Raw genomic sequence first — 72,089 nt, 5'->3', positions numbered from 1 at the left:
AATGAAATTCATCTATTACAATAACCCAGAGTTCCCCGCACATCAGGACATGGCTCACTAGAACCCGCTTGAGAACTGCATGAAAGAAAATACAGCCTCATCATCCTCGAACTCCTGCTCTGCCTCAAGGGACGCATCAACATCTGCATCTAAGACAGAGTCTGGTTGGTGTTTAAGCACCGTCTCAGAATGTGGGAGTGAGTGATCAAATCAGTGGAACAATAAAGCAAAGGTTAACATGTTATCAATTCAATCAAGCAGAAATGATAAAGCAGAACAATCAAATATGTCCTAATTATTCTTGTTAGTGCAAGGATGTATGTAGAATGATGCATGCCCTCGCTTGAACACCCTCAGCGTCTTCATCTTACTTTACGCATGACATCACCTCAAGTGCTCCACCTCTTCCAGGCACATGCAATGCGGTGCATGAACATGATTACCAAGTTGTTATTAGTCCTTTTCATACAGCAGGATTGGGAAGCTAAGGTCCTTCCTCATATCAATTTCCAAACAGTGATCCATTTTAGAGTCGTCAGTCCTAGATCATCTCATACGATCATATGGTTTTAGGTCGCTGCAAAGGGCTCGCCACCAATCAATGCACGCCTATCATACCTTCGTTACTACAATAAGGCTCATCACCTCAATGTGGTATCCAGGTATGCTTGAGGTCACTACAAAGGGCTCGTCACCAATCAATGTAGGCCGACAACATGAATATAGTGTCTCATACCACCATAATTGGCTCATGAGTTTGGTTGCTCACTGGTCACTACGGGGAGGCTCATCACCCCAGTATAGGCCGACAACTCGACCATGGTGTCCCATACCACCATGTCCGGCTCATGAGTCTTAGCGGATCAAGGTACAACGGTTAACAGGATTTTAACGGTAAGTTTGGTACCCTAGATTCAAACAATAATGTCCATATATGGTGAACATACATTGGACAATCGAGTTACTTGACGAACTCGACTAGCACGAGCGCACGTTGGGTTGAACGACATAGAGTGCGCAAACACTCCGTGTGGCCAAACCACTACCGACAACTCTAATACGACTCGGGTTTGTTAAATCACGTCCTTCGTGATGAAAGCAACCTCAGCCACGAACTTAAGGCCGATTACCGATTTCCTGGACTATTTCCTAGTCCCAAACACATTCCACTGCAACAGATATTCATATCAACAATATGTGAGCATTTGCAGAATATCAACTTAGCATGGATTTAAACATAAGTAATACTTGAAATTAACAAGGGATGTGACTTGCATCTGGGAAATCATACACACCAATAGGAGAGTTGAGGATTGCTTCTCAACGCCCGCAAATAGGATAGTATGCTACGCTTTAGACCATTCAGACATTTCTACAAACACTTGGAATACATAGTTCAACATACATGACGCATGTTGACATACACGCATTTGGACAATTCCTTTTGCTAGGGAGTTGACACACATACAATTAGCACAAGTACACGACAAATAATCATGGCAATCACAGGTTCATATTTTATATGTATACGGTACTTCCTACATACACATAAAATACACAAATCTCAATATAACACATACATATCAGAAACGCAAGATAAACATAGCATTTGACATGTGAAATTTCATCCATAACAAGAATAAACCATTAGCTAACATTGAAAGCCTTGAAAACCATAACTTATACGAATATAGTCTGCACCTTAAACCAAAAAAAGCACACCGAACTGATTCAGACGATATGTCTTCGTCAACAGCGACATGATAACCTAAAGCAAGAATAGAAATGAGCTACAACAACGCAAAGACTATTCTAAGCTTTAAAACAGATTAGGGTTAGGTTAACTTACCCAAGAGGGAACTTAGAATCGCCGGAAAAACGATTCAAAAGTGATGGTTTAAGGATGTAGAATAACAGGAAAGAATCTAAATATGATTCACCAACTTCTCTCTCACTTTCTCTCTCTTTTCCTCTCTCTTTCTTAGCTAGGGTTAGGAAATTCGTATGGAAAAGAGTGTGAGGGTTTTAAGGTCTTTATATAGGCCTAACATTGATAAAAATAGCCCCAGGGCCAAGATATACTTAGGTTATAACCAAATCAGGCCTCTCTTGATCCAACGGAACGCTTTTGGTGGTCCTTTTTCCACGTGCGATCCGACTTAAGCTCATTGACCATGGATCTAGGTCAGGCTGAGTTTTCATACCGATCGGATTTATAGATCAGCCGTGGCAGACCACACTCAATTTAACTGTCACCGAAACTCGATCAGGTCCACAAGCACTATGACATGCCTGGGCCACCTTCCCTAATCCGATGGTGAAATTGGGTTAGAATCCAATGGTCAGATTGCTTAATATCGTCGCGCAAGAGACACGACTCAGATTTCATAAAATCGCATTTAATTTCTCACCGTTCTCACACTCTTCACTCCGGACTCAATCAAATCGACCCAGAAAATCATCTGGACTTGATTTTTGAGGTAATGGCCAAGTCCAACATGGTGACCATAACTGACTAAGATCATCGCTATCGGACTTTCGATGCGCGGTCCAGGTCTGATCCAAAACTTCTAAAAATTCTCAAGAACAACTAGATTTAGTGATGGATCCCAGCTTGCAGAGTAACATAGCGCTAACTATTCTATAAGTTTTAAGTCATGTAGATCAAATTTAAAGTGATTAATGCTAAATTCACAAGCAATCGAGTTTAGTGCTAATTACCCCACAAATAGCTTCTAAGGAAATAGAGGTAGTACTTGGGTCTTGGCACAAAATTTTTTGGGTCATTACAATCTACCCCCCTTAAAGAAAATTTCATCCTCGAAATTCGTACCTTCTCATATTCCTCAAGGATCTGAGGGTAGCTCTTTTTGACCTCAGCTTCAGTCTCCCAAGTAGCCTCTTCTTCATTATGATGCGTCCATAGAACTTTCACAAGAGGGATAACCTTGCTACGCAATACCTGCTCCTTCCTGTCTAGAATACGCGTCGGTCGCAGTACATATGTGGCATTCTTGCTCAACTGCACCTACTCCCAACTAATAATATGCGAAGGATCAGGAATGTACTTCTTCAGCATAGAAACATGAAATACGTTATGCACGCTCGTAAGAGGTGTGGGCAAAGCAAGGCGGTAGGCTACCGCTCTCACTCGATCCAGAATTTGAAATGGACCAATAAATCTCGGCGTGAGCTTTCCCTTCTTACCAAACCGCATAACTTCCTTCATAGGGGAAACCTTAAGAAATACATGGTCTCCAACCTCAAACTCAAGCGGTCGCCCCTCGTATCAGCGTAACTCTTCTGCCTACTCTGGGCTGTCAGAAGTCGACGTTGAATAATGTCAACTTTCTCTGAAGTCGCCTGCACCAACTCCGGGCCAATCAAACTACGCTCGCCAACGTCTGCCTAGCAATGAGGTGCTCTGCATGGGTGACCATACAACGCCTCCTAGGGAGCCATGTCGATACTCTCCTGGAAGCTATTATTATACGTGAACTCTGCATAAGGGAGACAATCATCCCAACTATCCTTGAAATCCAAAATACAAGCTTGCAACATGTCTTCCAGAACCTGATTCACACGTTCCATCTGCCCATCTGTTTGCGGATGAAACGCGGTGCTGAACTTCAATTTCACACCCATCACTTCCTAGATACGAGTCCAGAAGATAGATGTGAAACACGTGTCTCTGTCAGACACAATCTCCAAGGAAACTCCATGCAGACGTACAATCTCCTTGATATACAACCTAGCCAACTTGTCTGCAGAGTTTGTGACTCTGATAGGTAAGAAGTGAGCCAACTTCGTCAATTGGTCGACGATTACTCAAATAGAGTCATATCCCTTCTTCGTTCTCGGCAATCCAAAAATAAAGTCCATAGAGATGAAGTCTCACTTCCATTCTGCTATGGGCATGGGCTGAAGCAACCCAGGAGGTCAGCGATGCTCTGCCTTGACCTGCTGGCACGTGAGACAATGAGATACAAACTCAACAATATGAACCTTCATGTTGTCCCACCAATATGATCTTCTCATATCCTGATACATCTTCGTGCTACCTAGATGCATCGCAAGCTTAGAATTATGGGCTGACTCGAGAACCTCCCGTCTCAAGTCAGGAATGTATAGGACACATAATCGGCCACGAAATCGTAGGCCCCCATCTGAACTAACACTCCACTCGGAGTTCTCATCAGTACCAACCCACTTTCTCATCTTCGCCAAAAGCTCATCATCTGCTTGAGCTGCAATGATCCTCTCGTCAATGAGGGGTTGTACACGAATGTGTGCGATAACCTCATATGGCTCTTCCACCGTAAGCTTCTACTCAAAGTCTCGCACAAACTCCAACATGTCCCATTCTGCTATCATTAGCGGAGCCGCAAACTCTATAGCCTTCTTGCGACTCAACGCATCTGCCACAAGGTTCGCCTTGCCTGGATGGTAAGAAACATCGAACTCAAAGTCTTTCAATATTTCCATCCATCAGCGCTGCCTCATATTCAAGTCACGTTGTGTGAAAATGTACTTAAGTCTCTTGTGGTCACAAAAGAGCTCGAACTCCTCTCCGTAGAGGTAATGTCTCCAGAGCTTTAATGTAAAAATGACAGCTGCCAACTCCAGGTCGTGTGTAAGGTAATTTTCTTGTGCTTCCTCAACTGCCTCGAAGAATAAGCAATCACCCTGTCCTTCTGCATAAGGACACAACCCAGGCCAACGCGAGAGGCGTCAGTATATATAATTTACTTAACCCCTTGCTCTGGAATACTAGCACAGAGGCGGACGTCAACTTGTCCTTCAGCTCTTGAAAAGCTATCTCCGGCCTCTCATTCCAAGCAAACTTCAAATCTTTTCGTGTCAACTGCGACAACAGTCTGGCTATCTTCGAGAAGTCTCTTATGAAGCGTCGATAATAGCTTGCTAGACCCAGAAAGCTTCTCAATTCAGTAACTGAATCAGGCTGCTTCCAGTCCTGCACTATAGCTACCTTAACAAGATCAACAACTATCCCTTCCTTAGACACCACATGTCCGAGGAACTTGACTTCCTCTTTTCAGAAATCGCATTTCTTGAACTGCGCAAAAAGCTGATTCTTCCTAAGAGTATCCAAGATCGCTCTTAAGTGCTCCTCGTGCTCTTCCTGACTCGCAGAATAAATCAAAATGTCATCGATAAAGATAATGACGAATCGGAACAAGAATGGCCGAAACACCCTGTTCATCAGATCCATGAACACGGCCGGTGCGTTCGTAAGACCGAACGACATCACAAGGAGCTCATAGTGATCGAAGCTAGTCCTGAAAGCGGTCTTCTGCACGCCCTCATTCTTGACGTGCAACTGGTGATACCCTGACTGCAGATCAACCTTCAAAAAGTACCGTGCCCCCTTCAACTGATCAAGCAGATCATCAATCCTGGGCAAATGATACTTATTCTTCACAGTCACCAGATTCAGCCTGCGATAATCAATACATAATCGCAAGGAGCCATCTTTCTCCTTAACAAACAGGACAGGTGCTCCCCAAAGAGACACACTAGGCTGAATAAAGCCTAAATTCAACAAGTCATCTATCTGCTTCCTCAATTCCTCCATTTCACTTGGAGGCATACGATAGGTGGGCAAAGAAATGGGTGTCACACCAGGCATGAGATCGATAGTAAAATCAATCTCGCGCTGAGGGGGTAATCCAGGAATCGACTCAAACACATCTTCAAACTCCTGAACTACAGGCGTGCTTTCAAACACCGATCCAACCATACTCTCCAATAGAGAAGTATAATAACCAAGACGAAAAGTGTAACTGACCTGAACTGGGAAAGTAACTGCCTCGCCCTCAGGCCCATGGATTGTCACTGACCTCGCTTCATAATCAATCTTTGCTCGCATCCTCGTGAGCCAATCCATACCCATAATAACATTGTAATGGAAAAGAGGTGCGATAAAAAGATCAACTTATAACGCCCTGAAATTCGGGGGTCGAGCATAACTCAGCTCCCGAGTTCCAAAGCATCACTTATGCAACATATTTAATGATGGATGTATGTTGACTATAATAGTACATAAAACATGGAATAGATTAAGCCAAACTGCAAACATAATTCAGGAATAAGTGATAGACGCAAGCGGAAGACTTAAAGAAACATAAGTGTACATGTGCAAGTCCCTGAAGTACGTATACATACCAGATCATATTACAAGTGTTGCTATCAAAATAATACATGTATCAAAATGAAATTCATCTATTACAATAACCCACAGTTCCCCGCACATCAGGACATGGCTCACTAGAACCTGCCTGAGAACTGTATGAAAGAAAATGCAGTCTCATCATCCTCGAACTCCTGCTCTGCCTCAGGGGACGCATCAACATCTGCATCTAAGACAGAGTCTGGTTGGTGTTTAAGCACCGTCCCAGAACGTGGGAGTGAGTGATCAACTCAGTGGAACAATAAAGTAAAGGTTAACATGTTATCAATTCAATCAAGCAGAAATGATAAAGCAGAACAATCAAACATGTCCTAATTACTCTTGTTAGTGCAAGGATGTATGTAGAAGGATGCATGCCCTCGCTTGTACACCCTCAGCGTCTTCATCTTATGTTACGCATGACATCACCTCAAGTGCTTCACCTCTTCCAGGCACATGCAATGGGGTGCATGAACATGATTACCAAGTTGTTATTAGTCCTTTTCATACAGCAGGATTGGGAAGCTAAGGTACCTTCCTCATATCAATTTCCAAACAGTGATCCATTCTAGGGTCGTCAGTCCTAGATATCTCATACGATCATATGGTTTTAGGTCACTTCAAAGGGCTCGTCACCAATCAATGCATGCCTATCATACCTTCGTTACTACAATAAGGCTCGTCACCTCAATGCGGTATCCAGGTATGCTCGGGTCACTACAAAGGGCTCGTCACCAATCAATGTAGGCCGACAGCACGAATATAGTGTCCCATACCACCATAATCGGCTCACGAGTTGGTTGCTCACTGGTCACTACGGGGAAGCTCGTCACCCCAGCGTAGGCCGACAGCTCGACCATAGTGTCCCATACCACCATGTTTGACTCATGAGTCTTAGCGGATCAAGGTACAACAGTTAAAAGGATTTCATCAGTAAGTTTGGTACCCTAGATTCAAACAATAGCGTTCATACATGGTGAATATACATCGGACAATCGGGTTACTTGACGAACTCGACTAGCACGAGCACACGTTGGGTTGAACGACATAGAGTGAGCAAACACTCCGTGTGGCCAAACCACTGCCGACAACTCTAATACGACTCGGGTTCGTCAAATCACGTCCTTCGTGACGAAAGCAACCACAGCCATGAACTCAAGGCTGATTACCGATTTTCTGGACTATTTCCTAGTCCCAAACACATTCCACTACAACCGATATTCATATCAACAATATGTGAGCATTTGCAGAATATCAACTTCGCATGGATTTAAACATAAGTAATACTTGAAATTAACAACAAGGGATGTGACTTGCATGTGGGAAATCATACACACCAATAGGAGAGTTGAGGATCACTTCTCAACGCCCGCAAATAGGATAGTATGCTACCCTTTAGACCATTCAGACATTTCTACAAACACTTGGAATACATAGTTCAACATACATGATGTATGTTGAAATACACACATTTGGACGATTCTTTTTGCCCGGGAGTTGACACACATACAATTAGCACAAGTACATGACAAATAATCATGGCAATCACAGGTTTATATTTTATACGTATACGGTACTTCCTACATACACATAAAATACACAAATCTTAATATAACACATACATATCAGAAACGCAAGATAAACATAGCATTTGACATGTGAAATTTCATCCATAACAAGAATAAACCATTAGCTAACATTGAAAGCCTTGAAAACCATAACCTATATGAATATAGTCCGCACCTTAAACTAGAAAAAGCACATCGAACTGATTCAGACGATATGTCTTCGTCAACGGCGACATGATAACCTAAAGCAAGAATACAAATGAGCTACAACAACACAAAGACTATTCTAAGCTCTAAAAGAGATTAGGGTTAGGTTAACTTACCCAAGAATGAACTTAGAATCACCGGAATAATGATTCAAAAGTGATGGTTTAAGGATGTAGAATAACAGGAAAGAATCTGAAGATGATTCACCAACTTCTCTCTCACTTTCTCTCTTTCGAAAATTCATATAGAAAAGAGAGTGAGGGTTTTAAGGTCTTTATATAGGCCTAACATTGATGAAAATAGCCCTAGGGCCAAGATATACTTACGTTATAACCAAATCAAGCCTCTCTCGATCCAATGGAACACTTCTAGTGGTCCTTTTTCCATGTGCGGTTGGACTTTAGCTCACTGACCATGGATCTAGGTCAAGCTGAGTTTTCGTATCGATCGGATTTACAGATCAGCCGTGGCGGACCACACTCAATTCAACGGTCACCAAAACTTGATCAGGTCCACAAGCACTATGACATGCCTGGGCCACCTTCCCTGATCCGACGGTGAAATTGGGTCAGAATCTAACGGTCATATTGCGTAATATCGTCGCGCAAGCGACACGACTCAGATTTTATAAAATCGCATTTAATTTCTCACCGTTCTCACACTCTTCACTCCGGACTCAATCAAATCGACCCAGGACATCATCTGGACTTAATTTTTGAGGTGATGGCCAAGTCCAGCATGGTGACCATAACTGACTAAGATCATCGCTATCGGACTTTCGACGCGCGGTCCAAGTCCGATCCAAAACTTCTAAAAATTTCCAAGAACAACTGGATTTAGCGATGGATCCCAGCTTGCAGAGTAACATAGCGCTAACTATTCTATAAGTTTTGAGTCATGCAGATCAAATTTAAAGTGATTAATGCTAAATTCATAAGCAATCAAGTTTAGCGGTAATTACCCCATAAATAGCTTCTAAGGAAATAGAGGTAGTACTCGGGTCTTGGCACAAAAATTTTCGGGTCATTACACGAACTGACGATTAGTGTAACGCCCTGAAAATTGAGGGTCGAGCAAAGCTCAACTCCCAAGTTCCAATGCATCACTTATGCAACATAAATAATAATAATAATGATGATTAAATGTTGTCCATATTAGTGCATTAAACATGAGTGGGATTACACCAAATTAACATATTATACTCCAAAGTCAATGTAATTAGGCAAGCAGAAGACTAAATTTAATATATAAAGTATAGGTATGTGTTTAATAACCTCCAGACTATAATCATGTATCTGGGATGAATATATACATAGGTTGTTTCAAAATACACAAAATGTCACAATGTAAATGTTCAACTAATCTAGTGTCCATGTAATCCCCGCAATCGTAGCTCTAGGTTTACCCAAACCCACTAGAGAGCTGAACATAAGAGAACTCCTCCTCGTCGAAGAAGTTCAGCTCCATCGTATAGGCCTCACCATAATTTGCATCTAAAATAGAGTCTGGTTGGTGTTTTAAAACACCATCATAGAGTGGGAGTGAATGATCAACTCAGTGGTACTATAAGGCAAAGGTTAACATGTTATCAATTTAGTCAAGTAGCAATGATAAAGCAGTACAACAATCATATCTTAATTACTCTTGTTAATATAGGAATGATATGCATAATAATGCATGCCCTCGCCTGCACTCCCTCAGCGACATCATCTCACGATCGCGCATAGCAAACTCCCTAAACATGCACTTCCTCGCCAAAGCACATGCAATACGGTGTATGGTCGTGTTAGGCAAGTAATTTATTAGGCTTATTCATACAGCAGATTTGGAAAGTTAAGGTACCTCCCTTTATATCACTTAGCCAAACAATGATCCATCTAAGGTCATCAGTCATAGTTAATCACATACAATAGGCAACTTGTAGGGCAACACCCCTGATTAAAAGTAGTGGATAGGTAAGTTCATGAGTTTACACTCGAGGTCACTACGGAGAGGCTCGTCACCTTAGCATAGGCCTAAATTTATACTCAAGGTCACTACGGGAGGCTTATCACCTGAATGTAGGCCGACAGCTCGAATACGATATTGCATACACCACCATATTCGGCTTACGAGTTTGGGTTGTTCACTGATCACTACGGGGAGGCTCGTCACCCTAGCGTAGGCCAACGGCTTGACCACTGTGTCCCATACACCGCCATGTGCGGCTCATGAGTCTCAGCGGATCTTAGTACCATGGTTAAACAAGCTTTACATTGGTAAGTGGTACCTTAGATTCAAACAGTAGTGTCCATACATGGTAAACACACAATAGGTCAATCAGGTTAATTGACAAGTGTGATTGGTTTGAGCACACATTGAATTGGTTGGCATGGAGCACGTAAGCACTCCACATGGTCTAACTATTGTCGACAATCAGCATACGATTCGGATTCATCAAACGTATCTAATGTGGCAAAACTAGTCTGGCCACTCAACGAAAACCATTACCGATTACCTGGACTAGGTGATAGTCCCCAAACATACTCAAATGCAATAGGAGATCACCTATGTTACTCATATCAGCATTTAACAAACAATACTAACATAAATCTCATTTTAACATTTTATCAAACACATTCGACAAGTTGGCATACATATACATTTCATCCATAAATCATATAGTGACAATTTACAATACATAAGGAAAGCTATTCATATGGCTAAGGAAACTAAGAATCCTATCTTAATACATTTAACAAGTACAATCCATCAACAAAATCTTATTCAGACATTTTAACAAACACTTAGACTACATAATACTACATATATGAACTAATCTAGTTATAGCATATATTATGACAAATCCTTTCATAAAGGAGTTGTCACATATACAATAAACATGTATTATAGGTTAATAGGCATGTCTAACATAAATCATAATTTCACTTCCATTCAAACATTTCAACAAACACATAAAATGCACTTTATATTCACATAGTACACACACATGTATAGTTTATCAGATACATCGTAACTAAGATCATATAGCAGCAATCAAGTCAGACATAAATCATTGCTGACATTAAAAGTCTTAAAAACCATAATCTAAACATTTATAGTCTGCACCTTTCATCGGTTTGCTTATTACGAACTCGGTTCATACATTATGTTTCCGCCTATAGCACAGCTGCTACCTAAATCATGAAATAGGCTAGCTATTTTGTCAATTCCTCCATTTGGGTTCCTAAAATAAGATTAGGGTTAAGATTTCTTACCCAAGTCGAAGCTAGGATTGTTGGTGTAGCGAAATGGAAGAGGTGATTTAGCTCGTGGGGTGGTGGGCGTGAATCCTAGCAATGATCCACAGATCTCTCTCGCTTCTCCTCACTCTTCTCTCCTCTTTCCTCTCTTCTCTCTCCTAGGGTTAGAGAATTCATATAGAATGAGAGGGGTGGTTTAAGGGCATTATATAGGCCTAAAACTGATGTCAATAGCCCTATGGGCATGGTATACTTAGGTTAAAGCGAAAGGGCATCTGTTTCGGGCAAACGGGACTTATTTGGAGGCCCATTACTCACCTATGTCATGGAGTAAGTTCCCTGACTGTGGATCTAAGCTAGGTTAAGGTTTTGGTCCGATTGGATTTATAGATCGATCGTGGAGGACCTGTTTTAATTCAACAGTCATCGTCACTCGATCAGGGCCACAATATATACTGACATGTGCAGGGAAATTTCCCTAATCCATAGGTAAAGTTTGGTCTAAAACTGATGCTTTGAAACCTTCAATTTCACCTGCAAGTGAATGATCCAATTTACTTAAGTTTGAGTTCATTTTCTAAAGATATTCTTGTTTCTTACACATTTTGTTCAAGGATCAAGTTATGCATTTTTGGATACTATTTGGGTTCGATTCCCACGATACTTGTCAAGCCCAGCATAGCAGTCATAACCCTATAGTTTCACAGTAATCGAACTTTCGAAGTGTGGTCCAGGCCCGATACGGAGTTTTAATGTGCTCCCGAGTGCAACTAGGTTTTGAGATTGATCCTAGGCCTTTAGGTAATGTTGAGTTAGTGATTCTAATGGTTTTGGGTCTTGCAGTTCATATAAATAGTGGTTTAAGATAATTCATCAATTATTTTAGCTTAGTACTTAACTAACTTTCATCTAATTTCTAAAGGATTCGGTCATTAAGGATTTCTGCCTGAGGTGGTACTCGAGTCTTAGTACGGATTTTTTTCGAGACGTTACAAGTGGGCTAGCCAAAATTTCAAGTCCTTTAGCTATAAATAGAGGCTTTCTCTTATTCATTTCTAAGTCCTTTAGATATAAATAGATGCCTTCTCTCATTCATTTTGAGAAACCTCCTCAAATTTGGAGAGAAAGTCAAGCCCTACTTAAGCTATTTGGGTGGTAATTCTAATATTTTATTAGATTATTTTATTCTCCTTCTCAAGTTAGATTTAATTATTTTTAAGAGAGTTATCTAAACTCTGCTTGAGATTTAGAGAATAGAATTTGTAGTAATTAGGGTTTGGTTTATAAATATTGAAAACACATTAGATCCCTATATTCTTTTATGGTTGAACTCCCACATGACTTCATCAATATCCTAAGAAAGAAGATCCTTGCAATCATGTTACAATAACTTCTTCGACTCGCCATTTGAAGATAAGTACTGTATTTACATTCCTTTTATTTTTGAGTTTTTCTGAGTTAGCCCAAAAATCTCGGCGGGGTTATTTTATGGTGATCCCATGAAAATCACAAAGATGGTTTTTTGTGATAACCCAAGAAAATCAGAAGAACTATATAAGGTTATTAAGGTGACCCCATGAAAACCTTGAAATATCGAAAGCTAAAATTACGAGGGTAATAATTTTGGGAGTGGATTAGGTTTGAGGTTAAGCACCGAACCACTATATATTCTTGTGCATTGTGGTGATTGTTTTAATTCTTTATAGACTTTCCTTGTGATTGATTTAGTCTTTGTGAGGCTTGTATCCTAGCTCGTACCATTCCGTAGATTCTCGCGGTCCTCACAGCCGAATTCCAGCGACCCGCGATCTGTTATCGACATTTGCGCGTGATCCCGAGTCGTGTCCCATATATCAAAGTCGGCTCAACTCGAGATTTGTATCCTTGAGACCTTACCGTCGCCGTGGTTCCAAAGCTGAGTCTCACACGCTGAGGCGTTACTAGGGCCATGAGATGTGGGCCTGCATCTAATTTGAGGAAATGTCCTGCATTGCAAAACCCAACAAAACATCACATTAATCCCATCAATCACATCAATCAAGTACACATCACTCCCATCACTCACACCCATCCCCAAGTACAATCACCCTCCCCAAAGTCAACTTTCTCTTACAAGAAAGTACACTCATCCATCACTCACCATCCCTCTCTCCCATCACTTCTCTTCCATCACCTCTCTCTCTCTCACATTCTCTTTCTCCATTTTTCAAGCAACTCCATGAGAGCACGTCCAAGCTCTCTAAAGAAGCTAGTGTGGCCCACTTCCTACCACCCAATCCCACCATCCATGATCCATCTCAACCATTAAAATCTACCCCTTGGAGCTTTAGATCGTGTTGTCGGAAGAAGAAAGAGGAGATCGATGGTGGGTGATTTTGTTTGGATTTTATTATTTGAGGGCCCACATATGGTGGGACCCACTTGATGTACGCATTGTATAGAGGGGTCCATAGTGGCGAGGTCCATCCACCATCCGATCTCTCTCTATCTCTCTCTCTCCTTTTCGTGTGATGATTGCGTGGCCTACTGTGATGTATCCATGCCATCTAGCCATCCATTTGGACGTGCTAGGTAGGGCCAACCACTGATGTATGGGTCTTCTCAACACTGTCCATCCGACGGTGGACCCCATCCATGTGGGACGCACTTGATGTATATATGTTATCCACCCCGTCCATCCATGGGACATGGGGCATACCTTGATAATGTGCTGAGTGCAACACGTAGGGGCCATCATGATGTATCTGTTGATCCCAGCCGTCCATCATCTAGACGGTGGGCTAACAGCAATTGTTGTTGTATTGACACAACAAGTTCTGTGGGCGCTGATCATGAGGTATGTTTTATATCCACACCATTCATCCATGTGGGACCCGCACATGATGCATGTCTTGTATCCACACTGTCCCTATGTGTAGACCCCAGCCACAATGTATGGGTTTTAGATCCACACCGTCCAGCGTCCAGGGTCTGGATGTTGGATCCCTGGACGATGACTTGATTATTAAAAAATAAAAATAATATTAATATTAATAATATAAAATAAATATAATAATAATATTATTATTATTATATATAATATATATCATTATGGTGGGCCCCACGTGGACCCACCTGCTTTGATCAGTCGATTGGCTGGTGTGTATGTTGTTACAGCAACGTCAGCCAGTCCGTGGACAGACTATGATGTATGTGTTTTACTCCCATCGCCCATCTACTATTTGGACGGTGCAGATGTGGGGCTAGCCATGATGTATATTTTGATCTAAACCGTCTAGAATGTCTGGATGGTGTTGGACCACCTTTGGGCGATGATGTGGACCCCACTTCGATGTATGTTTCATATTCACACTGTCCAGAGTGTTTGTACAATGTTGGCAGTATTTGGACAGTGCTGGCAATGTTTGGGCAGTGCTAGAAAAGTTTGGACAGTGCTTACAATGTTTGGACGGTGCTGATTTACATGGATAACGGTTCGATGGTGCTGATTTACATGGATAACGGTTGGATGGTGCTAATTTACATGGATAATGGTTGGATAGTGCTGATTTACATGGGAAAAGTTTGGACTGTGCTGATCATCATTAGTGGGCCATGTGCCCCATGGCATGATAGTGTATAGTGATACACAAGTTACACCCACAACTATTAAAATGATTTTTGGTGTGGTCCAAGCCCACTCGAGGCCCATTGGTGCGACCCATCCATGAGGTCCATCATGATGTATATTTGAGGCCCAAATGATAGGGCCTTTCTACCTTGTATTTGAGGCCCATATGATAGGGCCCACCTGCCTTATATTTAAGGCCCATATGGTGTGGCCCACCTGCTTGAATCTGAGGCCCATGGGCAGGCCCATTGTGATGCATTTGAGGCCTATGGGCAAGGCCCATTGTGATGTATTCATGGCCTATGGGCAAGGCCCATTGTGATATGTATTAGGCCCATGACGCGTGGCCCATTTCATGTATTCGAGGTCCAGATACGTGGCCCATTTGATGCATATGAGACCCATGTGTAGGGCCCACTTGTTGTATTTGAGGCCCATAAGCTACGGCACATTATGAAGTACTGGGGCCCATGGGTTATGGCCCATTGAGATGTATTTCCGACCCATATGGCATGGCCATTGTGATGTTTTGATAGCCCATTTAATGAGGCGTATTATGATGTGCATTAGACCCATGGGTTGTGACCCGTGTGATGTATCTGAGGCCCATGTGCAGAGCCCACCTATTGTGTATATGAGGCCCATGAGTGAGGCCCATTGTGATGTGTTTGAGGTCCATGTGATGCGGCCCATCATGATGCATATTAGGCCCATGTGATGTAGCCCACCGTGACGTGTATTAGGACCATGTGATGCGACCCATAGTGATGTGTATATAGCCCTTGTATAAGGTCCATTGCGATGTATATTTGGCCTTGTGTGAGGCCATGGGCCCAGTTTATGTTTGGCTCTATGTGGGCCATTATTTGGGAGCGATGTTAGTTAAATGTCCACATTAATGGGCAATGATGGTTAGATGTCTGCATTGTGACCTTCCCTTGGGCCATTGTGAGGCTCATTCTTGTTATGAGTAGGCTGTCTAGGCCCATCCTTGATATGAGGAAAGTACACCATCATCATATAACATGCTAAGTATAGCTTCACGACTCATGCCCATGCGCATCATATGTATGCCAGATATGAGGAATGATTAATCATAGCACATGCCATTGGGTAGATTATTAAGGGGCTCCCTGATAGGAGTTGTCCACATGAGCGCGCGATACGCTCAGGTTTGATACATGACTGGATTGTATGACTCATGCATCTTATATTGTGTATTGTGATTACTGTACGCCTTAGCGACATCAGGGCCGTAGCCTCCACAAGCATATCATGGATGACTAGATGGGACATTAAAAATTTATTCTAGCATCAGGCCACCATAAATGGCCTTGGGTGAAAATTCCTAAACCCTCTTGGTACCAGAGGATGCTCCAACGTCGAGACCGAGTGAGTATATATGAGCGCATAAGGGCTGTATACCAGTAGGCCTCGTCTCCCAGTGTCATGGTTGGTTAGAAGGGGGAGTAGGCAATGCTAGGCTGAATCTGACCAGCTTGAGGAATAGGTCCGCTACCGACGAGACGGGCCCGATATTGACAGGCGGATAGTGAGGTCTCTTTCACTTACCCAGTTGTACGTTTAATTGGGCGTCAGGTGACGTAAAGTGTACTAGTCCCCGATAATGATCCCAGAGATGTACAGTACTGATACATGAACTTATTGAGTAGGAGTTGCATATTCATTCATTTATTCACTAACCATCCACTCGGGCTGGTGGTGTGCAACTAATTATTGTGTACCTTCATAATGGCAAGGATTTTGGTTGGGGTGCGCGACTAACCTGAGGTCAGGGGTTTACCACATTGAGTCTGGCTATCCAAATTTATGTATGGGACTAGTTTAGATATATTTCTCTTGTGGTGGACCCCATAGCTTGCGATACCATGTACTATCATCCTGACTTCACTTCACCTTGATCATTTCATTCGCATTGCATATTACATTGCATCTGTAACATTTAACATTTTGGGTTGCCATGTTTCTGCATTGATATGGTTGTTAGCATTCATGCCTTGCATCGCATAGCCTTAGTACGGCTAATGGCACTCATAGACTTACCAGTATATTTCCGCTTATTTTGATATTGTATGATTTATGAAATTGTATTGCATACTTGGCACTTACCTTGTGCATACACTTTCACCACCCTCTAAGCTTTCTTTATGCTCATGCATGATAAATGCGTGCAGGTGATGTTAGGTTGTAGCAGTGTGGAGCTTGGAGCATGTAGCTGACTTCTAGAGCTTTGATTTTTGATATATGTGTATTTTCCTTTCAGCATTGTATTCAAAATTTTATATTAGTGGATATGTGATGATGATGTTGCCTTTGTACTTTGGGTAAACTTGTGGTTATGTTTCTTATGAGATAAATGTACATTGGAAAATCCTCCTTGTAGGATCTCAGGATTGGAATCTAGCGTATGGATGCCGGGAACCGAGGATGGGGTACTATGGAGGCTGTTGGCACCGGATTCGGTGATCGGGAATTTTGTGAGCCTGGTTTTTGAGTTTGGGTCATGACAGAAGACAGTATCAGAGCATAACTTGGGAATACCTGAAGATCACATCACATATCTACTGATAGATACCCTACACTCTATGATTGGTGAGAACTTAGAATGATTAGGTCCCTAAGTTCGAATAACTTAGACATTTTTTGATATAGCACCCTACAGTTGAGATTATGAAGATGCATAGTATTCCAGTTTTGATCGTTTCTTATCCAGGATCTGAGGATTAATATGGTTCACCATTCTATTAAGGAGGAGTCATGGGAGCGTAAGGATGAGATTAGAGAACGCTATCTCCATTTGTTTATAGATTGATTATGCCTTCTATATGTTTATGTCAATGCTTCTTCTTCCCTCACTTTGTCCTACGTGATAGTAAATTTCAAGGATGAAATTTTTATTAGGAGAGGAGAGCTGTGAGGCCCGTATCCTAGCCTGTACCGTTCAGTAGATTCCCACGGTCCTCACGGTCGAATTTCGGTGACCCACGATATGTTATCGGCGTTTGCACATGATCCTGAGTCGTATCTTGTATATCAGAGTCGGCTCGACCAGAGACTTGTATCCTTGCGACTGTGCTGTCAATGTGGTTCCGACGTCACGTCTCGCACGCTGAGGTGATACTTAGGCCAGTAGTTGTGGGCCTGCATTCAGTTTGAGGAAAAAGGCACGTGTTGCAAAATCCAAGAGAACATCACATCAATCCCATCAATCACATCAATCAGTACACATCACTCCCATCAATCACACCCATCCCCGAGTACAACTACCCTCCCCAAAGTCAACTTTCTCCTATAACAAAGTACACCCATCCATCACTCACCATCCCTCTCTCCCATCACATCTCTCTCTCTCTCTCATTCTCTTTCCCCATTTTTCAAGCAACACCATGAGAGCAACGTCCAAGCTCCCCAAAGAAGCTAGTGTGGCCCACATTACTACCACCCAATCCCATCGTCCATGATCCATCTCAACCGTTAAAATCCACTCCCTGGAGCTCTAGATCGTGTTAGCAGAAGAAGGAAGAAGAGATCCATGGTGGGTGATTTTGTTTGGATTTTATGATTTGAGGGCCTACATATGGTGGGACCCACTTGATGTATGCATTGTATAGAGGGACCCGTAGTGGCGGGTCCCTCCACTATCCAATTCTGTCTGTCTGTCTATCTCTCTCTCTCTCTCTCCCCCTCCCTCTCCTTCTCTATCTCTCTCTCCTTTTTGTGTGATGATTGTGTGGCCCACTATGAAGTATCCATGCCATCCAGTTGTCCATTTGGACGTTCTAGGTAGGGCTGGCCATTGATATATGGGTTTTATCAACATCGTCCATCTGACGGTGGACCCCATCCATGTGGGACGCACCTTGATGTATATATGTTATCCACCCCATCCATGCATGGACGTGGGGCCCACCTTGATAACGTGCTGAGTGCAGCACGTAGGGGCCATCATGATGTATCTGTTGATCCCAATCGTCCATCATCTAGACGGTGGGCCAACAACAATTGTTGTTGTATTGACACAACAAGTTTTGTGGGCGCTGACCATGAGGTATGTTTTATATCCACACCATTCATCCATGTGGGACCCCCACGTGATGCATGTCTTGTATCCACACCATCCCTATGTGTGGACCCCAGCCACAATGTATGGGTTTTAGATCCACACCGTCCAGCGTCCAGGGTCTGGACGCTAGATCCCTGGACGCTAGCTTAATTGTTAAAAAATAATAATAATATAAAATAAATATAATAATAATAATATAATTATATACAATATATATCATTGTGGTGGGCCCCACGTGGACCCACCTGCTTTGATGAGCCGATTGGCTGATATGTACGCTACTGTAACAACGTCAGCCAGTCGGTGGACGAACTGTGATGTATGTGTTTTACTCCCACCATCCATCTGTTGTCTAGACGGTGAAGATGTGGGGCCAGCCATGATGTATATTTTGATCCATACCATCCAAAATGTCTGGACGGTGTTGGACCACCTTTGCGCGATGCTGTGGACCCTACCTCGATGTATGTTTCATATCCACACTGTCTAGAGTGTTTGGACAGTGCTGGCAATGTTTGAACGGTGCTGACAATGTTTGGACGGTGCTGGCAATGTTTGGACATTGCTGACAATGTTTGGACGGTGCTGATGTACATGGATAATGGTTGGATGGTGCTGATTTACATGGATAACAGTTGGATGGTGCTAATTTACATGGATAATGGTTGGATGGTGCTGATTTGCATGGAAAATGTTTGGACAGTGCTGATCAACATTAGTGGGCCATGTGCTCTATGGAATGATAGTGTACAGTGATACACAAGTTACATCCATAACTATTAAAATGATTTTTGGCATGGTCCAAGCCCACTCAAGGCCCATTGGTGCGGCCCATCCATGAGGCCCATCATGATGTATATTTGAGGCCCATATGATAAGGCCCATCTACCTTGTATTTGAGGCCTATGTGATAGGGCCCACCTGCCTTATATTTAAGGCCCATATGATGGGCCCACCTGCTTGAATCTGAGGTCCATGGGTAAGGCCTATTGTGATGTATTCAAGGCCCATTGTGATATGTATTAGGCCCATGACGCGTGGCCCATTCGATGTATTCAAGGCCCAGATACATGGCCCATTTGATGCATATGAGACCCATGTGTAGGGCCTACTTGTTGTATTCGAGGCCCATGTGTTGTGGCCGATTATGATGTACTGGGGCCCATGGGTCATGGTCCATTGAGATGTATTTCTGGCCCACATGGCGTGGCCATTGTGATGTTTTTGTAGCCCATTTAATGAGGCCTATTATGATGTGCATTAGGCCCATGGGTTGTAGCCCATGTGATGTATTTGAGGCTCATGTGTAAGGCCCACCTATTGTGTATATGAGGCTCATGATTGAGGCCCATTGTGATGTGTTCGAGGTACATGTGATGTGGCCCATCATGATGCATATTAAGTCCATGTGATGCGGCACACCGTGACGTGTATTAGGACTATGTGATGCGGCCCATATTGATGTGTATGTAGCCCTTATATGAGGCCCATTGTGATGTATATTAGGCCTTGTGTGAGGCCATGGGTCCACTTTATGTTTGGCTCTATGTGGGCCACTGCTTGGGAGTGATGTTGGTTAAATGTCCATATTGATGGGCAATGATGGTTAGATGTCCACATTGTGACCTTCCCTTGGGCCCATTCTGAGGCTCATTCTTGTTATGATTAGGCTATCTAGGCCCATCCTTGATATGAGGAAAGTACACCATCATCATATAACATGCTTAGTATAGCTTCATGACTCATGCCCATGTGTATCATATGTATGCCTGATATGAGGAATGATTGATCATAGCACATGCCATTGGGCAGATTATTATAGGGTTCCCTAATAAGAGGAGTTATCCACATGAGCGCGCATTACGCGCAGGTTTGATACATGACTGAATTATATGACTCATGCATCTTGTATTGTGTGTTGTGATTACTGTATGCCCTAGCGACATCAGGGCCATAGCCTCCACAGGCATATTGTGGATGGCCAGATGGGATGCCAAAAATCTGTTCTAGCATCAGGCCACCATAAATGGCCCTGAGTGAAAATTTCCAAACCCTCTTGGTACCAGAGGACACTCCAACGTCAAGACCGAGTGAGTATACATGAGTGCATGAGGGCCGTATACCAGTAGGCCGCGTCTCCCACTATGTCCTGATCGATTCGAAGGGGGTGTGGCCTTACCCGCTTGATGGAGTAGGCAATGCTAGGCTAAGTCTGACCAGCTTGAGGCATGGGTCCGCTATCGATGAGACGAGCCCAATATTGACAGGCAGATAATGAGGTCTCTTCCACTTACCCAGTTGTGCACTTGATGGAGCGGCAGGTGGCGTAGAGTGTACTAGACCCCAATGATGATCTCAGAGATGTACAATACTGATACGTGGACTTATTGAGCAAGAGTTACACACTCATTCATTCATTCACTCACCATCCACTCGGGCTGGTGGTGTGTAACTAATTATTATCTACCTTCACAATGGCAAGGATTTCGGTTGGGGTGCGTGACTAACCTGAGGTTAGGTGTTTACTACATTAAGTCTATCTATCCAAATTTAGGTATGAGACTAGTTTGGATAGAAGTCCCTTGTGATGGACCCCATAACCTGCGATACTACGACTATCATCCTGACTTCACTCCACCTTGGTCATTTCATTCGCACTGCATATTGCATTGCATCTGTAGTATTTAGCATTTTAGGTTACCATATTTCTGCATTGATATGGCTGTTAGCATTCATGCCTTGCATCGCATAGCCTTGGTATGGCTGATGGCACTCATGGACTTACTAGTATATTTTCGCTTATTCTGATATTATATGATGTATGACATTGTATTATATACTTGGCACTTACCTTATACACACACTTTCCCCACCCTCTAAGCTTTCTGTAAGTTTATGCATGATAAATGCGTGCATGTGACGCTGGGTTGTAGCAGCGTGGAGCTTGGAGCATGTAGTTGACTTTTAGAGCTTTGATTTTCGATACATGTGTATTTCACTTTCAACATTGTATTCAAAATTTTATATTAGTGGATATGTGATGATGATGTTGCCTTTGCAATTTGAGTAAACTTATGGTTATGCTTCTTATGAGATAAATGTATGTTGAAAAATCCTCCTTATAGGATCCCAGGATCAGAATCTGTCATATGGATGCTAGGAGCTGAGAATGGGGTACTCAGGAGGCCGTTGGCACTAGATTCGGCGATCGGGATTCGGGAATTTTGTGAGCCTGGTTTCTGAGTTTGGGTCGTGACACTCTTGCTAAGTTTCATATTTTGATTTCAAAGACGTCGTGAAATAAGGTTGTCTTGCCTAAATATTTTAGGTGAAGGTTGTCTTATGAACTATTTGATATCAAGAATTCAATACTCTAAACAATTGAGTATAATTGTTTTATTATTTTGCATTGTATCGAAATATTTTGCATTATCTTATTCACGCCCCTTCTAAGCTTCTATATCTCCTACTTTCACAAGCGTATAAGATCCAAGAAAACCAAGTGAAGAAAGACGAAAATTGAGTTTATAAAGTGCAAAATTCAGAAGTTGTTGAACTTGACTTATTGATGATATCGAACACACTTGATGCAATTGAAGATAAGTGTTTGATGCCATCCAAGGAGGATCATTCACATCGGAATTTTGGGAAAATTTGAGTTTGGTTACTGGATATTGAGTGCAATTCTCGATTTCATTGAAGACCATTCAATTCCATCGAACTTAAGTGTTCGATCCCATTGAACCCAGTTTGATGCCATTAACAATTCAAAGATTTCAAGCTCAACTCGTTGGACAGTTGGACCATTTTCGATTGCATTGAGGACATGTTGAATGATATCGAAGATTGTTTGATGACATCGAAGATCTGGCGTTGACATTGAAGGCTACGTAATGCGAAAGGCGCGAGTTCGAATTCAACATGAACTTTCAGCTTCGATGACATTGAAGGGCCATGTTCGATGACATTGAAGGTGCGTAGAGTGCTTAAATTTGAAGCAGTTTCCCAAGTCGATTGGGAAAATCCTATATATTGAGGTTCTCCAAGGGATTCTAAGCATGAATTAGGGTTAGAAGAGTAGAGCTAAGGGTGTAGTGTTGAGGGTCAACTATTACATATTATCCCCCATTTATATCTTGGTTTTGTGAATATCATACTATTCAATGTCCTATTTTACTCATGTTTGCATTGTAAGGTGAATTTAAGAGCTTCGATTGTAAATGGTATTAAAAGCATGAATTTGATGCTCAAAGATCACCAAGGCAAGGGATGGATCTCAGGAGACCAAGATTGAAGAATTCACATGCAAAAGATCCAAGGAAACCAAGTGATGAAGGAAGAGAATTGAAGACTTAATGTGAAGAAAAGGAATCCTGAAAATTGTAATGAAAATAGATTCGGGGGCCAGAAAAGTCTAATTCTAAAAAAACTGCTAAAATCACCTTCAATCATATCAAAGGTACTTAGATGCATCGAAGATTATATCGAAGGTACTTAGATGCATTAAAGGTGAAACCGAAAATTGCAGGATTTTTAAGCCAAACTCATTGGACAGTTCAGGACCAATTTTGATGATATTGAAAGACCTTCGATGTATTAAACCTTCCCTTTTTTTTATTAGCTTGTTAGTAGACACCCATGTCAGTACACACTCCACGATTAGCCACCCCCACTAGGGATTGATACCAAGACCTCAAGTGTTGAAACAAGGTATGTCTACTTAGTCCACCAGTTGAGCTATGGATCTGGGTGTATATCGAAGCTTATATCAAAAGTCCTTTAATGCATCGAAGCTATTATACAAAGTTTACGTAGACTGCATAAATTTGAGGCAGTTTCTAGATTCTTCCAAGTCGGTGCGAAAGGAGTTGTTGCTCAACTATAAATAGAAGTCCCTAGGGCATCCTTGGGGATTATCTCGGGTTTGGAGGAGCAAAGCACAAGGGTGGATAGCTGTCGCCAAGTGTTTTTCTTCATTTCTTTCTTAATTAATATGTTTTCTTTTAGGGTTTTAGAGCCAATCATGTCTATGGTTCGCTAAACCTCTTAGCTAGGGCTAAGAGGTGAAGCTTGTAACGTAATGGGATGTTTTTATTACTTTGATTCATGTTTATGTTGAACTTACTTTGATTCTAGTTTGATATTTAAGGAATACTTTTAGTTTTTAATGATCTATTGTGACTTAAATTACAGTAGATCTATAATAGCTTTGAGTATCTTGTTTTCCTATTTTGAGAATATGAGATTGGTAAATCCTATTGTTTGTCATCGTCTCCTAGGCATGGTTTATTAATGGAATCGCTGCCAATTATCATAATTCTCTTTTTTTGAGAATTAGGTCAAAGGAGGTTCAAATTTTATCTTAATTGCTATATCTTCCAATTGGATGGGATAGGACTCCAATTCCAATCATGTTACTTGAATCAAGTAAGGAATAACCCTGATTACTACAAGTCGATCGTTGGAAACCGTAGTTCCCACCTTTAAATTCTTAAGTTTTTAATTAAACACTTCACAATTACTTCCTTTTTATTCCTAATTTGGATTTAGATCTTCTTCTAGTTTTGATTCTAGTTACTTTTAGAATACACATGAGATTAGTCATTGTAGATTTGACCTCAGTCTTATCAAGATTATTACTATATCACGACCCTACACTTGGGGTTGTGAACAAGTTTTTGGCGCCGTTACCGGGGACTAACGGTTGCATTTTTCTGAGATTAACTAGCTTTGGAATTAGGTTAATATTAGGGTTTGTTTACTTTTTATTTTTAGGTTAAGGTTTTTTTTTTTGATTTATTTTTTAGAAACTAACTCATCTTTCTAATTTTGTTTTAGAAACTCTCCTAATTTGTTTTTAGAAACTGACTTAGTTTTCTATTTTGTAGGACCTTAATTTAGAAACTTTCAATTTGGTAACCTCTTTCTAATTCTCTCTCTTTCTTTTCTTGATTACTTATTTGTCTTAGGTTTCTTTCTTTTTAGGATTAGATTAGATTTTTCTTAATTTTAGACTTTTGCTTTTAAGATTATATATATATAAGAACTAACATTGTTTTCTATTTTGAAGGATCTTAACATAGATCTTCTCTAATCTGGTAACTTCCACTACAAGAAAGTAGGCCTTTAGCCTCAATTTTTTAGCCTCGGTTGAAAAAATGGAGGCTAAATGTGTTTTTTAGCCTCAGTTGTTATGAAATTGAGGCTAAAAGTTCTTTTTTTGCCTCAGTTGCTATGGAACTGAGGCTAAAAGTCTACTTTTTAGCCTCAGTTGCAAACTAACCGAGGCAAAAAGTCTACTTTTTAGCCTTAATTGCATAAGAACCGAGGCGAAAGGTTTACTTTTTAGCCTCAGTTACATAGGAACCGAGGCGAAAGGTCTACATTTTAGCCTCAGTTGCATAGGAACTTAGGCAAAAGTTCTACTTTTTAGCCTCAGTTGCATAGGAACCGAGGCAAAAAGTTTACTTTTTAGCCTCAATTGCATAAGAACCGAGGCAAAAAGTCTAATTAGTAGCCTCAGTTGCATAGGAACGGAGGTGAAAAATCTACTTTTTAACCTCAGTTGCATAGGAACCAAGGCGAAAGGTCTACTTTTTAACCTCAGTTCCATAGGAACTGAGGCAAAAGGTCTAATTTTTAGCCTCAGTTGCATAAGAACCAAGGCGAAAAGTCTACCTTTTAGCCTTAGTTGTATAGGAACCGAGGCGAAAGGTCTACTTTTTAACCTTAATTGCATAAGAACCGAGGTGAAAAGTCTATTTTTTAGCCTCGGTTCCTATGAAAAGTCTACCTTTTAGCCTCAGTTGCATGGTAGCCGATGCCAAAAGTCTACTTTTTAGCCTCTGTTGCATAAGAACCAAGGCCAAAAGTCTACATTTAAGAATATTAAAAAAAATCGAGAATATTGAAAGAATTAATAATTTTTAAAATTTTTGACAATTGTGAAAAAATTGAGAATTTTGGAAAAAAATGAAGACAATTGGGAAAAAATTGAGAATTTTGAAAAAGAAAATTGAGAGTTTTGGAAAAGATTTGAATTTTGAATTTTTTAAGAACTAAGAATTTTTTTAAAATTTTGAGAACTTTTAAAAAATTAAGATTTTTTTTTGAAAAATTAAGAATAAAAAAATGATAATTTTGAACAAGTATGATTTTTTTTTTTTAAATTGAGAATTTTAAAAAATTTAAGAATTTTGAAAATTTTTGAAATTTTTGAAAAAAAAAAAAGAATTTTGAACTTGAGAATCTTGAAAAAAATTGGAAATTTTTTTTAAATTGAAAATTTTCAAATAATTAAAAATTTAAAAAAAAAATTTAAAAAGTTGAAATGAAATTGGACTTTTTAGCCTCGGTTGCATAGGAACTGAGGCCAAACGTCTACTTTTTAGCCTCGGTAACATAGAACCGAGGCCAAGTCCAATTCCCAAATATAAATTTGTAGGCACGCCGCTTTTTCTCCCCGACTCCTTTTCTCACTTGCTGTGCAAGCGAGTGAGGGAGATCTTCGTTCTCTTTCTAGGGTTTTCCCCTGGGATTTTCACACCTCGATCGTCCCTCCTTTTTTTTGCATAGAAAACCCTAGCTCTCCTCTTCCTATACTGAGATTCTCCAACGCCGCCACCTGGCGTAGTTTCCGCTGAAGCAGCTAAAGCAGAACCCTTCTATGGCAGCGGAATCCGTTGCTCCGACTGCAAGAGACCTCCTGCCGGAGGTCTTTAAGACGAAGACTCCACCGAAAATGCCCCGAGGTCGGGTTCTCCCATCCAGATGTTCAGCAGATGGCGATGCTGGAGCTCGGACCTTCTCGAGCATAATGCAGAAACTATCTAAGGGAGATGAACTTGAAAGCTCGCATGATCAGTATGAATTTTCATTTCTTTAGTCGGTGATAGGGTTTCTGCTTTGAGATGATTGTAGATTTAGCGTTTCTGAAGGTTTGTGATTGTTATGGGGGTTCATACATGTTGTTGAATTCAAATTTGAGTGCAGATTACAGAAATAGGATTTCGTTTTAAATCTAGATTGTTAATATTGTTAGTTTGTTCACGTCAATTTGATAGCACCGATTTGGGATACGTCTGTTCTCATTGAAAACATGGAGGGCAAAATTGACTAGCCTCTAGAACGGTCCAAGGCCTATTTCTTATTATAAAATAAATAGGCCAATATAGAATGAGCTTTGTTCAGTCCAAATCAGACAGTTAGGTTTTTTTTTTTAATAACTGTTTTCTTAGAGATCCTCTACTTGGAGTGAATTTGGAGAAAAATGTGGCTTTAAAGCAGGATGCAGCCCACGGTAGCATTTCAAATCCCAACTGTATATTTGGAGTGGATCCATGTCAAGCCTCATTTGTTTCAGAGAAGAAAAAACCCATGTTTCTTTCTAAGAAATGGAGAAATCTTCTTTGCAGGTGCAAGGCTTGCATAGAATTCTATGTCCAAAAGGGCATTGGCTATCTAATTGATGAGGACTCAATTGAGGAATATGAAAAGGTGGCAAAGGAAAAGAGGAAGGAGAAATTGGATCAACAGGAAGGAGTGGAGTTAAATTTTCTCAGCAAACTTGGTCATGTCCAAAAGATTGAGATTCTGAATGGCATTGCTGACATGAAGAATGAGCTCAGGTCCTTCATGGTATGGGTTCTATGTTTCGAATTTCTTGTTTTTATATGTGATTCTGTCTATAATTCTGAATTCTTATTTTAAAGGGGCTACTATAGGGGAGGGCCCCAAATTTCATTTTCTTTCATCTGAAATTTCTTTTTCATCGGTTTATGGTTTAGAGTGCATTTGGTTGCATCAAATATCATGAAATTTCATGATTAGGTGCAATCAAATGCACAGCTAGTGAGAAAAGGGAAGTGCCATTTTTAGGTCTTCCATTTAATTAGTCTTGAGAGTTTGCAGAGTTTTAGATCATAAGGATTTAAAATCAATGTTGATATTACTTAGATTACAGGTAATGCACTTACATCTTTTTGAAAATTTTATATCTGGTGCTATTTGTTAGGGTTTTATAGGGGTGGGCCTCATATTAGTAGCTTAGGATGCTTATGAGTGTGAGGGTGTTGAATCTGCTGGTTTTGCATTGGTCTGATGAAAACAGATGAGCTCTTGCCTTTACTTGACATCTTATTTATTTGTATAAAAATCAGGGGCTATCTTTCATGAATTTTCTCAATTGTTTGCTTGTAGATACTAATAAGAGTGTTAGGAAAGAAACCAATGCAAGAAGAAAGAACATAAAAAAGATCTACATATGATAAAAAGGACTGAAAAAATCAAAAAGAGGCCAACACCTACAACCTGCATCCCTTTTCTCAAGTATTCAGACCCTCTTTCTCAGCAAACTTGCATGAAAAGATCCATGGAAAACCATTTTTTTGTATTGTTTATTATGATGAAAATGATTTCTTTCAGTTTCTTTTGTTTTACAGAACAAAGGTATATTTCAGCAGTGGGTGATCCAGGCATGAGAAGAGATGGATTGAGAGTGGCATTTGAAGGCTGGAATTTTTGCAATGAAGTTGGCAATGAAATTCCTGAGATGGGAAGTCCTAGAGCAGCTGACTGTTTTGATTTCTTAAGTAAGCTCAAACAAACATTTATGGTTTCAAAAATGTATTTCAAGCTCAAAACCAACAGAGAAAAATCTTCATGGTTTTTGTCAATGACTCAATACTGCATTCAACATCCCAATAAAGAGACCAAAGAAAAAAAAGAAGAAGAAAGAACTAGTCTCTTTTTGTGATGTCAAAACTGCATTTTAAACTCAAAAGCAACATGCATGAAAAAAAAATCCTGTAGGTTCTTTACCAAATTCAAAACTGCATTTTAAGTCCAAAACAGAAGGATGATGGAACTTTCCTATTTCCTAGGATTTCAAAACTGAAAATGGCATGCAAAGAAAATTCTTTGTTGGTTTCTTTCAATGATTTTATAACTACATTTAAACATACAAAAGAAGCAATCTTCATGGGTTTCTTTCTACGACTTCATAACTACATTTTAAGCCTAAAACAAACATGCAGAGAGAGTTTTTCATGATGTTTTCTTATTCATCTTCTTCTTTTTCTTCATATGCAATCCTCATTACAGTCTTCGTTTCTCTTTCGATTGAGCAGATAATTCTTTGGAGCATAAAGTAACAGAAGAACAGAACAAACTTGGGATAGGAAAATCATTCCCAGGTTTGAACCCAAAGGCTCTCAACAATCCAGACTTTAATGTGATCATTTGACATAGCTGTTCTTAAGGGAAAATCCCGACACATTAATCAGATATACTGCATTTTTACATACATGTATGGGTCATGCAGTTCAAACTTGGCAAGCTGACATTTAGTCAATTCATTTGCATAGGATGTCTTTTATATTCATGATACGTTGTTACTGGATTCCATGTTCAGCATTTGTGATTTTGTTGCCTAATCATTTAACTCTTGTTAGCTATGAGTAAAGAGAAAAAAAGGAACTCCATCATTTTAGCTTTTATACAGTCATATTATAGAAAGAAAGGAAAGAAAAACTTATTGTGGCCCACTTGTAAGTTATATCATGATGCTTCTACCAATTTTTTATGCACTCTCTGAAGATAGCAATTGTGTTGTTTCTTTTTTCCTTGAAATTTCATTCATTTATTTATTTTGTTAATTTCTTCTTCTTCGTCTTCTTATGTCTACTACTGATAATGCAATCATATTGGTTCATGTCATAATCTCAACGAAGGGCTTCTTCTGTGCCAGAAACAATGTTTATACCCATCCTGTATGTAGATGATTATGCTTGAAGGTGCAAAGGCAACAACAGAAACTGTAGATGCTCTGAGGACAGGAGCATCAGCAATGAAGTCTATCCAGATCTCTTTGTAAGTTAAATCCTCACCATCAAAATTCTCAACGCCCATATCACAAATAGTAACTGGCTATGGCATCTGATCTGAATTCTCTCTGTTATTTGTTCTTATCACACCAAATTCACCAAAAGCAGGACCAATCTTTTTACCTCACTATCTCGAAATATTCATGTATGCACTATAGTTTTGTTGTTGCATATTGTTAAACATAGCCGAACATAGCTAGAGCAGTCTATATCCAGAAGAGCCATATGAGCTTGCTTTCAACATTACTTTCTTAGAAGGTAGTGCTGTTTGAAGGCATATTGTCTTCTTTTATCAGGTAACTCATGCATTTTGAGTCTTCCCTTTAATATACTGACAACTCGTGTTGTGTGTGTGTGTGTGTGTTTTTTTTTTTTGTCACAGTTATGATTGTTACAGACAAACCCTCTTATGTGCCTTCAAGTCTTGTATCCTCCATCTCATGTTTTAGAACTTTTTAAATTGATATCTTCTTAGCTTATAGATGTTAGTAAAATATTCTTGGCATGCATTACTATGGTAAACAGTGAAACAATGAAAGAGATAAAACCCAAGCACTTGAAGATCCTCTTGCCTATGTGCACTAAAAAAAATGTTTTCCAGTAGTGTGCTAGAACTGGAAACAGCGTGAACCATGGTGCATCAATCAAATCATGTAATAGTCACCTTTGAACCCAATTTGAATATTAAAGAAATAAGTTTTTTGAAGAACTGTCTATCGCAAGGATGAAATAACATGAAACTATGCAAATATGGGGTAAAATGATTTCTTTGCTCATGTAACTGTCTATGGGCTCAACTTGTAGCCTGATAGTTTTGTTATTCTGTTAAAACATTGTTATAAAACCTTTGAATTTCTTCTCTTAATACTTTAACTTGAATGTCGGCTTAGGAAATATCCATGAGCCTTTTGCAGCCTGTCTTTATCTCTTGCATGCTCCATGATTTTCCTTGTTCAGCTTTCCTATTCATTTATAAAGGAATGCTTCAGTCTAAAATAGATGAGCTAGGACTCAAATCATTCACTTCTTCTTCTTATCCTACTTATTTTATCTTTGGACAAGTATCAAGACCCAATATGCATGATGATTGTTTTCTTGAAGGAGCTGTGACCAGATGTAAAGGACTCAAATTTATTTCAGGTTTGCAGCATTCCCTCTAAAAATTTTTTGTGTATCAAGCATTCATTTAAATGATCATTATGTGCTCCATTGCATTTTGAATTTGAATTTCATTGCATTTTGATGTGCTTCATTACATTCAAGAAGTCTAGCTACTAAGTGTACTTCCCATCCGCTTTGTGCAATTTTCATGATTTTTTGTAAAGTGATCATCAGTCAAGTTTACATCAAGTGTCAATTGATCTATCATCTTTGAACATACTTGTAAAAAACGATCCTCTTGTAATGATGTTGGGTTTTCACAATAATGGTACAATGAAATGCCCCCAATATACAACATTGTTTAGTATTAGCGTTTGCTTATGTAGGCCTGCTTTGCTTTTCATATAGAATATATTGCCATCTTGTCTTTAGAATTTCATCAATATGCTTTTACTTGTGCCTTTGCAAGGGACCAAATTGGCGCATCATTAGCTTTTTGATTTTATGTTCTTCACTGTCTTCGTCTTCTAGAAACAGATTCATTTCCAATAGCTGATAAGCTATTACGAAATAAAATTTGGGTTGGAACAGTCGAAGGTCAGCGATAGTTCCTCATTAATTCTTAGCTTCCATTTGCAAATGATGTTATGATTCATGTTGATTAAAATTGTTAACAGGTCTTCCTGTCTATTTCATTGAGTCTCATCATCTGGCTAAATTCTTCTGGAGAGGACAGTTTAATGGAGAGAATGATGATTTCAAGTGTTTTTCATTCTTTGGTCGTGCAACACTTGAATTGCTTCATCGAGCTGGCAAGAAACTAGATATAATCCATCGCCATGACCGGCAGACAGTGTTTGTTGTATGCACTGGCAACAGTTATTTCACTAGTTCCTTTTCATAAATAATTTTTGATGTTTTTTCCCCCCTCTAATAGGTAAACTTGGCTCCTCAGGCACCACTCTATTGGGATTTGTATGCTCCTAGAGGTTTGAATACGGCTAGAATTTGCTTTACATGCCACAATTTTGAGTATCAGGGGACAAAACCTGCATCAGAGTTGGCATCCTGAGGCATTGATGTTCACCAGCTTAGTAGACATGATAGGATGCGGGAAAATGCATCACATGATAGAGTCAATCCAATTAAGGTAATTGATTTCAATGGTTCATTTGAATTAAGAAAAAGGCATCAAGGTGCGATGAGTTTTACATGTTCCCATTCTTTAGGGTGTGATTGTGTTCTCCAACATTGTAACAATAGTATCTCCATCTTTCTCTCCCTGCCCCGACTCTCTCTCTATGTCTCTACCCTGATTTTGTTCAAAAATATGATAACATGGGGGCTGAAATGGCTGTCCTTGTTCAGGTGATACCTCTTACCACTAACTCCATCTCCAATGCATTTTGAACTTGCTCCTCTTTCTAGACTGTTAACATGCCACACAGATTTTTGTTCCTGGGTCCATCTCACAGCCAACTTCCTTTCTGAATGTTAGGAAGTTTGATTGGATTACTGCGTGGGATAGAGAAATTTGATTCTTCAAAAGGGTACAAAATATCAACTTATGTATATTGATGGATTCGTCAGTTGAGGCCATGGTTTCCTTTGTCATAGCAAACCAAACAAATATCTGCAAATGCCAATTTTTTATTTTTTATTTTTATTTTTTAAAAAAAATTCACATACACACTAGATAATGCTGTGATATGGCTATTTTAAAAATGTCGGATAGAAATGCTGAATTTCTCTTACAAGAAGTTATGACGATGCCAATATTAAGGTAAGTGAATTGAGAATGTCAACCATACTCTAATTTAATTAAATGTGCCACCTGATGTTCAGGTTTCCATCTCCTTTTATTATCAAATGATCCAGCAACTGAAGTATAGAAGCCTTAGAAGAACCAGCTCCTACTACCAACATCACCCAGCCAACTAGTACAGAAGATAGACTCTGTTACAAGTTCTATTATCAATATTATTTCCACTCTTTAAGTTCTGAACATAAAGAACATCATTGTTGTTATTTGCTGCAAATTTATTGATTTATTTATTATATATTTGTGGATCTTTTTGGTACTTTCATTCAATGAAAATGTTACAAATTGTCTTTGTATTTGTTGGACTCAGGGCAAGGCAAAAAAAGTTGTTCAGGCACAGACCCTATGGTTTGAAATTCTGAAATCACAGATAGAAACTGGAACATCGTATATGCTTTTCAAGGTATTTTACTAAGTGAACGAAAGATCCTCCATAATCATTTAAATCCCATGGTTGTGTGGTTTTGATGTTGATTTGTTTATTTAGGACACTTGCAATAGTTCACAGACTGTTGTGCCTACTATTGCTCTTGCAGTAGCTGGAGATCGGAGGATATTTTTAGGTCCTGGAGCAGGTTGTGCCAGCCTTGCTGTATAGCTAGAACTAGGATATCGCCAAGCAAGGGATGCCGTGCGTGCCAACAATGGTATAAAGGTTCTTTTGCATCTTCTCCATCCTAGGATATTTACACCTTCAGCTTCTCTCAACTGCCTACGCGCTTTAGCATGTCGAGTCCTGATTGGTTTAGCTAGAGACAATACAATTGCACACATATTAACAAAGCTTCAGGTGAGCGACCACTGTATCTTTTGATGATCTTAGTTAATGCAGCTTACTCAGTCACGAATTAAAGTTTGTGTATAGTTTTTCTAACAGTATGTTGCTGTGTTTGCATTATCTACTTTGTGTAGTGTGACTTGCATCCTAATATGGGCCACGTATAATCAGAATCCTTCCTATCCTCAGTGCAAGCATCTGTTTCAGTTTCTCAGTGTTCATCGATCACCAGATGGAAGGTATATGATGGCCTTGTTTGTAAATATCTTTCATTATTTACCAACTCCTAAACTCGATACTAATAACAAACCCTTGTTGATTGAGAAGGTGCTCCTATCAATTTTAGAGAAGTTCTTCTCCAAGTTTCTGAACTTTCCTGATGTAAATAGGAGGTTGAGGAAGATCATCTCCATCCTCTTAAGCGACCGGCCTCCCTGCCCTCAGCTGTATCTGTACAGCACAACTGACAAGGTCATTCCAGCTAGGTTGGCAGAGTCTTTTATTCAGGAGCAGAAGAAATCTGGGAGAAAGGTATGGTGAATCATACCTAGGCCAAAATGGGACTAACCAAGATATGTTTTCTGAATAGTTCTTTACTTTTTTCAATTGCACTATTAATATAGCTACACTTTCTATTTCTTGTTATGACTACTACATCAATTTGCAGGTGAAACCGAATGTAATGGTTAAGGACGCAGCTTTCTTGGGGGCATCGCTCTCTGATCATCTCAAACCTGACTTCAATCGTCTTATCATGAAGAAACCCCAACTTAAACTAAGACAAAATTGGATTAGTCCCATCTTGTAGGTAAGTGGTTGGTCAATCATTTGTTGTCTTGCTCAGGCCTTGACAAATGAATGGGCTAGGTTGCAGGGCCTGCTATTCATCCATACACATCCATCTGCATTTCCTTTCTTGTTTGAGAGTTCATTTCATGTCTTGCAGCCAGCAGGCCAGAGCTACCTGTTGAGGTTGCAGGGGCCTGCTACGCACAATTCAAATGGAGAATGCCGGTAGAGGCAAGGATGACGTTGGCCTGGAAGCAACAGAAGATGGACGGGTAGTGTTATCTCAGGGTCCGCTAAGCACAACGGCACCGGTGATGACGGGTGCGACCATGACTTTGTATTATTTGTAGAACCTAATGCTGTGTAATAGTTTGATTGATTTAAAGTAGTTAAACTTTAAATAGACGGTTGTTAACTGTTTTGTTGGTATTGTGGCTTTCATGATTGATTGTTTCATGAGTGGATTGAATAAATATTATCAAAAAAAAAACATTTTTAGCCTCAATTTGTAATTGAGGCTTGAATTTAGCCTCAGTTGTTGATAACAAAGGCTGAAATTCCCGTGGCTAAACACTTTAGCCTCGTTTGTTGAGAACCAAGGTTAAAAATAGATTTAGCTTCGGTTGAAGGCAATTGAGGCTAAAATTTGGATTTAGTCTCAGTTGAAAACAATGGAGGCTAAAATTTTGATTTAGCCTCATTTCGAGAAAATTGAAGCTAAAAAGGTTTTTGGCCTCACTTGAAGAATTGAGGCTATAAAAGTCATTTTAGCCTCGGTTGCTAAAACTAAGGTTAAAGCCTTTAGCCATAGGAGTTTCAACCTCGGTTTGGATAACTGAGGCAAAACTGAGGCTAAAGGCTTTAGCCTCAGTTTTTAACCTTTTTAGCTACAGTTTTGAATCGAGGCTAAAACCCCCTTTTCTTGTAGTGTTCCTTCTAACTTCTCTTCTACTTACTTTCTATATTGTTATAGGAATTTTCTTTTATTCTATTTTAGAATTATATTTAGAGTTAGGGTTTTACCATGCAAGAGTGGGAACGTTAGTACGATGAGATAGCTAAGAGATATTGGGAAGGGATGTATGATGATTATGATAGGAAACAACCTATGTCTTGAAATTTTTATAAAAATATCATCGAGAACCAATCAGAATATGATGCTCCACCGATTAAGAAGTCCTTTGATGATTATAGGTGGGAGAATAATTGCACTCCATGGATTAAGAAAATAGCACGCAATTATTAGGATCATCATGATTATTGGAATGGGGATAGTTATTAATCATCCAACAAGAAGAGAACTATGCGTGAATGTATTATGGCTGATAATATGTATCAACAACTACCGGACTCTCTGACCTATGAACTGTATGATTATGAATAGTGGAAACAAAGATATTTGGAAGATGAAAGAACAACACATCATAGTGACAATTCTCTTAGATCCCTTATATTTGAAATCCAACTAGAAACGATCTAAGAGGATTCACTTCAAAGTTACATGGACTATTTTACAGATATTAGAAAAACATTAGAAGCGCTTGATTTGTGCATTGATAAGATAGTGGAGGCTCGTTTGTCCTAGCCACAACCCAATCTATAAACACAATGCGAGGAAAGTGATCTTAACTCACATGTGGAGAACTCTGGAATTTGGAATGAGGAGTTGGATTCTGTTAATAAGCACGCGGTTCAATTTTCTAAAGAGTCGATCTCGATGATCAAGAGACACTGTTAGTTTTCCAATATAATGATACTGACACACCTGGTTTCAATGATGAGGAAGAGTTTAATTTATTTTAACCTCAACCCAATCTAGGAACAAAATATGAGGAAAGCGATCACATTCCACATGTGTACTGCACTGAAATGGAATATGATGAGTATTTGGATGACAATCATGAATGTACAACTCAAATCTCCCTGGATTTAATCTCAAGTTTGGCCCATATCAATGATCAAGAAGTTCAAGAAGTTATCGACCATATTAATCTACTCTACCCATCCGACATGACCGATTTAAATGTGGAGGATGAGCCACTTTCAACCAACCCTTCCAACTCTTATGAGGCATGTTTAGACCACTAACCCGAATTAAATGCTGATATGATCCGGGAGATGGACGAGTTGCTCGATATGACTTTGGAATTTGAAACCATCCAGTTGAGGCCACCATTTGAGCTGTCGACCCTTGATGATACAATGCCTTTATTGAGTGATATTAATGAACAGAGTTTTCACATCAATTCTTCGCCTGATGATCCTCAATCTATTTATACAAGGTAAGGCAAGATACATCAGGTGATGATTTATTCTCACCGAGATGAAGAGTAAGAGATCATGCTTCCATCCACTTTCAGAGACGATAGAATCCTTGGGCAAATAATCACTGATTTCAATGTGGAGAATGAGTCCCTCTCAACTGAATCTCTTAACTCTTTGGAAGATTGCTTGGCGTACTATGCAGATTCAAATGATCCTATGGAAAAAGAAATAGTGGTTGCTTCACAAGACAATACCTCAATAGTTGTCACTGACTGAGAGAACCCATATTCTGAAGCCCCTCCTTCCCCTGATCCTAAATGTTTACCATTAAAGAAGGAGGAGCTAAAAATTGAACCGGAGTTTGAAACTTTAGAATGTATCGAGACTACGTCACTTTTTGAGAATTTTTCTGAATTTCATCTACTTATAGTCTCTGATTCAATATGCTATGCTAACATTGAAACTTTTTTTTTTTATCACAAGTGAATAATAATACTATGGACACTTCAGGAGATTAAAAAGAAACTTTATGCTGAGGTCCATAAATTTCTCTGAAAATTCATGCTCCAAGGCATCCGAGGCTATTGAAAAAAGAGCTTTTGGATGATCTTGTTAAGAAACCTACTGAGGAATTTATCAAGATAGTAGCCGGAGGAGGAACCTTGGTGCATGATTGAGTAGATTTCCCTTAATTTCCTAGTTTAGGATAAGAATTTATTACTTTCATAGAATTTAAGACTAGGATAGTTTACTTCTGATGTTTAGGATAGTTTGCTTTCTATTTATTTAGGATAGTTTACTTTTCGGTTGTTTAATGCTTGTGTTAACCCACCGTCACATTGAGATCCTTTGGAAAAAGTCCCAAAATTCCTTCATCAGTACTATTTTTCCATCACTTCTCCTTCAAGTACGTTGTCTCTTTTGTAAATCCTGCTTATTTCTTTTACATTGAGGATAATGTAAATTTTACATTGGGGATGGAAGATTAGGTAAACTAATCAGTGTTTTCTCAGTTTTGAGCAAAATTTGTAAAATTTTTGAAAAATTTTCAACGTTTATGTGTTTGAAAAGCGATAAGTCATGTATTTAAGACTGTTATGATGATAAGATAGAAAGTAAATTTTGAACTGTTGGAGTTTGATCATCTAAGTAGCCTATCACTTACGGTTCTGGCACTTAATTGATTAAGAGGAAGTTTGAATATCATGTTAATCTAAATCATAGGAGAATCATTTTACTATCGATAAGTTGTGCTAGAATTTCTGATTGTTAGCATATGAATCATTGATAAATAGTGAGAATCAAGTCTGGAGAATTTTATCCACTTTAAAACAAGAAAAGAACCAGTTAAAAATTAAGAGATTGACAAAAAGGTCATGTATAGTGAAAAAAAAAATAGAAAAGACTACAAAGGTTTACAAAAATAAAGAATGAATAAAAATTGACCATCGATATAAAATAAAAAACTAGAAAAGGAAGGAGAAGGGGATAAGTTCGGAATTAGTACTTGAGTTTCAAACCAATCTTGAAGTGATGAGCATGGCTAGCATGATGAGAAGATAGTATTTTTATGAGAAGTAAGTTGATTTTCACTGAACACATTGAAAAACTTAATATATAGACTTATACTCTAATTTGATTGATAAAGAATCTACTTGATAGATCACTTATGTGATTCAACTCTGGGTTTTCAAAATCTCACTTTCGTATTTTAATTTTACCCATTCATACTTGAGTGTACAGAAGATTGTTTTCTTAAAGAGGTTTTGGACATTGAGCATTGAGGTTTATTTCACGCATACTTTGCTCGGGGCTGGCAAAATGTTGGTTGGGGATTGTGTTGACGGTTAAATATTGCATATTATCCCCCATTTATATCTTGATTTTATGATACTGCTTAATGTCCTATTTTACTCATGTCTGTGTTGTAAGGTGAATTTAATAGCTTGGATTGGAAAAGGTGCTAAAAGCAAGAATTTGATGCTTAAAGATCACCATGACAAGGGATGGATCTTAGGAGATCAAGATTAAAGAATTCACATGCCAAAGATCCAAGGAAATCAACTGATGAAGGATGAGAATCGAAGACTTGAAGTGAAGAAAAGGAATATTAAAAATTGTCCTGAAAACAAATTATGGGGCCAGAAAACTCTAATTCTGAAAAACTGCCAAAATCACCTTTGATCATATTAAAGGTATTTAGATGTATAGAAGGTGGAATCGAAAATTACAAGATTTAAAAGCTAAACTCGCTGGACAGTTCTGGACCAGTTTCGATGATATCAAGAGACCTTCACTGTATCGAAGCTTATATTGAAGATCATATCAAAAGACCTTCGATGCATCAAAGTTGTTATGCAAATTTTACGTGGACTGTGTAAATTTTAGGTGGTTTCTATATTCTTTCAAGTCGGTGCGAAAGGAGCTATTTCTCAACTATAAATAAGAGTCCCCATGGTATCCTTAGGGATCATCTAGGGTTTAGAGGAGCAAAGTACAATGGTAGAGAGTCGTCGCCAAGCGTTTTTCTTCCTTTCTTCTTTACTTTTCATGTTTTCTTCTAGGGTTTTAGATCCAATCATGTCTTTGGTTGGTTAAACCTCTTAGCTAGGGGTAAGAGGTGAAGCTTGTAGCATGATGGGATGTTTTTATTACTTTGATTCATGTTTATGTTGAACTTACTTTGATTCTAGTTTGATATTTAAGGAATACTTTCAGTTTTTAATGATTTATTGTGACTGAAATTATAGCAGATCTGCAATAGCTTTAAGTATCTTTTTTTTTCCTGTTTTGAGATTATGGGATTGGTAAACCCTGTTGTTTGCCATCGTCTCCTGGGCATGGTTTGGTGATGGAATCCCTGCCAATTAACATAATTCTCCTCTTTTGAGAATTAGGTTAAAGGAAGTTTAGATTTGATCTTAATTGCTATATCTTCTAATTGGATGGGATAGGACTCCAATTCCAATCATGTTACTTGATTCAAGTAAGGAATCACCCTAATTGCTATAACTGGATCCTTGGAAACCCTAGATCCCACCTTTAAATTCATAAGTTTCTAATTAGACACTTCACAATTACTTCCTTTCTATTCCTAGTTTGGATTTAGATCTTCTTCAAGTTTTTATTCTAGTTACTTTCAGAATGCACACGAGATTAGTCCCTGTGGATTGGACCTTGGGCTTACCGAGATTATTACTACATCGCGACCGTACACTTGGGGTTGTGAACATGTAGTATCTTCCAAGGAGTTCTTTTTCTTCTTTGGTTAGTTTTTCATGTTTTTATTTAAGAAATTTTGCTTAATCATATCTTTGAATGGCTAATCTCTTAGCTAGAGCTAAGAGATGAAGCTTGTAGTTTATTTTAATGTTTACTTTGATTCATACTCATGATTTTGATGTTGAATGTTTCATAGTTTATGGATTGAATTAAAAAAGAATTTTGATTATTACTTTGATCTATCGTCGACTCTTGGCACAGTGGATGCTTAAGAACTTTAATTTATGGTTGCTTGATTTATAAAATCCCTTAATCTACCATTGACTATGGGCATGGTAGATGCTTAGAACTCTCTACAATCAATTCAACAAGACTGTTATACCTGAATTATTATTATGGATGTTTAGAATCTATTTTAGAAGATTTTATCATGTTTTAACCACTCTACCGTCCAGCTGGAAAGATTAAGACTTCGATTCCAGTTGAATTATTGAGTGAATCAAGTAAGGATGCATTGATATGAATACAAGTGGATCCTTGGCGCTCTAGTTCCCATAATTTGATAGTTTCACTTTAAAACAATATCTCTTCAATTACAACATTAATTTTAAGTTATAGTTCTAATTCTCAATTGATTATGAAGAGTTACATATCTTCAGTCCCTGCATGTACGACCTCAATCTCACTGAGATTATTACTACATCGCAACCCTGCACTTGGGGTGCAAGCGAATAACCTTGCCTTGGGAGTAAGGCCTAAATCATCGGGTTCTTGTGTAGGACCTTGGTGAGAGAGCGCCTAAATTTAGAGTCCTTGTGTAGGGCTATAAAGTTTAGAGGTGAACCTGATTTAAAACCTCCGATAGTAAAATCCGCTATACTCATGAATTGAGTGCGTCCCTGATGTAGAGCGGGTCACGGACAATTCACGGCCAGGATGGATCAGAAAAGGCCTGGTCGATGACAGAAGTGATCCAAACCATTACACCTTAGATCGGGCATATCTCGCAATCCAGAATGAGTTATTGTTCACAACCCCAAGTGTAGGGTCGTGATGAAGTAATAATGTCGGCATGATCGAGGTCAAAACCACAGGGACTAATCTCGTGAGTATTCAGAAAGCAATTAGAACTAGAACTAGAAGAAGATGTATATCTAAATTTGGAATATTTGAAAGTAATTGTGAGAGATTTAATGAAAAACTTAAGAAATTCAAAGCTGGGAAAATAGGGTTTCTAAGGATCCATTTGTAGAGATCAGGGAGATCAATGCTTGATTCAAGTCATATGATTGGAATTGGAATTCCATCCTATCTAATTGGAAGATATCTCAGTAAAATCAAATCTAAACTTCCTTTAACCTAGTTCTCAATAGATGAGAGCTGTGAGAGTTGGAAGTGATTCCATCACAAAACCATGCCCATGAGACAAGGCAAACAAAAAGATTTCATAATTTTACAATCTCAATACATTAAAAGAACATACTCAAAGCTAGCACAGATCCATTGTAATTTGAGTCACAACAAACCATTAAAAACTGAAAGTATTCCTTATAATCAAACTAGAATCAAAGTAAGTTCATCATAAACATGAATCAAAGCAATAGAAACATCCCATCACGCTACAAGCTTCACCTCTTAGTGTTCACAACCCCAAGTGTAGGGTCGTGATGTAATAATAATCTCGATGAGACTGAGGTCAAATCCACATGAACTAATCTCATGTGTTTTCTAAAAGCAACTAGAAGAAGAACTAGAATAAGATGAAAACCTAAATTTGGAATATTTGAGAGTAATTATGAGAGATTTAATGAAAAGCTTAAGAAATTCAAAGGTGGGAAACTAGGATTTCCAATGATCCACTTGTACAGATCAGGGAGATCTATGCTTCATTCAAGTCATATAATTGAAATCAGAGTCTCATCCTATCCAATTGGAAGATATCCTAGTAAAATCAAATATGAACTTCCTTTGACATAGTTCTCAATGGATGAGAGGTGTGAGAGTTGGAAGTGATTTCATCACAAAACCATGCTCATGAGACAAGGCAAACAACAAGATTTACTAATCCCATAACCAATCTGGGAGAATTGTGAAAGTTAGGGATGATTCCATCATCCAACCATACCCAAGGGACGATAGAGAACAACAGGATTTCCTAATTTCACAATCTCAATACATGAAAAGAACATACTCAAAGCTATTATAGATCTATTGTAATTTAAGTCACAATAAACTATTAAAAACTGGAAGTATTTATTATAATCAAAGTAGAACATACTTAAAGCTATCACATCATCTAACCATGCCATGCTCGACCGGTCGTGGGACACCCTCGACTGGGAGAGCAGAATGGAAATTTAGCTATTTTACTTGATGGAGTTCGAGTCGAGTCACCTCGACTAGTCGAGCTTTGACTGGTCGAGTGGTGTCTAGGACTGGTCGTGCGTAGCATGGATTAGTCGAGGATTACATAATTTCACTCCAAAACTCCGATTTTCTTCATTCTTGACATTGTTTTCTTGGATCTTTAGTATGAGCATTCTTCATTCTTGGTTTCTTCAGATCCAATCTTGGCTTTGGTGATTCTTGGGCATTAAATCAATACTTTTAACATCATTTTTAATCCAAGCTCTTAAATTCACCTTGCAACACAAACATGATTAAAATATAACATTAAGCATTATCATGTTCATAAAACCAAGTAATAGATGGGGTCCAATATGCAATATTTGACCCTCAACACAATCCCGAACCAGCATTTTACTACTCCCGAGCAAAGTATGCAAAAATTATTTAGAGAACCACAAGACATTTTCTATGAGCTCAAGTGATTGTTTAAAAACAATCTAAATAATAGAATTCTAAGATACATCAGTGTTAAGCATCAACTTATCCACTCTAGCACTCAGAAAATTTCACAATCTAGTTCAAAGTATCAATCCTCCAATTAAAACAATTTTAAACATCAAGTTCCATGAGTGCATAGTGAAGTCTAAGCTTATCATAATCAAAGATCCAATTCTAAATTTTTCATGATAACGTTGATAATCAAAAGAGCAATTAGGATAACCAAAACCTAAACCAAAACTTCCCTTACAATTTAGCCTTTTTATTCTTCTAGCTTTTGATTTTTCCATTGATGGCTTTTACACAATGTCAACCTTTTTAAAGATCTTTAATACGTAGCCGTTTTCAATGACAACTATTTTTTAGTTGGTATTCTTTTTCTCTCTCTTTTTATTTTTCAATTTGAATAAGATGAACAAATTCCCCAGGTTGGTTCCTTCCATGCTTAATAATCATCTAGTTATCAATTCAATATCAAACTAAAACCTTAATGTGTAAGATATATGTGACATGTGAAATCATGACTCCATCAATGTTTAAAACTTCTAACCATGGATTAATAATTCGAACTTAACTGTGAAATCTAACAAGTAACTAAATTCAAGAGTCATAAATCACCAACATTAAGTATTTTATACTTCTAAATAATGGATGAACTTCGAAATCACTTGAATTCAGAAAAATTTTCACGATTTTTGCTCAAAGACTAAGAAATCACTGATTAGGTAACCTAATCTCCCATCCCCAACCTAAAATATATATTGTCTTCAATGTAAAAGAAATAAGCATGATCTATAAAAGAGACAATGTAGTGGAAAGAGAAGTGATGGAAAGATAGTACCTAATGAAGAGATTTTGTGGCTTTTTCCAAAGGATCTCAGTGTGAAAGTGGGTGGGTTAGCACAAGAGTTTATCAACCAAAAACAAACTATCTTAAAACAGAGGAAACAAACTATCCTAAGTAGTATAAAGTCAATTATCCTAAAACGGCAGAAAGCAATAAACTTAACTACACCTCTGTCGGACTAGGAGATCAATCCTGATAAACAGGATCATTTAGCGGTATGGACATGTCCTCTGAATGAAATTTCTCAATAAATGTCTTTAATCAATGTCTATTTACTTTAAACTCATTGCCATTGTTTAGATTCCGAATCTCAACAGCCCCATGAGGATAAACATCAGTAACAGTGAAAGGGCTAGTCCTATGAGATTGGAGTTTACTCAGAAAGAGATGTAAATGAGAATTGTACAAAAGGACCTTTTGACCTGGTGTGAATGATTTCCAAAGAATGTGTTGGTCATAAAACACCTTCACCCTGTCCTTGTAAATTCTCGAGCTCACGTACGCATCATTATGAATTACTTCGAGTTCATTCAATTAAAGTTTACGTAGCGAGTTAACGTTGTCTAGATTGAAATTTAAATTTTGTATTGCCCAATAGGCTCTATGTTCTAACTCTATAGGCAAGTGGCAAGCCTTCCCATAGAAAAGTCGAAAGGGAGACATCCCAATAGGGGTCTTAAATGTGGTACAGTAAGCCCATAAGGCATCAGTCAATTGGATTGACCAATCCTTATGGTCAGGGTTAACCATCTTTTCCAAGATATATTTAATTTCCCTATTAAAAATCTCAGCTTGCCCACTTGTTTGTGAGTGGTATGGAGTGCTCACTTTATGGGAGATGTCTTATTTCTTCATTAAGTTCGCAAATGGCCTATTACAAAAATGTGAGGCCCCAACACTAATGATGGCTCGAGGCATTCCAAACCTGGAAAGGATGTTCTCTTTTAAGAATTTAATGACCGTTTGATGGTCATTTTTCTGGTATGCAATCGCTTCTACCCATTTAGTGACATAGTCTATGGCAATCAAAATATACAAATTTCCAAAAGATTAGGGGAATGGTCTCATAAATCAATGCCCTAGCAATCAAATGCTTCAATGATCAAAATGGGGTTACGAGGCATCATATTTCGATAGGACAATGCTCTTAATTTCTAACAATGCTCACAAGCTTTGCAAAACTCATGAGTGTCCTTGAACATTTTGGGATAGTAAAAGCCACAGTGTAGAATCTTGGTCGTGGTCTTTTTAGCAGAAAACTGACCACCACGGGCCTGAGAGTGATTGAAGGAGATGACACTTTGGTGTTCATTTTCTAGCACACATCTCCTTGAGATTTGGTTTGGGCAATATTTAAACAAATATGGATCATCTTAGAAGAACTTACGAACCTCAGCGAAGAATTTTTTATTATCTTGCGCAGTCCAATGTGTCACCGTGAAACATGTGGCAAGATAATTAACAATATTAGTAAACCAAGGTGAATGAGAGACTTTAAACAATTATTTATCAGGGAACATGTCATTTATATGTGTCGTCTCAAGGGAATCAGAGAGATCAAAGCAGGAAAGATGATCAGTCACTACGTTCTCTACTCCCTTTTTATCTTTTATTTATAAATCAAATTCTTGGAGTAGGGGGATCCATCTTATGAGGCGGGGCTTAGCATTATTCATAGAAAGAAGATACTTGACCGCCTCATGATCTGTGTAAATGACGATCTTGGATTCAATCAAGTAGGACCTAAATTTGTCTAAAGCGAACACTACAACTAAGAGGTCCTTTTCAGTAGTAAAGTAGTTCACTTAGGCAAGATTTATGGTTTTACTTGCATAGTGTATAATATAGGGCTTCTTTTCTTTTCTCTGGCCTAGGACCACCCCAAGAACATAGTCAAACGCATCACATATAAGTTCACACAGAAGGCTCCAGTTGGGTGGCTATATGATAGGTGCAGTGGTTAACATGCCCTTGAGCTTAGTAAAAGTTTCCTGGCATTGCTCAGTCCACTCGTATGGTACATCCTTTTGAAGAGATTACATAGAGGATGAGAGAGGTGACTAAAGTCTTTTTTAAATCTTTTGTAAAACCCACCGTGTCCTAGGAAGGATTGCACATCTCGTATGTTCTCGAGTGGAGGTAGGTTAGAGATAAGGTCAATTTTAGCCTTATCTACCTCAATTGCCTTGGACGAGATGATGTATCCAAGGACAATTCCCTTACGAACCATGAAGTAACACTTTTCCCAATTCAGTACCAAGTTCTTTTCCTCACATCACTTTAGTAGATGTTTTAAAATTTTCAAACATTCCTTGAAGGATGGACCAAAGACCGAGAAGTCATCAATGAAGACCTCTAAATATTGCCCCACCATGTCAGAAAAAATACTCATTATATATCACTGAAAGGTGGCGGGGGCATTACACAGTCCAAATGGCATCCTTCGGTAAGTAAAGGTGTCAAACGGACATGCGAACGTGGTCTTTTCCTGATCTTTAGGGGCTATCTCTATCTGGTTGTTGCCCAAATACCCGTCAATGAAACAATAGTATGAGTGACTAGCTAGCCTTTCCAAGATTTGATTAATGATGGTCCTTCCTCGTGATGGTATTCAATTTCCTATAGTCAATACACATTCTCCGACCAGTAGTAACTCTACTTGGAACAAGTTCATTATCAACATTGGCTACGATGGTGATTCTGGACTTCTTAAGAACAACCTAAGTTGGACTCACCCATTGACTATCAGATATAGGGTATATGATACCCACATCTAATAGTTTGAGAACCTCGGCCTTAACCACTTCCTTCATGTTTGGATTTAATTTACATTGTGGTTGTCGTGAGCTCTTCGCATTATCCTCAAGATAAATACGGTGAGTACAAATAGAAGGGTCAATTCCCTTGAGGTCCGCAATCGACCATCCAAGGGCTCCTTTATGCTCAATGAAAGTAGAGATGAGCATACTCTCCTGTTCTTGCTCAAGGTGGGAAGAAATCACCACCGGGTATGTCCCATCTTGGCCTAAATAAACATATTTTAAATCAGAGGGTAAAGCTTTTAGGTCAAGGTTAGGTGCCTGGAGGTTAGACGGTAGAGGTATTACATCAGTTTAGGGTAATTCTTCAAATTATGACCTCCACCGGTTAACTTCAAGTACCGGCACGGTATTAAGCCTGGCACCCGTCTCCGTAATCATGTCATCATCAAAATCATGAGAGTGGGCCAGGCACGTGTCTAGAGGGTCAGAGGATAAGGTCATAAAAATTCTATCTTCCACGAAAGAGTTAGTCATGTTAATGTCATGGAAATCGTCATCATCCTCTAACTGTTTACTTGTGTTAAAAAGGACATCCAACTCCAATGTTTGATTTCCGAAAGATATATTCATGACCCATTCCTGCAATTAATGATTGCGTTTGAAGTGGCAAGGAATGGGCAACCAAGAATGACGGAAATTTGAGTGCTCATGTTATTGATGAGTTCCGTATCCAGGATGATAAAATCTACCGGGTAGTAGAATTTGTCAACCTAGACCAACACATCCTCAATTACCCCTCTTAGTACACAAACTGAGCGGTCAGCAAGTTGTAAAGTGGTTAGGGTGGGTTTTAATTCACCCAAACCTAACTATTTGTAGACCGAGTAAGGAATTATATTTACACTTGCTCCTAAGATAAGAAGTATGTGCTCAATCTGGTAGTTCCCAATTACGCAAGTGATGGTTGGGCTAATGTTCACAACCCCAAGTGTAGGGTTGTGATGTAGTAATAATCTCGGTGAGACCGAGGTAAAATCCACAGGGACTAATCTTGTGAGTATTCTGAAAGCAATTAGAAGTAGAACTAGAAAAAGATGTAAAACTAATTCTGAAGTGATTGAGAGTAATTGTGAGAGATTTAATGAAAAACTTAAGAAAATCAAAGGTGGGAAACTAGGGTTTCCAAGGATCCACTTGTAGGTTCTCAGGATGCTACCTTGCTTGATTCAAGGACGAAGAGATTTGTCAAATCTCTGAAATTCTCATGGATCTAATCATCAATGGATGAAGCTGTGATGATTTGAAAGTGATTCCATCACCTAATCATGCCCAGGAGACAAGGCAAACAATAGGATCTACCAATCACACAATCAAGCATAAGAGAATTGTGAAGGTTAGGAAGGATTTCATCATCCTGCCATGCCTAAGTGATGATGGTGAACAACATGATCTCCTAATTTCACAATCTCAATTCATGAAAAGAAGATATCTCAAGCTATCACAGATCTATTGTAATTTAAGTCAGAGCAAACCATTAAAAACTGAAAGTATTCCTTATAATCAAACTAAAATTAAAGTAAGTTCATCATAAACATGAATCAAAATAAAGAAAATAGCCCAATCATGCTACAAGCTTCACCTCTTAGCCCTAGCTATGAGGTTTAGCCAACCATAGACATGATTGAATTAAAAACTCTTAAGAAAAGTATGAAAACAACTAAGGAAAGAGGAGAAAAACTCTTGACAACTTCTCCACACTTTTGCTCCACTCCACAAACCCTAGATGATGCCTAGGGATGTCTTGAGGAATCTTATTTATAGTTTTGCAGCACCTTCTTTCTCACTGACTTGGAAAAATCTAAAAACTGCCACAAATTTATGCAGTTTTCCAAATTAGACTTTACTCTGTGTAATTTCATAGAATGACCTAGAGTTTTAAAATATTCTTCTTCAGGACACTTTTAGGAATATTTTTGTTTTGAGGACAATTTCAGAATTCCTTTTCTTCACTTCAAATATTTAATTCTCTTCATTCCTCACTTAGTTTGCTTGGATCTTTAGCATGTGAATTCTTCAATCTTGGCCTTTTAAGATCTATCCCTTGCCTTGGTGATTCTTAATTATCAAATCCATGCTTTTAGCACCCTTTTCAATCCAAGTTCTTAAATTCACCTTGCAACACAAACATGAGTAAAGTAGAACATTAAACATTATCATGTTCATAAAACCAAGATATAAATAGGGGATAATATGTAATATTTGACCCACAACACAATCCCCAACCAGCATTTTGCTAGTCCTAAGCAAAGTATCCATGAAATGAACTTTAATGTGTAAAGTTCAAACCTTCTTTTAGAAAACAATCTTTTGTGTAATCAAGTATGAATGAGTGGACTCAATGATGAGAAAGTGGGATTTTAAAAACCTAGAGTCGAATCACTTAAAAAACTAATCAAAAAAGTTCTTTATCCATTAAATCAGAGCATTGTTCGCATATCAAGTTTTTCAATGTACGCAGTGAAGATCAACTTACTTTCTATAAGGATACTATCATTACATCATGTTAGCCCTGCTCATCACTATAAGATTGGTTGAAAACTCGAGTATTGATTCTGAACTTATCCCCTTTTCCTTCTTTTTCCAGTTTTTTATTTTATATTGGTGGTCATTTATATTCATTCAATCTTTTCAGTCTTTTATCTTTTCTTTCAGATTTTTTTTTCATTCTTTTTCAAACTTTTTCAATCTTTTCATCACACATGACCCTTTTTTACGATCTCCTATTTTTTAACTGGTTCTTTTCATCTTTTAAGGTGGATAAAATTCTCCAGACTTGATTCTCACCATCTATCAATGATTCACATACTAATAATCAGAAATTCTAGCATTATTCATAGAAAACAACTTGAACATGTCTTGTTATTTAGATTAACATGATATTCAAACTTCATCTTAATCAATTGAGTGCAAGAACTTAGGTGATAAATTACTTAGATGACTAGACTTCAGTAATTCAAAATTCAATTTTTATCTTATCATCATACTTAAAACATTCTTAAATACACAACTTTTCGCTTTCAAAATAGATAAACATTGAAATTTTTTTAAATTTTTTGTAAAATTTGCTTAAAACTAAGAAAACACTGATTAAGTTACCTAATCTCCCACCCCTAACCTAAAATCTACATTGTCCTCATTGTAAAATAAATAAGCATGATTTACAAAAAGAGACAATGTAATTGAAGGAGAATTGATGGAAAGATAGTACCTGATTGTCACGCCCCAAACTCGGAAACCGAGCTCACAAAATTTTCGATTGCCGAATCCGGTGCCAACAACCTCTGTAGTACCCCATTTTCAGCTCCCAGTGCCCATATGTCAAATTTCGATCTCGGGATCATACAAGGAGGATTTTCCAACTTACATTTAACTTATAATAAGCGTAACCACAAGTTTACCCAAATCACAAAGGCAACATCATCATTACATATCCACTAATATAAACAGTTGAATATAATGCTGCTGTGACCTAACGTCACCTGCATGCATCTATCCTGCATAAGCTTATAAAAAGCTTAGAGGGTGGTGTAAGTGCGTGCGATGCACATGCCAATCATATAAATATCAGAGTAAGAAGAAATACTGGCAATCCATAAATCGTACAATATCAGAGTAATGCAAAAACATGTTAGTAAGTCCATAAATACCATCAACCTTATCCAGGCTATGTGATGTAAAAATATAATAAGTCAATATCACATACTGAGGAGCAATGTAGATTGGCTATGCAATGGGGAGACACAGTAAGCGAAAATCATATACTGAGATGCAATGCAATATACAAATCCTGACTAGTCCATGAATACCATCAACCTCATCTCGGTCATATAAATGCAGAAACATAGCAACCTAAAATGCCATGTGTCACGGATGTAATGCAATATGTGGTGCGAATGAAATGACCAAGCTGGAGTGTGAAGGCAGGATGATAGTACGTAGTATCGCAGGCTATGGGGTCCATCACAAGGTACTTCTATCTAAACCAATCCTATACCTAAATTTGGGTAGTCAGACTTAATGTGGTAGACTCCTGATCTCAGGTTAGTCGCATGCACCAACTGAAATCCTAGCCATTGTGGAGGTACACATATCAATTAGTTGCGAACCACCAGCCAGAGTGGATAGCGAATAAATGAATGAATAAGTAAAATACTGAGTATGCAACTCCTACTCAATAAGTCTAGATATCAGTATTGTACATCTTTGGGATCATCACAGGGGTCTAGTACACTTTACATGCAATCGCAGCCCACTGGAAGTGCAACCATATAAGTGAAAGAGACCTCACTATCCGCCTGGCCAGTAATCAACCAATATCTACCTGGCACATTGATAGAGGACCCATTTATGAGCTAGTCAAACTCAGCCTAGCTATGCCCCCTACCCTTAGGCGGGTAAGACCACACCCCTTTCCAACAGACTACGACACAGTGGGAGACGCAGCCTACTGGTATTCGGCACTCTAGCGCTCATATATCCATTTGGTTTAGACATTGGAACTTCTTCTGGATACGGAGGTTTAGGAATTTTCACCCAGGGATATCTATGGCACCCCGATGCTAGTAACAGATTTTCTGTATCCCATCTGGCTATCCACGACATACCTATGGAGGCAACGGCCTGATGTCGCTAGGGCATACAGTAGTCATGTCCCAAAATGCGAGATGCATGAGTCACATAGTCTAATCATGCATCAATCCTGTACATACCATGCACTCATCTGGGATGACTCCGCCTATAAGGGAGTCACATGAACAACCTGCCCTGTGACATATGCAATGGTTAACCACATCTCATAACAAACTTACAGATGTTGCGTATGGGCATGTGTCATGATGTTATGCTATCACATACTCATAATCGACATCGATAATCAGCCTAACGAGGCCTAAGGGAAGGTCATAATGTGGACATTTAACCATCATTGCCTATTAATGTGGACATCCAACCAACATTTCTCCCAAAGAGTGGCCCTCATAGGGCCAAACATATAGTGGGCCCATGGCCACAGACAAGCGCCTAACATATATCACAATGGGCCTCACTTAAGGGCCACATATACATCACATCGGGCGTCATCACACGGGCCTTGTATACATCAATGGGCCACATCGCATGGGCCTCACTCACGGACTGCGTAAACATTACATTGGGCCTCATACACGGGCCCTATATACAGCAGGTGGGCCTCTCACATGGGCTTAATATACATCTCAATGGTTGCTCACATGGGCCTAATATACATCACAATGACCCTATCGTCTGGCCCTCAAATGCATCACAATGGGACCCATCACTTGGGCCCAATAAACATCACATTGGGCCTCACTCATGGCCACGTATACATCACATTGATGGGGGCCGTGAAGGTGCATAAAATACTCTCACATGTATGGCGAAGCTCCTATGCAGGCATGCATTCAAATAATATTACCCAGTGAGTGCTTACTCGACCTTAAGCCTTGCACATGCCTTCCTACCACGGTTTAGCTTATCCACGGATCAGGTGTGCATCCCATATATGTCACATATGCATTCAATATAACCCATCACTCATGCATGTATTACTTGCATCCATGCATGTATAACACATAATGTGGTGTCATGCACCTTATCACACACTCATCATACATGTACATATGCATACAATTATTACAAGTACTAAATAGTCATGCGTCTCACGTGTACATACACACATGCTATGAATTCAAGTCATTTAACGTGCCATGCATACATGCAATATGTCACTCACAAAGAGCATGGGACCACTTCACTACTAAATGGTGCTCTATGGACCACGATGTTGCATGTATCTCATCCAAGTGGATGGTGTAAAAATAATACATACATCACTAAGGGGTCCACATTCTCAGATGGACGGCTTGGACTAAACATGTATGACATGGTGGGCCCATGTCTAGGTGGTCTGGACAGCATGGCAAAATAGATACATCATGTGGGATGTCCCACCGTCCTGGGATGGATGGTGCTAATACAACCCATACATCATGCCAGGGCCCACCATCCAGTCCCTACTAGATGGTGCTAGCTACACCCGTGCAGGGTGGGCCCTACAAATAGACAAAATGGTTAGAATACATACATTAGGCTCACCGTTCATTGCTGGACGGTGGGATGCAATACAAACCTCAAGGTGGCCACATGGGTGGGGTCCACGTTCCAGCAAGGGATGGACGGTAAGGATAATACCCATACCTCATGGTGGGGTCCACCATCCTAGCCATTGGACAGTTGGATGGAGTGGACAGAACATGTGCATCAAATGTGGGTCCTACCATCAGTGGACGGTGTGGATAAACATAGACCCAGATGACTTGCTAACGTCATTTACAGTAGCTATATAGCCGCGTGAGTTACACTAGCCAATCCGTTCCACGGAGGTGGGTCCCACCATAATGTTTATTGTCCACCTAATCTGATCATAAGGTTAAAAAGACCTGAATTGAGAGGAAAAATAAATTTCATATAGATCCAAAACTTCTGTGACAAAAAAAAGGTTTCAATGGTAGACGTTCAATCTCCTGCTTTTTGCAGTGTGAACCACCTATGTTTCGTGTATGGCTAATTTTTGGGATATCCCAATAATTAAAGGGCACCTATCACGTGGATAGTCTAGATGTTCAACATGCATCATGGTGGGGCCTATGGTGGGGCCCATTGATTTGTCCGTTATTACAAATAGCAGGACGCTACTTACTGCAACGACCTCTAGACGCTGGTAGTAGCGGCGTCAACTTCCTTCTCTCTTCGCTTTTGAAATTTCTCACATTTTTTCATGGGTGGGGCCCACATCAAGAGATCCACTCTGTTTGTTGGATTCTTGGACTCGGGACAGGTCTAACAAGCCCCATATCGAATATGTTTCGGTGCGTAGAAGCATCATAGTGGGTCCAAACAAATAATATCACCCAAAACTGCTAGTTTCCACAATATGGCCCGCCAGAGATTCGGTTAGGCTTCATTTTTTGGCTCAACACCTAAAATGAGCTAGGAAATTGGATGGACAGTGTGGATTGAATATATACATCAAGGGTGGGGCCTCCTGTGGTCCCACAGCCCCCTTCTACTAGGTGTATGTTGGGACGCTATAGCCTTAGACATTGGTAGCAGTGTCCTTAGCCTCCCTTTTTAGCAGGTGGGTATGCACCACCCCTCACTCACGCTGTAGTGGGATTTGACGACCTATGTGGGCCCACTTGATGGATGGTATGGATGGTCCACTAGAAGGACAGTGTGGATAGAATACATACCATAAGGCAGGCATCATACAAGGAAGAGAGAGAAGGGGAGAGAGAGAGAGAGAGAGAGAGAGAGAGAGAGAGAGAGAGACGACGTGATGGAGGGACCTTCCCACTATGGGTCCCTCTAGGATCTACAACATGTACATCCAAACAGGTCCCATCACAAGTGGGCCTTACATTAAAAATCAAGATCTACGCTATGAACACCTACGGATTGTCTTCTTCTAGGCTCCTTGGACTCCTTAGCTCCTAGGCTTTCTCTTTGATGGAGGATGATGGAGATTAAAGGGTGGAGATGGGAGATTAGGAGGGGTAGGAAGTGAGCCACACCATATCTTCTCTATGGGAAGCTTGGACGTCATCTCCTTGGGAGTTGCTTGGGAGAGTGAGAAATGAGAGAGAGGAGTGATGGATGATGGGTGGAGTGATGGGTGATGGGTGTAAAGAAGGCATGGGTGGAGAGAGAGAGAGAGAGAGTTAACTTTGGGGATGGGTTGTGTAGTTAGGGATGGGATAGAGTACTTGAATTGATGGGCTGTGTACTTTGATTAATTGATGAGATTGATTTGACATTTGGTAGAGATTCTCTTATGCGGTATTTTTCTTGAAATAAATGTGAGCCCACATCTACTGGCCTGGGTATCACATCAGTGCGCGAGATGCAGCGTTAGAATTGCGGCAACGGTGCGGTCGCAATAATACAAGTCTTGGGCCGAGCCAACTCAGATCGATAGGATGTAACTCATGGTCGTGCACAAATGGCAATTACAGATCACGGGTCACCGAAATTTGACAGGGAGGACCGCCGAAGTCTACAGAACGCTACGGTCTTAGATACGGGTCTTACACTGATGAAGAAATTTTGAAGTTTTTTCTAAAAGATCTCAGCGTGAAGGTGGTTTAGCACAAGAGTTAAACCAACAAAAAGCAAACTATCCTAAAACAACGGAAAATAAATTATCCTATTCCCAATAAAACGATAAACCTACCTATACCTCCATCAGACTAAGAGATCAATCCTGGTACACATGATCATTCAGAGGTATGGACATGTCCTTTGAATCAAATTTCTAAACAAATGGCTTTAATCGATGTCTGTTTACTTTGAATTCATTGCCATTGTTTGGATTCGAAATCTCGACAGCCCTATGAGGATAAACATTAGTAATAGTGAATGGGCCGGTCCAACGAGATCGTAGTTTGCCCGAAAAGAGATGTAACCGAGAATTATATAAAAGGACATTCTGATTTGGTGTGAATGATTTTTGTTGAATGTGTTGGTCATGAAACACCTTCATCCTGTTCTTGAAAATTCTCGAGTTCTTGTATGCATCGTTTCAGATTTCTTCAAGTTCATTTAACTGAAGTTTGCATAGTGAGCCAACGTTGTCCAAGTTAAAATTCAGATTTTTAATAGTATAGTAGGCTCTATGTTCCAACTCTATAGGCAAGTGGTAAGCCTTCCCATAGACAAGTCTAAAGGGAGACATTCCAATAGGGGTCTTAAATGTGGTACGGTAAGCCCATAAAGTAACGGTCAATCGAATTGACCAATCCTTTTAATTAGGGTTAACCATTTTCTCCAAATTGTGTTTGATCTCCCTATTGAAAATCTCATCTTACCCACTTATTTGTGTGTGGTATGGAGTGCTCACCTTGTGAGAAATGCCATATTTCTTCATTAAGTTTGTAAATGCCCTATTATAAAAATGTGAGCCCCCATCACAAATGATGGCTCGAGGCATTCCGAATCTGGAAAGGATGTTCTCTTTTAAGAATTTAATGACAGTTTAATAATCATTGTTTTGGCATAGAATCACTTTGACCCATTTATTAACATAGTCTACTACAGGTAAAATGTATAAATTCCCAAAAGATTGGGGGAATGGTCCCATGAAATCAATGCCTAAACATTCAAATGCTTTAATGATCAGAATGGGGTTCAGAGGCATCATATTTTGACGGGGACAATGATCTCAACTTCTGACAATGCTCATAAGCTTTTTAAAACTCATGAGTGTCCTTGAACATAGTGGGCTAGTAAAAACCACACTGTAGGATTTTAGTCATGGTCTTTTTAGCAGAAAGTGACCACCATAGGCCTATGAGTGACAAAAGGAGATGACACTTTGTTGTTCATTATCTGTCACACATCTCCTTAAGATTTGGTCGGGGTAATATTTAAACAAATATGGATCATCTCAAAAGAACTTATGAACCTCGATGAAGAATTTTTTCTTATCTTGCGCAGTCCAATGTGTTGACGTGAAACCTGTGGCAAGATAATTAGTAATATCAACAAACCAAGGTGAATGAAAGACTTTAAACAATTGTTCATCAGGAAACATGTCATTGATATGTGTCATTTCAAGTGAATCAGAGATATCAAGGTGGGAAAGATGGTCAGCCACTACGTTCTCGACTCCCTTTCTATCTTTTATTTCTAAATCAAATTGTTGGAGTAGGAGGATCCATCTTATCAGGCAAGGCTTACCATCATTCTTAGAAAGAAGATACTTGAGTGTTGTGTGATCTTGTGTAAACGACGATCTTGGATCTGATCAAGTAGGACTTAAATTTGTCCAAAGTAAACACTATGGCTAAAAGTTCCTTTTTCGTAATCGATTAATTCACTTGGGCAGGATTTAGAGTTTTACTTGCGTAATGAATAACATAGGGTTTCCTTTCTTTTCTCTGGCATAAAACAGCCCAAAGAGTATAGTCAAACGCGTCGCACATAAGTTCAAAGCTCCAATCGGGTGGCTGCATGATAGGTGCAGTGGTTAACATTCCCTTAAGCTTAGTAAAAGCTTCCTGATATTGCTCAGTCCACTCGTATGGTGCATCCTTTTGAAGTAGATTACATAAAGGACAAGAGAGGTGACTAAAGTCCTTTATGAATTTTTTGTAAAACCCAGTGTGTCCTATGAAGGTTCTCATGTCTCGTATGTTCTTGGGTGGAGGTAGGTTAGAGATAAGATCAATTTTAGCCTTATATACCTTAATTCCCTTGGACGAGATGATATGTCTAAGGATAATTCCCTTATGAACTATGAAACGAAACTTCTCCCAATTTAGTACCAAATGCTTTTCCTCACATCGCTTCAGCACATTTTTTAAAGTTTCCAAACATTTGTTGAAGGATGGACCAAATATTGAGAAATCATCCATGAAGACCTCTAAATATTGCCCCACAATGTCAGCAAGATACTCAACATGCATCACTGAAAAGTGATGGGGGCATTACATAGCCCGAATAACATCCTTCGGTAAGCAAAGGTGCCGTAAGGACATGTAAATGTGGTCTGTTCCTGATCTTCAAGGGCTATCGTGATCTGATTGTAGCCCGAATAATCGTCGAGGATGCAATAGTAAGAGAGACCAGCTAGCCTTTCCAAAATTTGATCGATAAGGGGTAAAGGAAAGTGGTCCTTCCTTATGATGGCATTCAACTTCTTATAGTTAATGTACATTCTCCAACCAGCAGTGATCCTAATTGGCACGAGTTCATTGTTGGCATTGGCTATGATGGTGATCCGGACTTCTTACGAACCACCTGAGTTGGACTCACCCATTGACTATCAGATATGATACTTACATCTAATAGTTTAAGAACCTTAGCCTTAACCACTTCCTTCATGTTTGGATTTAATTTACGTTGTCGTTGTCATGAAGTCTTCATATTATCCTCTAGATGAATGCGGTGAGTACAAACGAAAGGGTCAATTCCCTTAAGGTCTGTAATCAACCATCCAAGGGTTCCTTTGTGCTCAATGAGAGTAGAGATGAGCATACTCTCCTGTTCTTGCTCAAGGTGGGAAGAAATCACCCCCGAGCATGTCTTACTTTGACTTAAATAGACATATTTTAAATCAAAGGGAAAAGGTTTTATGTCAAGCTTTGGTGCCTTGAGGTTAGAAGGTAGAGGCACTACATTAGTTTGGGGCAATTCTTCGAATTGTAGCCTCCACCAGTTAACTTCAAGTACCGGCATAGTATTCAATATGGTCCCCATCTCCCTAATCATATCATCATCAAAATAATGGGAGTGGACCAGGCACGTCTCTAAAGGGTCAGAGGATAAGGTCAAAAGTGTTCTATCTTCCACAAAAGAGTCAATCATGTTAATGTCATAGAATTCATCATTATCCTCTAACTGGTTTCCTATGTTGAAAAAGATATTCAATTCCAATGTCATATTCCTAAAAGACATACTCATGACTTCATTCCTGCAATTAATGATTACATTTGAAGTGGTGAGGAATGGACGACCAAGAATCACGAGAATTTGAGTGCTCATGTCACTGATGGGTTACATATACAGGATGATAAAATCTACTAGGTAGTAGAATCTGTCAACCTGGACCAAAACATCCTCAATTATCCCTCTCAGTACATGAATTGAGTGATCAACAAGTTATAATGTGGTTAGGGTGGGTTTTAATTCACCCAAACCTAACTGTTTGTAGACTGATTAAGGAATCAGATTTATGCTCGTTCCTAAGTCAAGAAGTGCGTGCTCAATTCGGTAATTCCCAATACAAGGTATGGTTGGGTTACCGGGATCTTTGTATTTTTGTGGTACATCTTGCTTTAGGATGACACTCACTTTTTTAGTTAAAAAGATTTTCTTTTAAATATTTTGCTGTCTTTTGGTCATACACAAGTCTTTTAAACATTTGGCATATGAAGGTATTTATTTAACCACATCCATTAAAGGAATATTGACCTTCACTTGTTTCAACACCTTTAGAATGTCTTGAGAGTTAGAGAGATTTTGGTGCAACCAACCAATGGGGAATGGGGCAATCGGCTTGCCTTGAAGTTTCAGTTCCAATTCTTGTGGAGCAGTGCTAGATCTATCGTCGTTGTCCTCTTCTGGGTCCTTAAACTTTTCAACCCTAACCGGAATGGTTTTGTCAATAGTCTTCCCACTCCTAAGAGTAGTGTTAGATTTAAATTACTCCATCTAATTTGAAGAGCTTGGATCACTTATCTCATATTGCGATTTAGGATTGGGGAGAGGTTGAATAAGAAGCATCCCCCTTTCTATAACCGTAACACATGAATCCATCTTTTGCATAAATTTTGTAAGTTCTCATATTGCTTGAGTAAGCTCCTGAGTTTGTGTGGAATTTTGAACTGGTTCTTCTTAAGGTTTCCCTTAATTTGGAATTTGATTGAAGAAACCTTGAAGGGTAGCAATTTGTCCATTCCTCTAACAGAAATTTAGATGATTTCTCCAACTAGGATTGTATGTATTGGAGGTAGGTCCATTGAAAGGTCTTTGGTATTTGTTCACGATATTAGATTCCTCATTTAGTACCTCTCGAAAGGCAGGTATTGTTGGAGAATTTTTAGTTGTGTGAACATTGCAAGCACTAATACTGCAAACAGTTTCCTTAACCTTATCCTTCTTTAGTTTCATGGCCTTGAATTTCCTTATGAGATTAGCCACTTTAGCAATGATATCATCATCCTCTTTCAGAAGGTATAATCCACTCATTTCCTTTTATTAAGTGGGCCTAAAAGTGGTAATTGATTTTGGGTATGTGTCCCATAGTTGTTCATTTTCAGCAAGTCACACATCATCGACATTTTTATTCATAAATTCCCCATTACACATTATCTCGACCAATTGGTGCATGGAAGATGTCAGACCATCATAAAAAAAGTGTGTAATGTACCACATTTCAAAACCATGTTGTGGGCATGAACTAACAAAATCCTTGAACCGCTTCCAACATTGGAAGAATGTTTCATCCTCCCTTTGGGCGAAGTTCATGATTAACTTTTTAAGGGTGCTCGTTTTATGATGTGGAAAAAATTTCTTTATGAATTCTCTTATCATGTCATTCCATGTGTCAATAGATTAGGGACGTAGTGAGTGCAACCACATCTTAGCTCTCTCTTTTAAAGAAAAGGGAAAGAGTTTTAGTTTGACTGTGTCCTCGGACACGTTAGGAAAATATAAAGTGGTTATAATCTCGTTAAACTCTTTCAAGTGTAGAAATGGACTTTTAGATTCAAGTCGATGGAATTTAGGAAGGAGTTGGATCAACCATGGCTAGTCATATATCTCATATTTTCTGAAAAAACCATGCATAAGGGCGTGCTCACTCCCGATGGTTGTAAATAATCTCGAAAGGTATGAGGCGGGGGTTCTTAATGCACCTCATTCTCATCATGGACTTCCTCAACCCTAAGTTGAGGTTGTCTTCCCGGTTGATTGACAACCATAACCTCAATTAACTCTGAGGATCTCAAGTGGTGTTTAATCCTGTGATGGATAGATAACCCCTCAACTAATCCTCCTTCACTCAAGAGACGTAGAGTGTTGTCATGGACCCACTTGGGCATGAAACATTCTCAGCCCTCAATTTCAGATTCTAACCTAAACTTAAAAGAAAGAAAGGGAAATAAAAATATAGAAATAAAGAGAGAGAGAGAGAGAGAGAGAGAGAGGGAATTAGAAAGAAGTTACTAAATTAGAAGTTCTTAAACTAAGATCCTGCAAAACAAAACAAAATAAGTCCGTTTCTAAAAAAAAAAAATAGAAATTCTAAAATTAGAACGTTTCTAAAAACAAATTAGGAAAGTAAACTAGTTTCTAAAAACAGAAAGTTAGAAAGTTTTTAAAGAGAGAAAATAGAAAGTTTCTAAACCTATAATTAGAAAGTAGATCTAAGAAAGTTTCTAAAAAAAATAGCTTCTAAAAGCAAATTAGGAAAACTTCTAAACCTAGAAATAGAAAGCTAAGTTAGTTTTTAAAATAATTCAGAAAACCCTAAAAATAGAAATTAGAAAAACCCTAATCTTAACCTAATTTCAAAACTAGCTATTCATAGAAAAATGCAACTGTTAGTCCCTGGAAACGGCGCCAAAAACTTATTCACAACCCCAAGTGTAGGGTCACAATGTAGTAATAATCTTGATGAGACAGAGGTCGAATCCATAAGGACTAATCTTGTGCGTATTCTGATAGCAATTAGAAATAAAAGTAGAAAAAGATGTAAAACTAATTCTAAAGTGATTGAGAGTAATTGTGAGAGATTTAATGAAAAACTTAAGAAAATCAAAGGTGGGAAACTAAGGTTTTCAAGGATCCACTTGTAGGTTCTCAGGATGCTACCTTGCTTGATTCAAGGATGAAGAGATTTGTTAGATCTTTGAACTTCTCATGGATGTAATCATCAATGGATGAGAGCTGTAATAATTTGGAAGTGATTCCATCACCTAACCATGCCCAAGAGACAAGGCAAACAATAGGATCTACCAATCGCACAACCAATCATAAGAGAATTGTGATGGTTACGAAGGATTCCATCATCTTACCATGCCCAAGGGATGATGGTGAACAACAGGATCTCCTAATTTCACAATCTCAATTCAGGAAAAGAAGATATCTCAAGATATCGCAGATCTATTGTAATTTGTCACAACAAACTATTAAAAACTAAAAATATTCCTTCATAAGCAAACTAGAATCCAAGAGAGTCCAATCAAACATGAATCAAAACAAAGAAAATATCCCAATCATGTTACAAGCTTCACCTCTTAGCCCTAGCTAAGAGGTTTAGCCAACCATAGACATGATTGAACTAAAAATTCTTAAGAAAAATATGAAAATAACTAAGGGGAGAAAAATGCTTGGCGATGGCTTCTCCACACTTTTGCTCCACTCCACAAACCCTAGATGATGCCTAGGGACATCCTAGAGACTCCGATTTATAGTTTTGCAGCACCTCCTTTCGCACCAACTTGGAAAAATCTAGAAACTGTCTCAAATTTATGCAGTTTCCCAAAATAGACTTCACTCTGCGCAATTTCACAGAATGACCCAGAGTTTCTGAATATGCTTCTTCAAGACACTTTCATGAATATGTTTATTTTTAGGACAATTTCAAGGTTCCTTTTCTTCACTTCAAATATTTAATTCTCTTCATTCCTCACTTGGTTTTCTTAGATCTTTAGCATGTGAATTCTTTAATCTTATCCTTCTAAGATCCATCCCTTGCCTTGGTGATTCTTGAGCATCAAATCCATGCTTTTATCACCCTTTTCAATCCAAGTTCTTAAATTCACCTTGCAACACAAACATGAGTGAAATAAAACATTAAGCATTATCATGTTCATAAAACCAAGATATAAATGGGGGATAATATGCAATATTTGACCCTCAATAGCTCAGGATCCTTGTACTTTTGTGGCACATCTTGCTTTATGATGTCACTCACTTTTCAGTCAAAAGATTTTCATTTTGATACTTTGTTGTCTTTTAGTCATACACAAGTCTTTCAAAAATTTGACATATGAAGGTATTTGTTTTATGATATCAACTAGAGGACTATTGACCTTCACTTGTTTCAACACCTCTAGAATATCCTCAGAGTTAGAGAGAGGTTTTGATACAACCAACCGTTAGGGGAATGGGGCAATTGCTTGCCTTAAAGTTCCGGTTCTAGTTCTTGTGGAGAAATGTTAAGTCTATCATTATTATCCTCTTTCGGGTCATTAGGCTTTTCAGCCCTAACTGGAGTGGTGATAGATTTAGCTCGAGTTGCTGACTTCATATTGTGGTTTTAGATTAGGAAGAGGTTGAGCTGGAAGGCTCCCCTTATTCCCAACCGTATTCCTTGTGTCAAGCCCTTGTATGGCTTCTGTAAAGTCTCAAAAGGCTTATAACATCTCCTGATTGAAAAGCTCTTGCTTTTGAAGACGTTTTAGAACCGGATCCTCTTGACATTTCTCTTAAATTGAAATTTGATTAAAGAAACCTTGAGGGGTAGTAGTTTGTCCATTCCTCCAACTAAGTTTAGATGATTTCTCTAACTATGATTGTATGTATTGGAGGTAGGTTCATTGAAAGGTCTTTGGTAATTATTCACGGCATTGGATTTCTCATTCAACACCTCTTGAATGGAAGGTATTGTTGGACAATTTTCAGTTGTGTGAATGTTGTAAGCATAGATACCGTAAATAGTTTCCTTAACCTTATCCTTCTTTAGTTCCATTGCCTCAAATTTCCTTATGAGATTAGACACTTTAGCATTGATATCATCATCCTCTTTTAGAAGGTATAATCCACCCCTCTCATTTGATTGAGTGGGCCTAATAGTGGTGCTTGATTTTCGGTAAGTGTCCCATGATTGTACGTTTTCAGTAAGTCTGTCCAAGTAGTCTCACACATCATCGACATTCTTATTCATGAATTCCCCACTGCACATTGTCTCAACCAATTGGCACATGGAAAATGTCAAACCATTATAGAAGAAGTGTGTAATGCACCACGTTTCAAAATCGTGTTGTGGGCATGAACTAACAAGATCCTTGAACCGCTCCCAACATTGGAAGAATGTTTCATCTTCCTTTTCGGCAAAGTTCATGATTGACTTTCATGGGTGTTTGTTTTATGATGTGAAAAAAATATCTTCATGAACTCCCTTATCATGTCATTCTATGTGCCAATAGATCTGGGACGTAGTACATGTAAACACGTCTTAGCTTTCTCTTTCAAAGAAAAGGGAAAGAATTTCAGTCTGACCGTGTCCTCAAACACGTTTAGAAAATATAAAGTGGATATAATCTCATCAAACTCTTTCAAGTGCAAATATGGACTTTTAGATTCAAGTCTATGGAATTTTGGAAGGAGTTAGTTCACCCCCGGCTTAATGTACATATGTCCCATATTTTTTGAAAAACCATGCATGAGGGCGTGCTCAACCACGCCAGTTATAAATAATCTTGTAAAGTATGAGGTGGGGGTGCTTAATGCACCTCATTCTCATCTTGGACTTCCACAACCCTAGGTTGAGGTTATCTTCCCGGTTGATTAATCGATTGATTTGCAGCCATAACCTCAATTAACTCTGAGGATCTTGAGTGGCGTCTAATCCTGTGATGGATAGATAACCCCTCAACCAATCCTTCTTCACTCAAAAGACGTTGAGTATTATCACGGACCCACTTGGGCATGAAAAAATCTTAGCCCTCAATTTCAGATTCTAACCTAAACCTAAAAGAGAGAAATGAAATAGAAATCTAGAAATAGAAAGAGAGATGGAATTGGAAAGAAGTTACCAACTTAGAAGTTCCTAATTAAAATCCTGCAAAACAATGCAAAATAAGTCAGTTTCTAAAAGCAAAAAATAGAAAGTTACCGAAGAGGGAAAAGGAAACTTTCTAAACCTAGAATTATAAAGTAAGTTAGTTTCTAAAAATAAAAGAAATCCTAGAATTAAAAAATTCTAAAAATAGAAAACAAACCCTATTTTAAAAAGTAGAAAATAGAAAAACCCTAATCTTAACCTAATTCTAAAACTAGCTAATCTCAGAAAAATGGAACCGTTAGTCCTTAGCAACTGTGCAAAAACTTGTTCACAAACCCAAGTGTAGGGTCTTGATGTAGTAATAATCTCGGTGAGACTAAGGTTGAATCCATAGGGACTAATCTCGTGTATTTTCTGAAAGCAACTAGAAGAAGAACTAGAAAAAAGATGAAAACCTAAATCTAGAATATTTAAGAGTAATTGTGAGAGATATAATAAAAAAAACTTAAGAAATTTAAAGGTGGGAAACTAGGGTTTCTAAGGATCCACTTGTAGAGATCAGGGAGATCTATGCTTGATTCAAGTCACACGATTGGAATCGGAGTCCCATCCTATCCAATTGGAAGATATCTCTCTAAAATCATATCTGAACTTCCTTTGACCTAGTTCTTAATGGTTGAGAGGTGTGAGAGTTGGAAGTGATTCCATCACAAAACCATGCCCATGAGATAAGGCAAACAAGAGGATTTACTAATCTTATAACCAATCTGGGAGAATTGTGAAAGTTAGGGATGATTCCATCATCCAACCATGCCCAAGGGATGATGGAGAACAACAGGATTTCCTAATTTCACAATCTCAATACATGAAAAGAACATACTCAAAGATATCACAAATCTATTGTAATTTGAGTCACAACAAACTATTAAAAACTGAAAGTATTCATTATAATCAAACTAGAACATAATTAATGCTCTCACATCATCCAACCATGCCATCCTCGATCGGTCATGGTACACCCTCGACTGGGAGAGCAGGATGGAAATTTAGTTGTTTTACTTGATGGAGATCGAGTCTAGGCACCTCAACCGGTCGAGCTTCGACTGGTCGAGCAATGTCCAGGATTGGTCGAGGATTATGCAATTTCACTTCAAAACTCTGATTTTCTTCATTCTTGACCTGGTTTTCTTAAATCTTTAGTATGTACATTCTTCATTCTTAGTTTCATCAAATCCAATCTTGGCTTTGGTGATTCTTGAGCATTAAATCTATGCTTTTAACATCCTTTTCTACCCAAGCTCTTAAATTCACCTTGCAACACAAACATGATTAAAATAGAACATTAAGCATTATCATGTTCATTGAACCAAGTAATAGATGGAGTCCAATATGCAATATTTAACCCTCAACACTTAGCCCTATCTAAGAGGTTTAGCCGACCATAGACATGATTGAACTAAAATCTCTTAAGAAAAGCATAAAAAATAATTAAGGAAAAGGTAGAAAAACTCTTCGCGACAGCTTCTCCACACTTTTTCTCCCCTCCTCAAACCCTAGATGATCCCTAGGAGTGCCCTAGAGACTCCTATTTATAGTTTTGCAACACCTCCTTTCCCACCGACTTGGAAAAATCTAGAAATCGCCTCAAATTTACTCAGCTTCGATATTATCTAAGGGGCTATGTCCATTGATATTATCGATAGGTCTTTGATAGTATCAAAGATCGGTCCAGAATGTCCAGTAAGTTTAGCCATGCTGAGTCATAAAAAAGAAAGAGATTTATGTTGTGCGCAAGAGTCTTGTGCACTACATCAGATTGGGCTACACAATGAACTTCGCACAAGGGTCAGTGCACAAAGGGGTCTGCACAAAGGATAGCGCACAAGGGTCAGTGCACAATGGACACGTTGGTGCATTCACACATGTGAAAAGGCTATATATACCCCATCACCCCTCTATATGGGTCATTAACACGAGATTCAAGTGAAGGAGAAGGAGAGACGTGGAGCTCAGGCAAATATAGGTAGCGTCCGCACTTGTTGTGTGGAACGAGTGGTGTGCAGCGCACAACATGAATGAGTGCACAATGCCCACGAGTGCACAGTGATTGTATGCCAGCGCACAGTGATTATTTCTTAAGCATAATGTCACCCATGTACAGTGACATATGCATGATTTCTACAGCAATCAGAGATCAATGAAAGGCTTTGGATTAGATCGAAGGATCAATCAAGACATTTGTCATGCTAATGCATTGATGCCAACACACCGAAATGTATTGAAAACCTATAAGTGCTATAGTTTATATCCCTGTCTGTTGTCAAATTTGTGGTGCCAAAATCACTGTTATATATAACTTGCACAAGTGAAGCTCTCTCAAGGATCAACATTCATAAACAAGCAAAGCTCACAAGACAAGACTCAAGCTGCAAGACTTCAAGAAAAGTACAAGGCAGTTGGTAAAGAACTCAAGACCCTTTTAAGATTGAGCTACATCAAGATTTCAAGATTGATCTACATCAAGACTTCAAGGCTCATTCTTCAAGGTCACTTGTTCCTAATGTTTCAATGTCCTTTACTTCATGATTGAGGTTTGACTGACCATAGGTTGACCTTAGAAGTAGGTCATTTCGGATACATAAACCGAATATTTATTTTACATGTGATTGGTCTATTCTTCGACTAGTCCTAGGCCTTCTTCGACTAGTCCTAGACTTGCTTCGACCAGTCTAAGAAATTCCTCGATCAGTCGTGAGTTTGTTACAAATTCTGGATAAAATCTGTTAGGCTTCGACTAGTCCAGGAATTTGTTCGACCAGTCGTAGGAACAGTGTCGACTACATCTTCGACCAGTCGAACATCTTCGACTCGAATTCCAGCAACGGTTTATAGTTTCTTCGACCAGTCGAAGGAAACATACGACCAGTCGTAGAACGGTCAGAGCATATCCTGCCGAATTTTTCAAATATCTATTGTTGCTTCGACTAGTCGAAGAGCTCCCTAGACCAGTCGAGAACACAATCTGCTCACCTATAAATAGTGCACGAATCTCAGAAGAAATCATTGAATTAATTAATTTATTCAAGCCAATCTTCGTCAAACTTCTGAGAGATAATTCTATGCTCCATCTAAGCTAAGTGTGCTTATTTAATATTCTCTTTCCTTAGCTTTATTTAATTGATTTTTTTCTATTATTCCAATCTAATTTGATAAGAGGAATTGTTATTCCCTTTCTTTGGAATAAAAATCAATTAAGGCAAGCCCTATTTGGTTTAATTTAAAATCTATTAGAATTAGAACCATTGTAATTGAGTACTGGACATTGAACTTGGACATTCAATCATCTACTCTGATTTGGTTCTACCGGGCTTCTACATCGAAAGAGATAATCAGGTATTTTACATTTAATTGTAAATTCCTTTTTGTTTTGGTTTCTTTCAAGATTTGCCAGAAAAATCTTGTTATATTGGTTATCTGAGGAGAGCCAGGAAAACTCAGAAGTGGGATTTTTTAACTGTATAAGCCCACATACAAAGACACAATTGTAAAGGTTTTGTGTGGACCTGGGAAAACCTATCTTTAGTGAATGCTAATATCCCCTGTGTGAGGATATTAGGAGTGGAGTAGCATTTTGTGTGGCTGTTGTTTAACAGTTGGTGAACACACAGGCGAACTACTATAAACCCTTGTGTTGTGGTTGAATGATTTATTTTTCTAATCTTTAATTATTTTGTGGGATGTATGTATGGTGGTGAATGTTGTAATCATTTAATTCAAGCATTGTGAGAATGTTGTAATAGTTTAGAATTTATTTTCTGCTATTCCTTTATCAGCTTGATATTTAATTTCTTTTGAAAGTTGTTCCAGCAAGGTTGCCCTGCCATTTTTATGGTGTATGGCTGTCCCTAGAACAATACATTTTTTATTACAATTTATTTCAATTCAGTTTGTATTTGTTTCTGTATTCCTCTTCGATTTGAGATTTGATACAAAGATCTTTCTAAAAATAAGGTTGTCCTACCATAAACTCTGGTTTTTGGTGTAAGGCTGTCCTTAGAAAAACATTTGTATCAACCTCTCAAGATCTGAATTTTGAGGTTATTTTACTTTCCTGCATTGTGCTTTACTTTGGCTATCATATTCTTTTTAATTCCGTTATTTTAAGTTTTATTTGGCATTGTCCTATTCACCCCCCCTCTAGGACAGATAGCTTGGCCTTTTCAAAACCATGATTCAATACTTGCATTCTAATTTTTGTATTATAATTTGTAAATATTTTACTTTGGAATCAAAGGGGAGAAAGGCTGTAAATGAATTCGGAATAAACAAATACAGTGATTGTCTTCTTTATTTCCTTTTGTTGACTATTAAGTGAGTAAAATCCCCAAATCGAATGCATTTGTTTCTTATTTGAAACAAAATGGCGACTCTACTAGGGAGATCATATTCACTTAATATTAACTTAAGGATTGTACCGAGGACGGTCACCATTGTTTGGCGTCGTTAAGATGACAAAATGGCGACTCTCAGTGGGAACATCCTCCCTTTCATCTCCAAAGTAGAATGTAATCTAATTCAATTACTGACTTATGCTGTATTTCCTAAATACAGATTCAAAGAAATTACAATCAACCAATGGCAATCATTCAGAAGAAAACATTCTTCTACTTCACTACAATAGGGTTTATTATTGAATATGTCGATGAACGGGCCGAGTGTCACAAGGGAAATCAGTGTCAGTCAAGCGCATAGAACCACGAGCAACTTTTGCAGTCATAACCGCTTCACCAGTAGCACATGAAGAAAGAAATGATTGGATCGTTGTTACTCGTAGGAGGACAAGAACCCAGAATGTCACTGCTGCCATGGTAAGTTCACCACTAAGAAGCGTTAGGGGGCTGATAACACGAAATACAGCCAGGAAACACCCCAAACTCACTCCGCAGACAATTTACCCTAAGCAAACTGTCATCCCCTCAACAATACACAATTTTCCTACTCTGCCTACTAGAAACTCTCGGTGGACAAGGGAAAAGAAAGGTAAGTCATTACTGACAGGCTCGGCAATCTCCACATCACCAATCTTCATGTCACCTTGATCAATTGGCTACTCTGGAAATATAGGGAGATCTAACAAGTCTCCTCTTTCAGCAACCCCCATAACGTTAATGCATTCACATTCATCCTCGACTATCGCTTCATTAGGGAATGAAGAGGCTGTTGTCTATATGGCCAGGACAAATTAAGGGCCCTCCCCGACTACAGAAGATCGCATAGCTAAAATGGCACTGGCACAGAGAGCACTGATGGAAGAATGCAGAAACCTCTGAGAGGCTTTAGGAACTCTTGCACATAACGTAGCCCGAATGGCAGTGCCCCCAGTAGCCAATAACGCAAATGAGTAAGAACATCACCCCAAAGGGTCACAGCCACCGAGAACAGGATTGCACGAATCCGCCACTATTATGAGAGTGATGATTCAAGAAGAAGTGAGGCAAGTCGTTGAGGAAGCAGTCAAGTCAGAAAGGGAACCTGAGGGTACATGAAGGTTCAGATACCGAACTCTATACCTAAGAGAGATGGAAGACATTCCCTTTCCAGTCAATTTTAAACATCCTGATTTTTAAAAGTTCAATGGAGACGGATCGTCAGAGGAACATCTCATGCACTTCATTACAAGCATGGGGAATTTTTCTATAGTACCGTAATATTGCCTTCGGCTGTTTGGGTCTTCTTTGACTGTAAAGCATTTGGATGGTACTTCAGCCTAGCAGTAAGATCAATGTGGACATGGGAACAGATGTAGGACGCGTTCATATCCAACTTCTTCTCATTAGAGAGTGACATCAGTGTTGCGGAATTGGCTTCTGTCAGACAAAAAGAAAATGAACCTGCAGAGAAATTCATTGATAGGTGGAAAACTTTGGGGGCTTCATGCAGATAGTTGCCAGAAGAGAAGGATTAAGTGAACATGTGTTTAAATTCTATGGAGCCGAGAATTGCCTTCGGGCTCACTAGCACTAATATAAAAACTTTTTGAGAATTAGTAACAAAAGTGCATACATTGGACCTAATGGCCAGGAAAATGCCAACATTTTAGATCAGAACAGATGGGAGAGGATCAAATAGATTACTGGTAAATACCATTGTTTGAGAAAGAAAGAAAAATACTTTCTACAATAAGCGAGAAGCAAGAAAGAGAGAAGATTCAGATCAATATAAAGATTGAGTAAATGATAAGCGAACCCAATTAAATGACTATCATAAAGAGTATGATTTTGAAAAGAAGATGTCATACCAATGATGAAACAACTATTGGCTGCCGGAACTATTCAGTTACCTAAGCCCAAGTGCCCAGGGGAAGTTGAAATGACTAAAAACAAGAGATATTGCCGTTATCATCATTATGTTGGACATCCGACAGAAAATTTATTTTACGTTAAAAGATATGTTGTAGAGAATGATAAAGTAAGGTAAAATAGTAATGAAAGAGGATAAGAAACGAGATAAGAAAGCGACTATGAATGCCACATTTGTAGGAGATCCACCAAATATTAGAAAAGATAAAGGGAAGGCTGTTGCGACAAGAGAATTGCCGGTAGCGATGGATTCGCTCAGAAATTCTTGTTGTGATTCACAATTTATTGAATCATCCTCTAAAGAAGTCAGTCATGGTTTAGCTTCTATTTACCACAGAGAGGATGAATCAGTTAGAGAATTTATTAATCGATGGAGAATCCTGGGGACATCATGTTTGCGATTGGTGAAAGAAGAAAAAGAACAAGTTATGCTATGCTCGGAATGCATAATGTCGAGTATTGCGTTAAGTCTCGTGGATTTGAATATATAAACATTTTAAGATTTGATTACAGAGGCTTGCAACTTAGAAAGGATTATTATAAAAGTGTCTGACTTTTATATAAGCCAGTTGGTTTCGTACCTCAGGAGAAATCCAATTGATATGACTAAGGAAGAAAGAGAAACGAAGAATTGACAGAATGAGTAAGGAGGTTCAAATACAAGAAACATGAATGGACATACAGCCAAGAAAATGAAGAAAGAATGTATGCAGCCCAAGGGTTGTAGGAAGTATTCATTCGAGGAAGATGATATACTTCCTATGCTGAAAAAATTGCTGGCAGCCAAAAAGATTAAATTGCCATGGCCGAAACATCCAAAGGAAATGAAGAAAATAAGTGAAGGTGATTATTGTTATTACCATCGTTTCCTCCGACATCGAATGAAAAATTGTTTCATCTTAAAGAATAAATTACAGAAGATGATTGATACAGGTGAAGTTGTTATAAGGAAAGTGTATGAAATAAAAGAATAAATCAAAGCACACAGGCCAGATTAGTGCAAGAATGGGGGCAATGCTAATCTAGGACGATCAATATGAAATGTAGCGTCAGTATATTTGTTAAATGTCGCAACATCAAGATTTTGATTATGAAGATTCTTAGAATAATGCTTCCTAATCAAAAGGGTGCATGACAAGTAGAGGGATGAAAGGAACATAAAAGATGAAGTCATGTAATCTCCTTCATGAGAATGAATAAAATGTGCAAATTTTCAAGCAAAGCTTCTCAAAGAATATCATGTATATCAAGATTGAGCACGTTAATAATTGTTGTCAAGTGTTGATGATTGCTGTCAAGCGTTTGTCATCATCACATTCATCAAATGTTGACGAATTTCATCAAGTATCACCACACGCTGCTGATTTTCGTTGAATTTGCCAAGTGCCGATGATTATTGCCACCCGTCAATGATTCTTGCCAAAATTAGCAATTATGGCTGTCGTCATCAATCGCTCAAACAAACTCAATTTATCGAAATTGCTATCAATGCTAAGCTGATACACTATTTTAAACATAATATGAATGTTCTTAGAACATTATCAGCAGTGTTAAAATATCAATTATTGATTCACCACTTTTGGTAGCGAAATAAACCATATAGCAGACCTGTCAAGCCCGTATCCTAGTCCATACCATTCCTTAGACTCTTGCAATCCTCCCCGTCAAATTTTGGTAACCTTTAATTGGCATTTTTGCACAACCCTAAGTCATATCCCGTAGATATGAGTTGGTTCGACCAAAGACTTGTACCCTTGCGACCGCGCTGTCGTTGCAGTTCCAACACCACGCCTGGCGCACCGATTTGATACCCAGGCTAGGAGTTGTGGGCCCATGTTTATTTCAAGAAAAAATCACGTGTTGCGAATCCTGAGAAAAGAATCTCTATGATCCATCACATCAATCAATCAATCAAGTACAACCCATTCCTCTCTTACCAACTAAGCATGGAACCCATCTCTCTCCCATTCCCAAAGTCAACCCTTCCTTACAGCAACTCATTCCTCCCATCCCTCTCTCCTTACATCTCTTCTCACTCTCATTTTCTCCACCATTTTTCCCAAGCAACCAAGGAAGATTAGACGTCCAAGCTTCCCAAAGAGAGAAGCTGGGTGTGGCCCACTTCATACCCCCTCATCTCAC

The 72,089-nt window shown here is 38.8% G+C and overlaps 1 protein-coding gene, 1 long non-coding RNA gene and 1 other non-coding gene across 6 annotated transcripts; all 3 read left to right on the top strand.

Annotated features, from left to right (window-relative positions):
• Positions 1–27,096: 27,096 nt before the first annotated feature.
• LOC131229063 (uncharacterized) lies at positions 27,097–29,405 on the top strand. 3 transcript variants are annotated; one of them, XM_058224932.1, is made up of 3 exons: positions 27,117–27,538; positions 28,325–28,491; positions 29,029–29,405. In XM_058224932.1, the coding sequence occupies exons 1-3, from the start codon at positions 27,519–27,521 to the stop codon at positions 29,142–29,144; spliced, it is 303 nt and encodes a 100-aa protein (XP_058080915.1). In that variant the 5' UTR covers positions 27,117–27,518; the 3' UTR covers positions 29,145–29,405. The 3 variants fall into 3 exon arrangements, with proteins under 3 accessions (XP_058080918.1, XP_058080909.1, XP_058080915.1); XM_058224935.1 differs by lacking the exon at positions 29,029–29,405 and having other exon boundaries at positions 27,097–27,538; positions 28,342–28,567; XM_058224926.1 differs by lacking the exon at positions 29,029–29,405 and having other exon boundaries at positions 27,102–27,538; positions 28,325–28,567.
• A 3,893-nt stretch (positions 29,406–33,298) lies between these two features.
• LOC131229055 (uncharacterized) lies at positions 33,299–34,615 on the top strand. Of its 2 annotated transcripts, XR_009163153.1 has the most exons (5): positions 33,299–33,497; positions 33,620–33,724; positions 33,813–34,016; positions 34,153–34,293; positions 34,432–34,615. It is a non-coding gene; the product is annotated as an uncharacterized LOC131229055 (long non-coding RNA). The 2 variants fall into 2 exon arrangements; XR_009163154.1 differs by lacking the exon at positions 34,153–34,293 and having other exon boundaries at positions 33,303–33,497; positions 34,432–34,613.
• Positions 34,616–59,235: 24,620 nt separating this feature from the next.
• On the top strand, positions 59,236–59,342 carry LOC131238379 (small nucleolar RNA R71). Its single transcript, XR_009167782.1, has one exon. It is a non-coding gene; the product is annotated as a small nucleolar RNA R71 (small nucleolar RNA).
• Positions 59,343–72,089: the final 12,747 nt, after the last annotated feature.

This window comes from Magnolia sinica, chromosome 2 (assembly GCF_029962835.1).
Source record: "Magnolia sinica isolate HGM2019 chromosome 2, MsV1, whole genome shotgun sequence".
NCBI classification, from domain to species: domain Eukaryota; kingdom Viridiplantae; phylum Streptophyta; class Magnoliopsida; order Magnoliales; family Magnoliaceae; genus Magnolia; species Magnolia sinica.
This window is presented reverse-complemented; position numbering and strand designations above follow the sequence as displayed.

Coding starts and splice junctions, on each gene's coding strand:
- LOC131229063 (XM_058224926.1), top strand. CDS start 27,278: ATGTTTCTTTCTAAGAAATGGAGAAATCTTCTTTGCAGGTGCAAGGCT. Junction 27,539..28,324: donor ATGAGCTCAGGTCCTTCATG/GTATGGGTTCTA, acceptor GATTTCTTTCAG/TTTCTTTTGTTTTACAGAAC.